General features: G+C 41.1%; 3 protein-coding genes across 3 annotated transcripts; 2 read left to right on the top strand and 1 right to left on the bottom strand.

Moving 5' to 3' along the window:
* Positions 1-4,166: 4,166 nt before the first annotated feature.
* On the bottom strand, positions 4,167-14,811 carry LOC114312584 (uncharacterized). Its single transcript, XM_082925121.1, has 7 exons — positions 12,574-14,811; positions 11,982-12,406; positions 5,930-6,583; positions 5,665-5,832; positions 4,906-5,442; positions 4,693-4,791; positions 4,167-4,596 (listed from the first exon to the last, which is right to left on the bottom strand). The coding sequence occupies exons 5-7, from the start codon at positions 5,134-5,136 to the stop codon at positions 4,453-4,455; spliced, it is 474 nt and encodes a 157-aa protein (XP_082781247.1). The 5' UTR covers positions 5,137-5,442; positions 5,665-5,832; positions 5,930-6,583; positions 11,982-12,406; positions 12,574-14,811; the 3' UTR covers positions 4,167-4,452.
* A 26,249-nt stretch (positions 14,812-41,060) lies between these two features.
* LOC145824702 (uncharacterized) lies at positions 41,061-51,543 on the top strand. The gene is made up of 10 exons (XM_082925115.1): positions 41,061-41,240; positions 47,483-47,882; positions 47,980-48,009; positions 48,098-48,348; positions 48,429-48,635; positions 48,715-48,804; positions 48,900-48,986; positions 49,087-49,440; positions 49,529-49,612; positions 51,348-51,543. The coding sequence occupies exons 2-10, from the start codon at positions 47,489-47,491 to the stop codon at positions 51,360-51,362; spliced, it is 1,512 nt and encodes a 503-aa protein (XP_082781241.1). The 5' UTR covers positions 41,061-41,240; positions 47,483-47,488; the 3' UTR covers positions 51,363-51,543.
* Positions 43,816-47,425, top strand: LOC145823358 (uncharacterized). Its single transcript, XM_082922912.1, has 3 exons — positions 43,816-46,400; positions 46,490-46,589; positions 46,670-47,425. The coding sequence occupies exons 1-3, from the start codon at positions 43,846-43,848 to the stop codon at positions 47,318-47,320; spliced, it is 3,306 nt and encodes a 1,101-aa protein (XP_082779038.1). The 5' UTR covers positions 43,816-43,845; the 3' UTR covers positions 47,321-47,425.
* Positions 51,544-72,089: the final 20,546 nt, after the last annotated feature.

The following is a 72,089-nucleotide window of genomic DNA, read 5'->3' as shown; positions in this document are numbered from 1 at the left end:
TTTCAGAAAAATTGCTGGCCTCCCACCCTCCTACAAGCTTTCTAACAATGAAAATAAGGTCTCCACCAAAAATGAACTAAAACGGATGCAAAACGGAGGCTCGGGGATCGAAACGCGCGGCCCGTGGCCCCGAAAATGGGCTAATAAGCACCGGAGGTGGCATTCGACCACGAAGTTGGTCTCTCGGTCCACAGTGTCTCCCAAAAGGGAGTAAATAAGATGTGTGCCAAAAACCGGAGCAAACGGAGGTGGTTAGGCGGTCCCAAACCAAGGCACACGGCCGTCGGCTCCGAAAAACCGGAAATCGGGCTCCAAATGGGAAAAATAGCCTACGACCACGAAACGTAGCCTACGGCCACTGAGAGATGATCTACGAGACCTATCCCTCCCTTCGGGAAGAGAAAATAGAGAAAACAGAGCCTAGTTCGCAAACCGAGGCAAGGCACGAAAGAGTCCGGAAGTCTGGAGGCAAGGCTCGCAGCCGAGACTCTGAAACTTCTGAACGAGCACGATATGCAATATCACCGAGCGCTCAACTGGTGACGTCTGAGTCTTAAGGTCGGTCAAAAAATGGGGTGTCTACATGGTGTTCCTAGATTCCTTAATTAAGGTCCACCAATGATCTGCCTCACCTTCTAACTGGTTAACAGCCAGGGCGATCTTGTCTGTATGCTTGACTATTCCCATTGTCTCTAGCATCTTCTCAATTTGTCGAATCCAGTTTTCAGCGATCTTAGGATTGGGCTCGCCAGTGAAGATCGGTAGCCTCTGTTTGCGAAATTCGGAGAATAGATATTCCTCTCATTCTGATATGTGCTCTTCAACCTTCCTAATTCTTCCAAAATTTGATTTCCGATATTCCCGGATAAGTTTGTGGGTGTAGGAATGTGATTATTGACCCTAGGTGTCCCGTTCCTGTTAATGTTGATGTCATCGTTGTGATTGGTGTTGTCGTTATTACCAATGTAATTGTTTGCTCTTGTATGGTTCACCATCTACCAACGTATAGTTAGGTGCAGGTTAGGGTTTTGATATCGCGATTAGTCAAGGGAATTACTAAGGTAAAATGCTTCTAATTCAGGTAACTCCTAATATGTTTCCTAACGTAGTTTTAATCAACTTCTGATTTCGTCACCATTCTCAATCATTCTTGGACAAACTATGTGTTTTGTTTTATTGATCAAGGTTATAGAGGTAGTGACTAAGCTAGATATTTAACTTGAAACTACGTTGGCCATCCACATTTCAAACTGAATATCCGAGATTCATCACTGAGTAAATAAAATGAGACTATTTAGTGGGTGTTTGGGAAGTGAGTTTTTATGTAGGTTTTTTTAGTTGCAGGATATTATTGGAGAAATTTTTTTTTGTGTTTGGGAAGATAGTTGGGTTATTTTATGGTTGGATGTGATGTTTGTGAGAGAAAAAGTGAAATGATTATGGGGTTGGATGTGATATTTTGTTTGGATGTGTTTTTTTTGGTTTTGCAAAAAAATTGTCTTTTTGTGAAAAAAAATAAAAAAAAACCCAAGTTCAAGACTTCCTAAACACCACCTTACAAAAAGCCTTGTGCTAAATAATCAGGGCTCGAAGGAGATCAATTTTAGAAATGGAAGTATATAAAGTTAGAGTATGAAAAAATAGAAATAAAGAAAAATTGAGCTCGCAGGGTTAAAAACCCTAAAGGGCGACCTTGGCAAAAGTTAGAGCGCAAAAAGAGAGTGTTAATACTCGAGCGAACCTTAACCGAACTACGTAAGGCTTAATTTCCACCTTCAGGATGCGTAGGCAACTTCATCCTGAAGTTCGGCCATAAACACCTTTAACTCAGCTGTTCTGTCCATGTGTCTGATCAGGTCATCGTTGTCTGTTCTTTACCTGAGGGTTTGGTTGTTATCTTTACTTTGAGAGAATGGCTGGTTACAGTGCAGTGCAGTACTATTCAGTCAAGGGGCAGTTTGTGATTTTTTGATTTGGGGTTGCACACCTTGAGGATTAATCTCGTGCGTGTCAAGTGGTGTTCCTTTTTGAAAATGGTTTTGGAAAGTTTTGACAAAAGTTGATTTTGTTCGAATTTTACCTTTTACAATTTACACCATTTTTGGACCAAAAGGAAATTTTTCAATACTCACAACTTTAATTTCGTTGATTTCAACATAAAACTCTCTAACTTTCTGATACAAATCAAAGTTGCTTTTATTACATCAAAAACTTGAAAAGAAATGTCAAAGCAATAAACTAGGGGCATAGGTGAGTCAGGCACTCCTACATCCCCCGCTTGTGCTTGTGGAAGCTTCTGATGCCAAAGTGGGCCCGGTTTGTGCCTTATCCTCGAGTCGAGCCAAGCCTAGCATTCGCTAGAAAGGGCGCAACTGAAACTTGGGGCAGGGGCCAAAAGATCTCTCGTTCTCCAAGCAGTGAGGTACCTAGCCAAATATGAACCTTGGATGGGGAATGAAACCGGGTACTCTACCCCCTTCTCTAGGCAGATCTGATCATGCCTAAACTGACATCTGAATCTGAAAGGGAAGTAAAACACGCAGTGTGTAAGGCCGATCAGCTGAATGCCAGGTTGCCGAGCCATGCTGTAATTCAGATTCAGAAACCTTGGATGGGGAATGAAATCGGGTACTCTACCCGCTTCTCTGGGCAGATCTGATCATGCCTAAACTAACTTCTGAATCTGAAAGGGAAGTAAAACACGCAGTGTGTAAGGCCGATCAGCTGAATGCCAGGTTGCCGAGCCATGCTGCAATTCATCTCGGTCAGATTAAGCCAGGGGCAACACCAAGCTATGTCAGCAGTAGATTTGTTGCACATCCAGTGGCACCACCATCCCTCATTCGGGAAATCCACTAGTCGATGGCGGAAGAAATAGCCTCAGGCTGAGTACTCAGGGCAAGAGTCCACTATCTTCAGCTTATTGATAAGCCACACCTGAGAAGAGATGAAAGAAAAGAGAGATTAAAGAATAGAGAGATGTATGTTGAGAGGAAAGTGAGAAAAGGTTTTTGAGAGAAAAACAGAGCATGAGTGTCGAGAGATGTGAGAAACACATATGAGAAAAGGGTGGGAAACATTATCTGAAGAAGTAGTGGACTCCCCGGGAATCTGGTAGTCTCTTGCCGATGAAAGGCGTCTAAGCCCATTAAAGTCTTAGCTAGCACCAAGCCAATGCAACTCTTGCCTTCTTTCAAACCTTGGGCCACTTTGACCAGCTGAATGCTGGACCTGCCGAAACTTGGAGTAAAAAGGAAATGAGCAAGCATACATAAGCAAGGGCATATTGCCGAAAACCCCACCAGAAAAGGTCGCCTCTGTCACCGACGTCGAAAAAGCGATGAATCAGGCTGGGAATATCTAGCTCTCCATTGTGAACCAAAGATCGAGCCTCGCATAGAGTGAGCCCACACATCCGTCCCAAAGCTTGGACGTGGCCAAAGCGGGGCTTAGGTATGATTTTCTCATCGCACCGGGATTCCATTAGTGCCTAAAATTCTTCAATTGTCGGGTATATTTCTTGTCCCCCGAAGCTAAATACATGTGTGACTGGGTTCCAACATCAAACCACGGCATGGAAGAATGGAAAGCAAATAGAAGTGTTGCTTAAAGGGAAAAGGGCGTTTCGACCGAAACCGTGGAAATTCACTTTTTCCGAGCCATCCAAAGTGGCTATCCAGTCTTGAAGCCTGTTGATAAGTAACATCTGCATCTTGAGAGCAAAATATTAAGGACTTGTGAGTTTGCCAGAAAAACAACATGGGAACACTATTTATAAAGTTTGAGAAAGGGTTGTGCATGACAGTTGGACAGCACTGACCGACATTACACTGATAGCCAGTCGTGCATCAGTGATGGCCGGCCGGGTCTTGGTGCTGGCCCAGCTCAGTACAGTTGCAGCAGAGGCTGGTCTTTGTTCGGGTGGACCACGACTGTACTTTTGAGTCTTGTTTTGTTTGTACCAAGTGTTTTTTAGCTTTTTCGAGTTGTTTTCATTTCATTTTTCTATTATCGAGTTGTATTTTACATTTTGACCGGTTGTAAGTCATTATCTGATTCATGAATCAATTCAACAACAAAGCCTTCACAGTTCCAAAAGTTACTGTGCAAGGGTTATGCCATTCATCACATGCAAATGTTGTTCATTATATTGTGCAAAGAGATCATTCAACAAAACTTGTCTTTTATAACTGGTGGGACCAACCCCGATCATTATTTTACAAAACAAAAGAAAAGAAAAGTCTTCAAAAATAAAGGTCTATCCGAAGCTAGTTTTTTTTAACTACATAACAAAATGAAAGCAAAAGCAAAACAAAAGCAAAATCATCATCATTATCAGTAGCCCATCCTAGCTCTCTTTTTTCTCGGCTGTGGAGTAGGTGCATCGCTGTCATCACTAGGGCTGCTCGACTGCAAGTCAATCTCCTCTCCCTTGTCCTCGAGGGTCGTGGACTAGTCAAAACACTCCTCGAAAGGCGAACGCTGCCTCGCTCGGCCCTTCCCCCGGTCAGCCCCTCCGCAGCCTCTCACTAAGCCCTGTCTCCTTCTCCCTCCAGTTGGAAGAGGTCCTACTGGTGCAACTGGTACAGACTCAAGCTAAAAAGAAGACAGATATTAGTAGGAGTAAACGAAGTGTATAGTATGGCAATAAGTACAGTATGGCAACAACAATAAACCGCAGATAGAATGTACCTCAATCCCATGGGTGACTAAGGCAGTCTGCCTCCTCTGTACCATCACGAGCAGTTGGTCGATTGTTCGAAAGAGCTCGTCACCAAATGCCCGGGGTATCTGCAAAAGAATAGAATATGAGAAAAGGAAAACAGAGATACTAGTAGAACAATGAATAGAAATGGCAGAAAACAAGCTAAAGTGCAATATGGACCAGCATAAAGAAATGTGTACCTGCTCGACGCTAGGGGCAAACACTAGCATGCGGTCTCTCTCCTCGATGTGCTCAAGTGGGATCTGCTCGATCACTCCATCTGGACGCGTATATACGATCTCAGTGGGGATCACAGGAAATCCAGGAATGGGAGCAACAGTAGGGGCACCTTTAGCAAGCGCATCGCCAGCCCCAGCAGCAGCAGCAACCTCTAGCACAGCTTGAGCCACACCTGAGGTAAGAGGTGCCATCACCTAGGTGTGCAAGAAGGTAGTGAAGTCGCCAGGCTCATGATGACGGTCGCTGTCCTCATCTATCATCAACAGGTCGACCTCAAGGCCGTCCTGTAGATCATCTACTACCCTCATGTTGGGAGGAGAAGGATGTGGAATGTCGGGGTCAACAACGCCCCACGTCTGGCAGATGAACATTTCTTCCAGGTAGTAAGCTTTACCAAAGGGGCCCTCGAACAGGATCCTTATCGTGGAGGCATGCCAGGTAGCGGCGTAGGTTGTCCTCGACACCTGGGGATTGCCCGCCCAAGGGTGCCAGTCAACCTGTGAAATCAATGCAGTATTAGATGTCAGTGTAGTATGAGAAAATAAGTGTAGAGTTAGATCAGTGCAGTGTCAGATGAAAATGGCAATGCGGTGTCAAAAGTAGTACAGTATGAGAATGTCAATATTGTACAGATGCAACGGCATGAGAGTGACCGTATAGTGTGGGAAACAGTGTAATATGCTTATGGTAGGTAACTGCTAAAGGCAGGTATTTGTTACCTGATCCGTCGTGATCATGTCAAAGAAGCGGCAGAAGTACAACAAGGTTCGGTCTACAATGTGGCATCACTCGAACCGTGAGTTGTAGTACCGGGAGCGGGGTACTGACAACTCGATCGGCCTCACTGGGACTAGAGCCAGAGAGGTGAAATATATCTAGACCCAAAGCTGCAAACAGACGGCATGAGAAAATAGATTAGATGAACAAGAAATGCAACAGTGAACAAAATGTAAAGCATATCAAAAAGGTTAGTGTAAGGTATACCTCTCAAACCCTCCAGTAGCCACCAAGTGAATCGGCCTTGCGGCGGGAAACGGAGCTCATGTAGCAGTATAAGGTGGCCAGGCCGGCACCACCCCAATCATACTCCACCACCCGAGGAAGGTGTACCAGTGCCCCTAGAATGTATAATCCCACGGTATTTTCCCTGTTCACAAACAGGGTAATACCGAGAAGATATATAAGGAAGCCGTGGTTGTACTGGGCAACCTCATTTGTAGTAGCTGGCTGAGTGACAGAAAAATACTCCAAGAACCAGCTGTAGCGCACCATCCCGTGACTGGTGGTGTCTGGGATCACCCCGAGAAGTTGGAGTTGTGCGGCTCTCCACTGGGTCATATCCGGATCAAAGGAGACTGGGCCGCCAACCTCAACCTGCAAACTGATCAGCATTAAGAAGTCGTATGGGGTCAGTGTCATCTCCCCAGTCGAGGATAAGGGGAATGAGTCAGTGCTATCCCACCATGTCTCTACCAGGGCCCCATAGAGCCATGACTCGGCTCTCATCTATAAAAGCCCGGAGCAGAAGGGCCCAAACCCAGCAACATCAACTAAAGTGCGGATCTCTGTGGGAAGCCGCTCGTACCAACGCCGAGGGCTAGATATGGAGCCATAGTCGCCTATCCTCCTGCCTATTACCTATCAATTGGAAGTTTTATCAGTATACGTATAGTAGAGACGAGTGGTTTGTTCATCAGTTTCAATATTTCAACATGTATGCAAAGTAAAATAAGTAGAAAAGTTGTGTATCGTGGAGGCGTCGGTAGATATATGCACATCTAGCCCTGGGATGAAGCCCTCAAATCTCAAGATGCCGCCTGGGGGTGGCACATGTGTGTGCGGTTGGTATGTAGCCACATCAAAGGACTTCTCGGCAAGGGGAAGCAATGCAGCGCCCTCCTCCACCTCAATGTCTGCACCAAGGGCGGCACCAATACTTGCGGCAAGGTCGGGAATAGGTACTTCGTCACTAGCCATAGAGAGGAGTTGAGAAGTGAAGAAAAAGTGAGTGGTTGGGTGTTTTTGGAGTGAAAATCACAAAACCAAAATCCTAAGAGAGAGAGAGTAAAGAGGGGATGGAAAATCAAGGGGGAAACAATATAAGTGTGGGCAAATGTGAGAGAAAACAAGAGAAAGTTCAAAAGTTCACCAAACCAAAATCCAATCGGTTCAAAAGGTTAAGGATCAAGAGGGTTTCAAGAGAAAATTTTGCAAAAGTTGTTGGGTAACTCAAGAGGAATGGAAATATAGAGAGAAAGGAAGGTTAGAGAGAGATGATGAGGTGTTTTCGGATGGGGAAGTGTGAGGAAATGAGGGTTGGGTCGTGTTTAAACAGCCACGGGTGTCGATTTTACCGATCTGCCCCTGCCTCGCTATCAAAGGTCGGCTGGCTGTGTCAAAGCCCGGCCGTGCATCGGCGAGGCTCGGTCTGCCTTTGGTGAATTCAGTTCTGTTTTTTTTTTTTTTTTTTTGTGTTGTTTGTTACTATTATTTTATTTTATTATTATTTTATTTCTGGTATTGTTTGGGTTTTAATTTGAGTATATAATAATAATAAGAGTGAAGAAAAAGGAGAAAATAACAATGAAGTGATGAAAAAGAAAAGAAGACCGTGAAAGAGAAAAATCAAGAGCAAAAAAGAAAAAAAAAAAAAAAAAGAAAGCAGTGAGCAAAGAAAGAAAAAAAATAAAAAAAGAGAGAACAAAAGAAGAAAAAGTTGAGGAAAAGTTGAAAACAAACAAAAGAGGGAACATATTTATTTGATTTTTGATATGATTTGTTTAAGTTGGTCTGTTTTAATTATTTTGCTTGAATCGTAGTTCGTTCTGTTATGTTGTAACCAAACGATATTGTATGTACGGTTCATTCAGAGGAGTTCCAGATAAGTTATTTGTGTCTCAGTAGGAGAACCTGCATAACTTTGTAGCTAAGATCATGAGTGCATCTATCGCACACATTCACTTGTTTACTTTGTTCATCTATCGCACACATTCACCTGTTTACTTCATGCATCTATCGCACACCTCTCTTTTATATCAGGACATATGAAACACGACCCCGAGTAGTTTTTGTTTCTCAAGATGCGTGAAACGCGCCCTGGGCGGGCTTTATCTCAGGACATGTCAAACACGACCCCGAGCTTTTTTGTTTCTCAGGACGCGTGAAATGCGACCCTAGACGGGTTTTATTTCGAGACGTGTGAAACACGATCCCGAGCATTTTTGTTTCTCAAGATATGTGAAACGCTGCCCTGGGCGGGTTTTATCTCGGGGCATGTGAAACACGACCCCAAGCAGTTTTCGTATTATGATTGAAAGGGCCTAAATCAACAATTAAGTTAATCAATTGAAAGGGTGATTATTGAGTACTCTGCAAATACGACCATGTGGTGGTTCTCTGCAATACGGCCATGTGGTGGTTCATGGTATTATGATTGGTGAAGAAAGTGGAGTATTATAATTTTGTATTGGGCAATTGAGAAACATGAGAGAACATGATGAATAATGATTAGTGAAAGAGTATAGACATGTAATACTCCAAAAGTACCTAATAATTTTCCCAATTAAAGACCAATTGTGATTGAAGAGACTGGTTCAATTTTCTATACATACATATATGTATGTATGAACTCGTATTACTATGAACTTGCAAAATTTAGGCTTATCTGTAATTAGATTATCGTGTTTAAGATTTGTGTCGTCCAGCAATTCACAAAGGTTACACGATAGGTGACCATTCGCATTTCTAAACTCATTCATACCATATTGTGATGTCAAGCTCTAAAACCCAATATTAAGAACTTCTTCTTCTTCTTCTTCTTCTTCTTCTTCTTCTTTTTTTTTTTTTTTGTGTGTGTGTGTGGACTGATTCACAATAGGATGGTCATTTCATGATTTGTGCTATCTAACAAATCATAATGGTCACACCCTAAGTGGCGATTTTCTTTTTTGGACTCATTCATGCCATTGTAGCCATAGTAGGTGAAAATCTAAGTTCTGTGATTCATGATCTATGATAATGTTCAATTCACCAAATTCCCAAACAATAGACAACCTAACGCTATGTTTGGATTGAGTGATTTGGAAAGAAAATAAAAGAAATTGAGAGATATGTATTTCTCTTACTTGTTTGATAACTTAAGTGGAGAGAAATTGGGAGAAATAGAGAGAAACGAAGAGAACCGGATTTCTCTTATAACCCTCATTTTCAATCTTCCAAAAAGTGGAGCGATTGGGAGAGAAAAAAAACTAATATTTTCATAATACTAATTTTGTCCCTATAAAAATAAAAGAAATGAAATGATTGAAAATATAAAAAAGTTGTTTTGGTAATATAACATAAAATAATTTATTTTCTTTTCTTTTATGAAATCTAACCAAACAAAGAGAAATCATAATCATTTTTTTTATTTATTTATTTCTTACTTATTCAAACAAGAATGAGAGAAATTACAATATTTTCTTTTCTTTTATTTTCTCTCCTAAGTTCCCAAACATAATGTAAATCAAGTCAAGAGGGATCAGAACATCAAACAAAGAGGCCCAACAAAGGTAATGGAGAGGTATAACAATGGTTGTGAACAACAATCTAGATATGGACCGGCAAGGCATAAACAAACGTCTAAGACTAAGAGATTGGTGATGGCAGCAACAGTTTCGTGTGAAAAAGGGTAAAAGCGACACTAGTGGATGCGATTTAAGCAGCGCCAGTGGAGAAAGTTATGGAACGAGAAACTAATTATGGTTTTTAAGCTTATATGATTGTTTTTGACCATTTGTATGACAATTTTTTTCCTTATTTTTCTAAAATTATAAATCCTTGGATCCTTACCTGGCAAAGCAAACTTTCGATGGTCAAGAAGCTAGCCAAAAAAATTTAGAATTTATCCCTAATTTTCTTTAATTTTTATGTTTTGAATTCCCCCCCCTCCAAAAAAAAAAAAAAAAAAAAAAATCCTAAAAATGAGAAATTTTTGTATGTCAATAAGGGTACCACGTGACACTACCTTTCATTAATCACAAATGCATATGCTTGCTATTGTTCCCCAAACACTCAACATAAATGTAATAGACCCTACGGTCAAAGCCAATCACAATAATAAAAAATATCACATGACATGTACCCTATACGCATATAAAAATTTCTCCCTAAAAACACCTATTTTTGTTTAAGGTTCCATGTTTGATTAGATTGGATAAGATTAGGAGTATGATAGGTTTCAGCAATGAGACTATTAGTGTAATGGTATTTAATTAAGATAAATTGTCTTTATTTGTATATTAGCGTGGTTTCTTAGTTAGGTTGGGATTAAATCATAAAATTAAGTAAAAATTATTATTTTGTAAAAAGTAATTTTGCTTTTGTAAAATACTAGCAATTGACCCGGGTGATGAACGGGTCAAAATTTATTTATTTTTTTCAGAAAAATATTTTAGGATGTATGTGTTATAGAATAATAATATTAATTTTAATTTAAAATTAAAGTGTCTTTCTAATTATTTATTTTGATAATCTTACACACTATCGTTCTATAAAAATGTTACTTGAATATTTATATATAATAATTTTAATTAAAATTATTATGTATTTTGATAATTTTAATCCTATCGTGCCATAAAAGTGTAATTATCATATAATTATAACATATATATATATATATATATTAAATTATAAGATAGTAAAATAAGCACTCATTTTAATAGTAAAAAAAATAATTAAATTGAAAGAACAAAAAAAATAAAATTTAATATAAAAATAATAATAATTAAATATAAAAATATAAAATCTCATAAATATAAAAATAATAAAAAATAAAAACATGCACACTAAAAAAGAAAATGCATTAGACCTCCAGTGGGGGTGACTCCCACCACCTCCACTGTTTTCTCATTGGTAGAAATATTATTTATTTATTTTTTTGTTTCTAAGTCATGCTTACACAGCCCCCACGTGGAGGTGGGTGTGCTGGGGTCCCCAGCAATGCCGCATTAAAAAATAGAATCCTCCTAAACACTCATTTTAATATTAAAATAAATAATAATAATAATAATAATAATTAAATATAAAAATAAAAAAAGATCATAAATAAATAAAAATAATTAAACCAATAATTAAATATAAATTTTATTTAAAAAATTAAATATAAATATGTTGTAGTTCGATTAAGAATAAAATATATAAATTAATTATATAAAGTATTGATTTTTTTTTTAATATTCTTCTTTAATTATTCATACGTATTGCATATTGATATATAAAATTTATATTAAACATAAATGTTTCATAATAAAAAAATTCATGTTAAATGGAAAACTCAATATAAATTAATATTAAGATATTAATAAGGTAGTGAAAAAAACAAAAACAAAAAATATCTTTAATATTTAATAGAAGAAAAATAATCTGTAAAGTATTAATTCTACAAGTAGTTCAAAATAGGTATAATATTACTGTGGCACTTTTAAAAAAAAAAAAAACAAAAGATATATGCAAACACAAGAAAGAGAAAAAAAAAATGAGAGCAAACATTACTTTTAATAATATATTATATGAGGCAAATTAGATTAGCAATCTGACCTCCTACTAGGCAAATTACACCAAGTAAATAATATGTCACATGATTACTCCATAATATTCCAAGACGAATGAATTTCTTATAGAAATAAGCAAAGTAAACCAAAACTTGAATGGAGAGGATAATTAGCCCAGTGATCCATATAGTTATCCTTTTAAACAGTGAAAGTCAGAAGTTTAAGGTTCTAGTCGACGGTACTTCTGCGGCCTTTTCGTTGTTAAACTTTTTAACCTACTAACATCCTATTATATTACAAAGAAAAAATACACAAAGGCCTTTTCGTTGTTAAACTTCTTAACCTACTAACATCCTATTATATTACAAAGAAAAAATACACAAACTTGAATGGAGGGAGGGAGAGAGAGAGATCATAAGCAAGAGACTTTGTTTAGTAGTTCATATCAAAGAGGAGTTGTGTCAAATATGTACAGAAAAATAGCAGCGGGCAGTTTTTCGAATTACCTCTAACCAAAGTCGATTACTCTTTTGCTTGGGAAGCAGGTGATAGTGGCTATGATCTTGGGGCTAAAGTTCAGCAGTGATAAGGAGCTCTCAAAAAGTAATACAATACTAGTGGTGGTGGCAGTGAGCTGCCTCCATGTTGCAGCCTTCGGATGGTCATGGGGCTCGCTAGGCTGGATGGTAACAAGTGAGATATTTTCATTAGAAACCAGATCAGCTGGACAGAGCATCACAGTAGCATTAAACCTGGCCAGTCTTTCCTTTTCCCCCCTCGGTGATTTCCAGTTTGGGATTTTCCTCAATTCTTGGACAGCTGGATTACAGTGACGACAATCTGTGTCTACATCTTCCTACCTGAAACTGAGGGAGTCCCTGTTGACGAGAGATGAAATTCTTGTGGAGAAAGCATTTGTTGAGAATTGTACCTAGCGATCCAGATGTCAATTAGAGCAATGGTTACACACAGCAATTCAATGGAATCGGGTAAAACATTTATACTAAAGCTGCTAGCTAACGAGAAGATGTACTTTAAAAATTAGGGGTATAAAAGCAGAGTAGATTAGTTACACATCTATGACTCTTAATATTGTACCTGCCATAAATAAATAGATATAATGCTTTTTGTGAAACACAATATGTGCTACTGTGACAGGGGAGAAGCTGATTAGAATAGTTTACACTCCATCTGTTTCAGAAAAACTGAAAAATCATCAATAAGAAGTTTATTGATATTACCGTGTATAATTTTCATGGTTAACATGAAAAGGTACCAAGAATATTGAAGATGAAAAAGGTATCTTACTTTAGCAAAAGAATACACACAACAGAGAATACAATCATGGTCAACCAATTTCCTGTAGCAGGGCTTCCATATATATCTTGTAATCAATTATTTCAACCAGATCCATATAAAAATTAGTTGCAGCTCTATCTAACTATTGTCAGACCAAGTTTCCACAATACCAAAAACGAGGTCATATAAGTGCCAAGCAAAGATTTCACATTCGTTTATAACAATGATGAAAAAAAAGAAAAAAACTTCAGAATGAGGATTTCCATTCCATCTATCATATGTCATCAGACGTAAACTAGTTCTGTATTTGCAGAATATAACTATTCACTTGACTCCAAAGATGAAACTAACCAATCTTTAGCTTTTTTTTTTTTTTTTTTTTTTTTGATCAACAACAAAATCTTTAGCTAATCACAACAACAAATTAATAGAAACTTCTTTGCCCACCATTCAGACTTGCACATTTCAAACTACATACTCTAACCAGTATGAGCACAAAATTAGAAGATGTTTTATCTCCCAAACAAATATTGACAATAATCCAAACTAAAGAAAACTGAAAGCATAATAACACAAACAACTAGGATGGCAAAACTTGCAAAGAAAGTTCACAAAAGAAGCAACAAAAATGCCAACACTGGCAAACTCAATAAAATTCCTAAAGGCAATTTGGCAATTAAGTAGAACATCTTGCATCACTTATAAAGAAAGTCCAGTACTTGCCATTACCTCAATTAGAATTACTCAAAACTAGAGCAACTGGTTTAGAGATTTCTGTGTCATAAACGACATAGTCACCTAATGAGCCAGACATAAATGTCATGAAAATCACTTGCATATAAACACACATTAAATGCTTATACACCCTGACCTGAAAAGATCAATCCTTAAATATGAGTAGGAAAGGAAGGAAGAAATTTTTTTCTTAAAAAAAGTACAAGATGTCTTGTGAAATAAAAACAGTAAAAGGAGTAGTCCTCAAAAGTATTATTTGTCATCTCTCCAAAACCTAATACCACAGAAAATAAAACAGACAATTGGAGACAACAATTGTAACTTAATGATATTCACAGGGATGGTAATAGCTATAGTGCATTCCAACATCAGCAACTCTTCGGTGGTGGGAACTCTTGCTAAGAATGACTAAGATGATTTGTTTACAGGCATGCACTAGTATTCCTGCCATTTCCCAATTCCTCTTAACTATGTGTCTTAATCATTGTCAGTACTTCCCTCTAGTTTAATGAATTTTGCAATTTCCATCACAGAAACAGAAAACCAAAGACTAGATACAAAAAAAAAAAAAAAAAAAGAAAAAAAAAAGAAGGGTCAAAAGTCAGATCAACTTCCATATATAATTGTATCCACAAGCCCAACAGCAATGAATTCCCCTATGTTCACCTGAAATACCAGTAAAGTATAATGGCAATACATCATCACTGAATGATGAGCCTCAATATGCTGTTTTGGGGCAAATGTATAAACTACTGTTCCATATTTGAAAGCAACAGTACATCAGTTTTTAATTTATTCATATGGTCCCCTTTACAAAATGCATATTAACAGACTGTCATCTGCTTTGAAAAATAAGATGTCCCTGAGACCATGAGCACAATCCTCCTATCCTGGCACATATTAAACATATATTGTCTGGCACAACATGAGGAGAAATAACATTATTGCCATATATATATTATGCAGGTCACCATGGTCGAACTTTACTAAAAAAACTATTTTGAAAGCACCACATGACACTCAGGAATATAACAACAGGAATTTTGGAGAAAAAAACAGTTGTGCTTTATCCAAATAGTTAATTACATGGGCAGAAATATCACCTTGAAATCCAGATGGAGTACTTCACATTCCAGCATTTTATGGACAGGGTTACCATTACCACTTACAATATATTTTCTTCCCTACCAACTAAACGTTTTGCAAAATGAAAGAACAACTAAAATCAATCAATGTAATGAATACAAATTGTAGAATTATATTAAGTTGAACATAAAAAAAAAATAAATAAATAAAAAAAAGGGAAAAAGGGAAAACCAATAATCAGGACAGTTAAAAGAGAGCCGTCACACTATACCCATGGCACAATGACACTTTCTCTAAGAGTTCAAACAAATGATTATCCTCCTAACTAATCAAAAGTTTGTACTGAACAAAAACAACCCAAGATTTTATGCTTCAAATGCAAATATAACATCTTTTTTTTTTTTTTTTTTTCGTACAAATTGTATTGCGTCAGTAACCACCACTGAGGAACATTGACACATAATCCAGCTCTCACACATTCTCAATTCACATCATCTATACTATTATTAAAAGGGAACAGATCACTTGGTGTCCAAACTTTGGTGACTTCTCCTTGTGAACATGCCAAACTAAACACAAACAATTTTCATAACGACCACATTATTCCCACAATCCAACACTCACTCACTCCCTATCACTACTGATATACAGGACGATTCACAGCCAACAAATCCGCCGGGACAGAAGGCCAACTAGGAATCTACAATATAATTACCAATGACTAGTAGAGCATCTGCACATTCACAAGAACCCTAAGACATTTTCAAGCAAATCTAAACTGTACAGACCAATCCTTATGAGATTAAAATGTGCCAAAATAAAGGAACAGAGACACAGAACATGTAAATAATATGGCTATAAAATCAGCCTTAATGCAATTCTTTCTCAGAGGCATTTCTAACAGTCATTAGAGCCAGACAATTAGTTTAGGTGAGTGACATAAAAATACCACGACCTCCCAATTTCCAGATGCTCATTAGGACCCGACAAGGTTAGTATAGGTTCCATGGAGCAAGCACTGACATCTATCACAACATAATAATACAATATCCTAATCATCAGAGAAAACCACAATTTCAACCAATCCATCAAAATACAACATGAAGCAAGTTCTGAATCGAGTTATACCAAGAAAGGACACCAACCCCCCCCCCCCCCCCCCCCACCAAAAAAAAAAAAAAAACTCATCATCCGCTGCAATCGCTGCTTTCCAAAAGTGCAAATGAGTTCACTGTTAAATTATTTTTTTGCAACAAGCAGGCCATTAAGCGAACCAAATTTCCTTCCAATCTAATTGAAGTACATGTGAATCATTATCATAAGCACAAATCACAAAATTTAACAATTCTTTTTCTGGTAAATGTCTCAAGCTGAAATTTTTATTCAAATATAAAATTCATAGCTAGCTACATCGATTTATACGAAATCACCTAAACTAAACATGAAGGCAACATCGTAGTACAAGGAAATATGAAATACCAAATGCTACAAACAAAGACTGACACTGAAAGGAATACCCAATAACCACACACACACACCCCGTTTCTGATCGATCACACGTTGATCGTATCAAGACTATCAGACTACACGAATATACATTGAAAATATAAGACTATCAGAAACCTAATCTTCTTCTTCGATAGTTAAATCTACTAGATTTCCAAGCAACAGTTGATATTTATTCTTTGTCGCTCAACAGAAAAAGGAAAGATATACCGACCATTAAGCTTCACTTCCATGGCATCATTTGCTTCGTACTCAACCTTCCTCTTGAAAAGATAAAGGAAGAGACCTTGAGTAATAAAGCAAACCATCATCAACTCAACTCCCTCCTTCAGATCCAACATTTCCATAACAATTTGCATCCAAAATTAGGGCAAATCAAGGCCCAGCAATCGACGTAGATCACTCGTCGCAGCATCGTTTTTCTCCTTCTTCGAAAAGAAAGCCGGAAATGGAACCGAACTCGGCGGCGGCGAGGCCAAAAAAACCGCCGATCCGGCGTAGATTCCGTCAACAACCTTCAAATCGGAAACTTTAATCTGCTTCTGAACGGTTTCGGGATCAGGACCCAACCGATCGGTGGAGCAGAGGACCAAATCCTCGTCGCCGAACACGAGACCGTTCTTCTTCGCCGCCGCGGGGGTCAATTCCTCGCCGCGCTTGAGGATCTTGACCTGGCCCATGACGAGATTCTTGGAGGGAAAATTCGCAACCACCGCCTGATCTCGGAGTCGGGTTCGATCCGGAGACCCCACGGGGCTTCGCTTACGGCGGCGAGGGCGGATCGAATTGGGGCGGGGTTTGAAGGGAGGGGCGGAGAGGCGTTCGGAGTGGAAGCTATTGGGGCGGAGGAGGCAATCTTGAGATCGGAGAACGGCGGTTGTCGCCATTTCGAGAGAGACAGAGAGAGGATTTATTTGGAAAGGGAAGATTGGTGTTTGGGTAATGTGAAATGTAAGAGGAGCGGGATAGGTATATAAACAATAATGATTCAATTCATTAATTTAGAAGCACTAAGAGCATCTCCAACGGTGTACCAAATTTTTCACCAACTCTGAGTGAAAAATGAGTCATTTCCTTAATTTGATATTTCGCGCTCCAACAGTTCAACATCAAATCCGTTTCATCAAATTTGCACTGGGCAACCGGTTGGTTGACCGGCCGGCCGACCGGCCGGTCAACCGGTAATGGCAAAAAAAATTTTTTTTTTTTTTTTTTTTTACCGGTTTGAACCTTTTTTTTTGAACTTTTTCAACTTTTGGTGGTCAACCGGGTGGTCAACCGGCCGGTCGACCGGGTGGTCGACCACCTAGGCAAAAATTTTTTTTTTTTTTTTTTTTTTGAGTCGTTTGAACCTTTTTGTGAACGGTCTGAACTTTCTCCGGGGCGACCGGTTGGTTAACCGGTTGGTCAACCGGATGGTCGACCCGTTCGTCTCATCCCAACGGTTAGGAACAGTGATTTGGTTAAACGCTTCGCCTGCACTCAGTTTGGTACCATTTTTGCTGAATTCTGGATTTGATATCGATCTGATGAAACCGTTGGAGCTTAAAAAAGTGGCTTTTTCACCAAATTTTAAATTTGATGCCAAGTTTGGTTCACCGTTGGAGATGGTCTAATATACCACTAATAAGAGTATCTTTAATGGTGACTTAAATTTTTCATCAAATTTAAATAAAAAAAATGATTCATTTCACCTAATTTGATACCACTCACTCCAACGATCTACTTTTCACCAAATTTATCCTGGGACAACCGGGTGGTCGACCGGCCGGTTGACCGATTAGGTAAAAAATTTTTTTTTTTTTTTCGCGAATTGTCTGAACTTTTTTTGAACTTTCTGAACTTTTTTCGGGACGACCGGGGTGGTCGACCGGCCGGTTGACCGGTTAGGCAAAATTTTTTTTTTTTTTTTTAAACGGTTTGAACTGAACTGTTTGAATCTTTACTGGTTGACCGGGTAGTCAACCGGCCGGGCAACCGGCTGGTTGACCGGTGTACCTCTTTCAAACGGTCAGTAACAGTGATTTGGTAAAATCTGTGTCTCGTTCTCAGTTTGATGCTTTTTTTGCTGAAATCTCATTTTGATATCAATCTGGTGCAACGGTTAGAGCTCAAAAAAGTGACTTTTTCATCAAATTTTGAATTTGATACCAAGTTTGATGAACCGTTGGAGATGGTCTCAGGTTAAAATTTAAAAAAAAAAGAAAAAAACAAACAATATATCCCATTATATAGGACCTACGAAAAATGAACGGAACCCCTTTTCTTTCATCCTCTTGACCCTCTCGCTCTTTGATTGGTTAAATTTTTTTTTTTTTTTTTTTTTCCACCAATCATCACCCGCCAAGTGTGTGGGATGGTGATTGGAGGGAGTCTAAATCATTGCTCTAGGACTCACACCACTTTAGAGCTATTAGTGCTCCTCTTTTTAATGGTCTCACTCATTTTTGGTATATAAAGGACTATTTTGGGAAGATAGTTATAATCAACTTTTTGATAAAAAGTTACTTATAAGCAGTTTATAAAGAGCTTTTTGTGATAGATGAAATGAGTTATAATTTGAGAAGTGAATTATAATCCACTTCCCAAAATTAGCCAAAATAGAGAGGTGTTTGTGTTTGTAGGTCGATTTTGATTGTGAACCACCGCGGTATGGTCTGTGTTGACATTGTCACCGCCTTGATATTAATTTTAGGGTAAATTGTACAGACACCCCGTCTAATTACATCTCATGTTTTTGATATTTTGGAAATTATATTTTTTCTTATGTGATTAATAGTTTTATTTCATAACTTTTATTTATATAAAAAGTAACAATACTTAATAGAAAAATAGAGAAAATTACATTAAAAAAAAATAAAGCAAAAAAAATGGGGAAAAAAAAAAGTAAAGCAAAGTAAAAAAAAAAAAGAGAGAGTGCATGAGGTCAATAGTCTCATTTTGTCTAAAGGAAAATGAGTTGGACCCCCTCAAGGAGGCACCCCCTTTGACCCCCTCTCTTTCTGATTGGCCAGTTTTTTCTTTTTCTTTTTCTTTTTTTCCTTCTCCTCCAATCACCACCCGCCACGTGTATGTGGGGGGTGGTGGGGGTGGTGATTGGAGGGGGTCTCAATCACTTCCCTTCAATTTATTGGGCATTCCTTGGACCACCTTCGACCTCATTTCCCGAGGAGTTGCTAAGCCTGTTTGGGAAGTAATATACTTTTCTTCTTCTTTTTTTTAACTTTTTTATTGTTTGAGATAAAAAATTTAATATATTTGGAAAGAATTTTTTAATTTTTTACAAAAAAAAAAAAAGCCATATAAAAATATAGAGGGAATGGGAAAGAATATTCGACTTTTTTTTTGTTGTATGAATTGAATTTTTTCTGAGTTTCTAACTTTTATAGTAATTTTTTGACCAATATAACCACTTACCAAATGACCTATTTTCCACTCCGCCACACATAACCCCTCCTGTCATCACTGCAACCCTAGCGACCGCCACCTCTAACCCTCGCGACTGCTATCCAACTTTCACATCTGAAATCAAGAGAGAGAGAGAAGGTGAGAGAAGAAGAAGAGAAGTGAGGGAGGTCACCAGAGGTGGCGTTGGAGAGTTATTGTAGAGGGGACATGGTACCAGAGGTGGGGGCAGAGTGGGAGGCAACGCAAGTAGGTTTTTAGAGGTGAATGTGGCAGAAAATGGTGGAAAGGGTGTGAAATGTGGTTGTTAGATGTGAATTATGGCAACCGGTGATGGTGGGGGTAGAAAGAAGTAGCAGTCGACGATGGTAAGTTGAGAGTGAAGGATAGAGAGAGGGAAGGGTGTGTAAGTAATTTGATTGAAGGATATAATGATAATTAAAAAATTAAGATAATTGTGTAAATTGAGAGAATATGTGGTGTGTAAATAGAAGCTTCTCCAACAATCCCATGAGAATAGTGAAATTAGAGGTAAGAATACTATTTTGCCTTCCACTATACAAAAATAATTAAGTCACATATGATACAATGGGGGTTTTCACGTAATTTCTTATATTTGATCTTAATCAATTAATATCACTATACTAATGTACAAATAAATATAATTTATCTTAAAATTCCAACCAAATGCCACAATACTAGCAATTCCTTTCACTCATAATCTCACTCAATCTATTTTGACAAACAAACATGGCCTAACACATGGAATGGTATAAGGAATGTTTGTTGGGATTTGAGATAATCTATTGACCTTCTAGCAAAGTTTGCTTGGGGTACCACTGTAAAATGAATCAAATTTGAGCTTGGCTCATGCTTAGCTCATTTAAAATTAGTTCATTACGTAAATAAGTTAAGTTTGAACAATTTATTATTTTTGTAAGTTTGGTTATAACTCAACTCAATAAGTTTACTTTACATTATAAAGCTGTATAAAATATTAAGATTGCAAATGAATCTATTGTTCATGAATTGCTCGAGTTCAATTTTTTAAAAATTCGCTTATGCTCAACTCATTTGTTAAACTCTTTTAATAATTTAGCTAAACTCAAATATACGAAAACTTAGCTCAAATAAATTAGTGTAGACCCGCTTGGTTGTAGGGCTTACTTCCTAGCCCCAGTGAAAGTTGGGAATCAAACCCCCTCTGTTACGGTGGGATGGAGAATGTCGTACTTTAATTCAACAATGTTAGGATATTTTAACTCAAAGATATATTTGAAATTTTAAACAATCATTTTATATTGGGAGAATTATACTAACAGTTCCTATAATTTATAACTTATCTTATTTTAGTTCTTAACTTTTTAATTGTGATATATTTAATCCTAAATTTTGAATCTTGTTCCAAATAAAAACAATCAAAGATTTTTTTTTTTTTTTTGCAAACGGTCCATTTCAAAGGCAACGTTACCATGCAACTTATTTTATGTCGGTTAACTTATATGTTGTTTAAAATGTAGTAATTTTTTTATTAATAAATAATAATAGAACTTTCTTAGTTATAAAATTCTATCTGGTTTGGTTTGGTTTGTTAGAATCTATTTTCAGAATTTTTTTTAAGAAACCAAAAATTAAATTGGTAAAAAAAAATTATATAATTTTATCTTTTGAGAGGGTAAAAATAATTTTTTAAATATTTTTTATATTTATTTTTGTTTTAGTTTCTATTTTTTCAAAAGTCAAACATGGCAACAAATTTAATGTCATTATTAAACCGATTCATTAAATCAAAAAATTTAAAAGTAAAAATATTTCATATATTAAACATATCGATTATACATTAAAAACATAATTGTAGCGATCCCGATTTTGACCCGGTCAATTTACGAGGGTCGAGCTGCTTGGACAGTTCGCCGAAAGTAAAAATGCAAAATGCATTCAAAATTGCTTACAGGAAAGTATATTTCACGCTCGAGGGGACCATGTTATTTAGTCCGTAAGGGGAGATTTCATATCACTTTTTCAGTTCTCTCTCTCTCTCTAAAACTCTCCAAAATTTTCAGATCTAAAGCTTCTTTCTCTAGAAGTCATCTTCTCTCTTTGATTCTTCCAAATCCATTGGGAGTTAGACTGAAATTCTTCATCAAAGTTGTGTAACTTCTCGAGGGTTTCGTTGTGTGCGGTGGAGATCGAGTTTCGACACCGTAAATTTTGGGGTTTCATCTCATTTTTTCTTCAAAACTTGAGGTAGGGATTTTCTTAGAATTATATATATATTTTTGCAAAATCTATATGATTTTCGAAATCATTTTTTGATAGCTTTGAAAATCAATTGTTGATTCAAGAAGTTGAGTGATTTTGAAAGTAAGTTTGTCTTTTGTTCTTTTAAAATGATCTTATGGGTTTTGATCTTCGTTGATTGAAGAAAAGATAGTCTTGGAAAGTTTTCTTTCAAAAGATTTTAGTTATATAGTTTTGGTGAGAAAACCTAGGATTTAGGAATTTTTTTTAGAGACTGAAAATTCATGAATGATATTGCTATATTTATTTTGTGTGTCAAAATAAATGGATGTTTGGAAAATTTCTTATTTATATTTATATAAATGATGAATTTCAGGGAATATGAGAATTGTTGTTCATTTTGAAAATTATTGTTCAAAACGTTGAAATAGTCTTGAAATGACTAATTGTTGAGAATACTTGAGAAGATAGAATTTTGTTTTTCCTTGAATGATGAATTGGAATAACAGTATTTATATTCATCTTGTGTTATTGACATATCAATTCATTTGATTACATTAAACTTTGAAAGTTGATTTGAAAACTTACATTGAGAAAAGAATGTTGAGAAACAATTTTTCATGGAATGATTTTGAGGTAAATATGTTGGTAAGTCTTGATAGGTGATGTAGATGATATTGAATAAGTTGGCCTGAGAGTCCAGGGTGAAAGACCGAAAACCCGCGCCGATAGGTGTCGAGTCTTCTGGTTAATATCGGTAAAAATGACAAATTGATAATACTTGTATAGTCTACTTGCAAACACCGACCTAGGAATTACCAGAGTCGTATTTACCGTCCTTGAAATAAATTGTTAAGTTTTGAACAATTGAAATTACATGACATCATTGAGCATGATGGTTTTCAAAAGATGAAAATGTGATTTATCTTTAAAAAGGACATATCATGATATGTGCATTCCATCTCTTGAGACTTGTATAAAATGTATATATTTTGTTAAGGATTTTCTACTGGGTTTTATACTCTCCCAACAAGTTTTTTGTGCAGGAAAAGATGTGGTGATACAGCTTAACTAAAGGCCGGAACTGTGTGTTGAGAGTACAAGACTCTCATTTTGTTGTGACTATATGTGTAAGCCAAGGGCTGTATGTGTGTAGGTTTGAATAACCGTTTTGTGTAACTAGTCTCAAGCCTTGGAAACTTGTAAACCCTTTGGAGGTATTTGTTTGTTTATTTACTTGTTGTTGGATTAATGTATTATTGCATGAAGAACTATTGTATCATGTGTAAGTTTGAATATTTATATTCGATTTTTCTTGAAAGAGTCATGATTGTTTTATTATCATTTGGTCTAGAAAATTGGGGCGTTACAATAATAAGTATCGATTACATGATAACCATTCAAAAATATCTGTTAACAATTGTGGGGATGTATTTTCTGAATACCAACACGTGGCAAGGTGACGCCAACGTGTCAGCCGAAGTGCCACGTGTCCTGGTTGTGACGCCGAGGTTATCTCGGCGAGGCCGAGGTTATCTCCGAAGATATCGGAATCCGAGATAAGCGGATAATGGATAAGGGGCAAGAGTCCTAGAGTAAAGAGAAGACTTTGCTAAGATAAGGATAAAGCTCTTAGGGAGTTTATCCTTATCTCTTGAGAAATTCAAAGTAAGTACAGAATTGGAGTCCATAGAAGTCAAACTTCTAGTAGGACTAGGATTGAGTAAACTATAAAAGAGAGGCACCCCCGTGGGTCTAGGGTACGCAGTTTTATGCTTTGAGTAGTGAATTTAACACTTGATTATCCTTGAGAGATATACTGACTTGATCGTCAAAGTACCCCCGGGTGGAAGAGCCACCGCCAGAGCATTTTCTTTCTGTTACAGGTTTGCTGAAACCATCTATTCTGCCGGTGCTCTCCATCTGATTACTAGGCGGGCAGTGTGGTTAGAAAATCATCCACACAATTTGGCGCCGTCTGTGGGAACTTAGAAGAATAGATGGCCAGTAACGGACAGAGGGAAAACATTGGGGGGCGACACTCCTGCTGGGAGTGGCAGACCAATTGACCTTGACGTTGAAGGAGACAACCATAATGCAGAAACTTATGACCAAGGCCACGTTGAAAAAGACGTCGGCCAGGAGGGCGATACTTCGAAGAGAACAGACCAAGGCAAGTATTGTAACGAAGACAACCTTCACGTATAGAGGGAGAGGTGCCTACGGAGGGATGAAGAAGTAAAAGAATTGGCGAACAAGTTGGCAGACCTACAGTCGGTCGTCAACTTCATGATGCAAAACAATATCATGCAGCCACCATACCCGCTGCAAGACACGCCGATGCCAGCAACCAATGCCCAGAAGAGAGGAGGAAGAACAATTCCCGAAGTCTCTCAGTACGCCAGGAGCGGAAGACACTCTCACTGACCTTCCAGGGAAGTCGGACGAGAGGAGCCGAGACGAGAAGAGTCCCGAAGAACGTATCACACGAAGGACCCAGAGCCCAAAGAACATCGGCATATTCAAGGGCAGGCGCTCTACTTTGACACAACACATGGAGAGAGATCAAAACGAGCCCACTACGAGGCTGAAAGTAGTGTGCCAAAAAGATTGAAGTCCAAAGATAGCCGAGCTCCAGGGAGGAGTAAAGAAGACTTAAGAGATTACCTCAAGAGAAAACAACAGAATGCTGAAGCCGAGGTAACTTCCCCAGTTAAGCCGAAGACACCGTTCTCGGTGGAACTGGACAAATTTTAAGCACCAAAGAGATTCAGTATGCCAAGGTTCCAAATATATGATGGTAAGTCAAGTCTCAACTTCCACGTCGGGCTATACCTAAATTCAATGGCATTATATAGTGGGAACGAGCCGTTGCTCTGCAAAGTGTTCCCCTCGTCCTTTGGGAAAATTGCATCAGATTGGTTCCATAAACTACCGAAGGGAAGCGTAAAGACTTGGGAAGGCCTGGCCGAGATGTTTGTGGCCAGGTTTGTAACGAACAAACTGCAGCCATTGAGGGTGGACGCATTGATGGCTCTGAAGATCAGCAAAGACGAAGGCCTTAGGGCCTATGCGAAAAGGTACTATGAGGTGTTCAATCGAATACCAGAATGTAATCAAGAAGTAGCGGTCGTGTCATTCAAGAACGGCCTGAAAGACAATTGTCCACTACGGAAGTCTTTGGCAAAAACTCTGCCAAAAAGCATGGAAAAGCTCATGGCGAGAATTGAGAAATACGCCAGAGCCGAGGAGGACACGTCGGGAAATAAGGAGGTAAAGCAGGAAAAAGGGAACGGTGAGCCGAAGCGAAGCCGAGGTGACAACGAATTTAACAAATCGGAGATAGAATTGAGGGTAAACAGGCAGTGACGACTGTGTTCCGAATCCCAGTACACAAAGTCCTGGAGCAAATCCAAAATCAACCTTATTTCAGAGCACCAGCAAAGGCCCCAGGGGATTACATGGGAAGGAACGTTGGTAGGCGTTGTGCTTACCACAATGAAGAAGGGCACCCAATTCAGGCTGTAGAGCCCTAAAAGCATACTTAGAGGACTTAGTAAGGCAAGGGCATCTGAGGGACCTCGTCGACGAAGCCAGGGCAAGAGAAGAGCAGGCAAGATTGCCTCAAGCACCAGCGGCCCCGCCTCTCCCAGCACAACAACCACAAGGAGGGGGACCTAGGGTGGTTAATGTAATTCACTCAAAAATGAATGAAAGCGACATTCGAGGAGAAACCCAAAGAGTAAAACACCTGCAGCACGTGAACCAGGTCGGACATAAGCGACCTCGGCCTGAAGAGTGCCGAGGACCGATGATAGCCTTCACTGAAGCTGACCTAGAGATGGTCCAGCATCCGCATAATGATGCCTTGGTAGTATCCCTCCAGGTTGGGGAGTGCCAAGTGAAACGCATCCTAATAGATCAAGGCAGCTCTTGTGACATCATGTACGTTAGATGTTACAAGGAGCTAGGCCTTCACCCAGACGACATGGAGCAATCGAATGGCCCGATGGTCGGCTTCAATGGAACGCCGACGTGGCCACTGGGCGCAACAAGCTTGGAAGTACAAGCTGGCACTAAGAAGATCAGGACAGAATTCATGGTGATTGACACACCTTCACCATATAACATCATCTTGGGAAGACCATGGTTGCATGCAATAGGGGCAGTTCCCACAACATTGCATCAACTACTACGGTTCCCAACAGAGCATGGGATTGAAGAAGTTAGAGGAGATCAACTGCAGACAAAAAGTTGCTCCATGGCAGCAATGAAGTCTACTTGCAGTGTTCGAGAGCCAAAAGAGGCAGAAATTGAAGATGTGGACGTGGAAGTACTAGAAGACGTCGGCAAAGAACCAGCCAAGAAGAGCGAAGAGGCGCTAAAGAAAATCCTCGTCCAGAATGGAGACGAAGAACCCTTCTTTCTTCTCGGCTCGGGCTTGGCCGAAGAAGAGGAAAAAGAGTTGGAGACTTTTTTAAGAGCCAACATCGAGGTGTTCGCCTGGACACCTTACGAAATGCCTGGCATTGACCCCGAGGTCACTTGCCATAGACTGAATGTCAACAGGTCGGCAAAACCTGTGATTCAACGAGCCAGAAGACCGACGTTGATGCACGTCGAAGTAGTAGAAGAAGAAGTGGACAGACTTCTGGAGGCCAGGGCCATCCGAGAAGTTCATTACCCGACATGGCTATCCAACACAGTAGTGGTAAAGAAGAAGAACGGTAAATGGCGGGTCTGCGTAGATTTTACAAGCCTGAACAAAGCTTGTCCCAAAGACTGCTTTCCTCTACCCAAGATTGACCAGTTGGTAGACGCCATATCTGGACATGGAATGATGAGCTTCCTGGACGCTTACAGAGGATACCACCAGATAGCCATGTACCCTCCAGACGAAGAGAATACAGCGTTTATCACCCCGAAAGGACTGTATTGTTACAAGATAATGCCTTTTGGGTTGAAAAACGCAGGAGCAACTTACCAAAGGCTGGTAACCAAAATGTTCAAACACCTGATTGGCCAAACAGTGGAAGTCTACATCGATGACATGGTCGTGAAGACCAAGGAGCCTAAGAGTCATCTTGCTGACCTAAAGGAGGTATTCAAGATCCTCAAAACATATCGGCTCCGACTCAACGCATCAAAGTGCACGTTTGGAGTTGGATCTGGTAATTTTTTGGGGTACCTGGTAACAAGGAAGGGCATAGAGGCCAGCCCAGATCAGATCAAGGCTATTCTAGACCTACAGAGCCCGACATCGGCAAAACAGGTACAAATGCTTACTGGAAGGGTCGCAGCCCTAAATAGGTTCATAAGCCGAAGCTCAGACAAATGTAAACCCTTCTTCAACCTGGTGAAGAAGACCACGGACTTCCTATGGACTGAGGAATGTGAGGCCGCTTTGGCCGATCTAAAGAAATATCTGACCACGGCTCCGGTCCTCTCGACACCTGAACCTGGGGAAGAACTGTTTTTGTACTTAGCTGTGTCAGAACACGCAGTAAGTGCAGTGCTAATCTGAGAAGAACAAGGAGAACAAAAGACTGTTTATTATGTAAGTAAAACCTTGGCCTACACAGAAGGTATCTACCCCTAGAGAAATTAATGCTGGCCTTAGTAATGGCCTCAAAAAAATTGAACCATTACTTTCAGGCGCACAAGATTGTGGTGCTCACAGAGCACCCACTGAAGTCCCTGTTGCAACAAGGAGACTTAACAGGAAGAATCGCAAGATGGGCAGTTGCCTTGGGCCAGTATGACCTGGAGTTCAGGCCCAGAACAGCAATAAAGGGCCAAGTTTTGGCCGACTTCGTAGCAGAATTCACGCCTGAAACCAGCGAACATCGGGCTCCGTTGAGCCAGGATGAGCATTGTCCCAGCAAGCAAGGAGAATCCCAGCCTAAAGCAGAAGAGCAAAGGAAGGAAAAACTCAGACCCTGCAGCATCTACATCGGCGACTCATTCAGACTGTTTGTCGATGGAAGTTCAAACCGACAAGGAGCAGAGGCAGGAGTACTGCTGATATCTCCAGATGGAGAAATAATAGAACAGTCCATCCGTTTGGGGTTCAAGGCCTCAAACAATGAAGCGGAATACGAAGCATTAATTGCAGGGCTAAAACTGGCCGCAGCAGCGGAAGCAGATGAGGTAATAGTTTTTTGTGATTCACAGCTTATTGTTAACCAGTCAACAAGAGAATTTGCAGCCAGAGACGAAAGGATGTCGGCATATGCAAAAGAGGTCATCAGATTGGCAGCCCTATTTCAGAACTGCCGACTACTCCAAGTTAGCCGAGATGACAACACCCACGCCGACGCGTTGGCTAACCTGGCAAGTTCAATATAGACTGGAAAAACAAGGACAATTATGATCGACTATATGTCGGGCCCGAGCATAGAACCAGAGAGCACAGAGCAGGAAGCAATGTGTGTGGACATGAGGCCAAGCTGGATGGATGCAATTGTTGCATTCCTGAAAGAAGGAAAGCTACCAGAAGATCGTAAGGAGGCACACAAAGTCAGATTGAAATCAACAAGATTTAGTCTGACAGCAGATGGACACCTCTACAGAAGGTCCTTCACTGGACCCCTCTTAAGGTGCGTACACCATTTGCAGGTTGAAGATTTCCTATATGAAATTCATGAAGGAATTTGTGGAAGCCATGCTGGGGGCAGATCATTAGCCCACAGGGCCATTACCCAGGGGTATTGGTGACCCTACATGCAAAAGGATGCTGAAGCCTACGTAAAGAAGCGTGAACAATGCCAAAGGTTTGCACCTTTGATACATCAGCCAGCTGCTGACCTAAACCCAGTATCCAGCCCTTGGCCGTTTGCCCAATAGGGCATGGATCTTGTTGGGTAACTTCCCCAGGCAACTGGGCAGAGAAAATACTTGCTGGTAGCAACAGATTACTTTACGAAGTGGATAGAGGCAGAACCTCTTGCCAAAATCCGAGATGTGGACGTCAAGAACTTTATATGGAGAAACATCATCACCAGATTTGGGATTCCAAGAGCAATAGTTGCCGACAACGGAACACAGTTTGACAGCAAACTCATCAAGAACTTTTGTGCGAAATTCAAGATAAAGAATTACTTTTCAACACCAAGTTTTCCCCAAAGCAATGGACAAGCAGAAGCATCCAACAAAGTAATTTTGGATGGGATAAAGAAGAGGCTGCAGGCAGCAAAAGAAAAGTGGGTAGACGAGTTGCCCAATGTACTCTGGGCATATCGGACTACGCCGAGAAGATCAACAGGGAAAACCCCCTTTGCCATGGCTTATGGCACAGAAGCAGTCATCCCTCTGGAGATCAGCATCCCAGGGATCAGAACCGACGGAGTAGAGAATGGCACAAATGACATATTTCTAGCCCGAGATCTGGATCTCTTAGAAGAAAGAAGGGAGAAAGCTGCAATTCAGTTCGCAGCATACCAGCAACAGCTTGCCAGAGCTTACAACAAGAAGGTCAATCCAAGAGATTTTCAAGTCGGCGACCTAGTCCTGAGAAAAGTCGTCGGCAACAAGAAGGATCCCAGAGAAGGCAAGCTTGGCCCAAACTGGGAAGGACCCTACAGAATTACTTCGATATTAGGCAATGGAGCTTATCGGCTTGAAGATAACGAAGGCAAAGCACTGCCAAGACCTTGGAACACTTGTAATTTGAAATTCTTCTATCATTAGATGTACATTAATTTTGGCCAAGGTCATCAATAAAATCTTTTCCCTTTTCTTTAAACACATAAGATTGATAAAGTTACATATTGGTGTTTTTGGAAGAAATGAATAATGAGAACCCAAGTAGAACTCAGGTTCACATTGGGGGCAGAGAGAAGACAGAGACACTTAATTCACTTGTTGAAATTTGTAGCAATTTACAAGTTGGAAGTTAAGCCGAGATGGTTCCTTATCTTCACTTGTTGAAATTTGTAGCAATTTACAAGTTGAAGTTAAGCTAAGATGGTTCCTTATCTTCACTTGTTGAAATTTGTAGCAATTTACAAGTTGGAAGTTAAGCCGAGATGGTTCCTTATCTCCACTTGTTGAAATTTGTAGCAATTTACAAGTTGGAAGTTAAGCCGAGATGGTTCCTTATCTCCACTTGTAGAAATTCGTAGCAATTTACAAGTTGGAAGTTAAGCCGAGATGGTTCCTTATCTTCACTTGTTGAAATTCGTAGCAATTTACAAGTTGGAAGTTAAGCCGAGATGGTTCCTTATCTTCACTTGTTGAAATTCGTAATAATTTACAAGTTGGAAGATAAGCTGAGATGGTTCCTTATCTTTACTTGTTGAAATTTGTAGCAATTTACAAGTTGAAGTTAAGCCGAGATGGTTCCTTATCTTCACTTGTTGAAATTTGTAGCAATTTACAAGTTGAAGTTAAGCCGAGATGGTTTCTTATCTTCACTTGTTGAAATTCGTAGCAATTTACAAGTTGAAGTTAAGCTGAGATTATTCCTTATCTTCACTTGTTGAAATTTGTAGCAATTTACAAGTTGAAGTTAAGCCAAGATAACTGTTTCTCTTCATTAGCAGCAATTTACGAGTTGAAGCAAAGCCAAGGTTATTGCTAAACACTTGTAGCAATCTACAGGTTGGTTAAACCAAAGAAGATTCTTAACACTTGTTGAAATTTGTAGCAATTTACAAGATAACGTTAAGCCGACATATGATCATCTGTTGAAATTCATAGCAATTTACAAATAGATTATTGTTTAACGCTTGTTATGTTAATCCTTGTTGAAATTTGTAGCAATTTACAAGTGGGCTAGACCGAGATCACCATTTAAACACTTGTTGAAACTTAAAAAAAAAGTTTGCAAAGTTAACATTGAGTAGTATATGTTTCACACTTGTTAGAATTTATGAAACGTTTACAGGTCAGTATCTTGCCGAAGTAAAAGTTTTGTAGCTATTATACCCGAGGTATGTAACCCCGAGAAGATTACACAAAGGAGGCAAAGTATGAAAGGCATACAAAAAATTCTAAGTATAGAATCAAACAAGAGGCAGTCAAAGAAAAGGCAAAAAAGAATGCAGTCATTCAAAGAAAGATAGTTATGTTAAAATATCCAACACAACCAAAAGGCACATCGGCCGTATAGAAAAACTTCTACTGTCTAGGAAACAAAAAAAAGTACAAAAGACAAGAAAAGAGGGACATCAAAGTTATGATTCTTCTACTTCAGGCGCAATTTGAGACTGGACCTCGGCCGATTCTTGGAGAACTACCTCGGCTGGTTTTTGGAGAGCTACTTTGGCAGTCTTTTTTGCCTCGATTTTGGCATCAATATACGCAAGGGTTTCATTAAGACTTTTTTTAGCTAGAGAAACGTCAGATGAGGCCTGTTCAGGAGTAGTTTCCTTGGCAACTGCATCACCATCATCATCCTGAGACAGGTCCAAGACCTGCTCATTCAGAGAAGGAGACTTAGGCCTAACAGCCTCCTTGGACTTTCTTACTAAGGACTCATCCTCACCTTCCTCCTCATCTTCAGACTCAGATTCAGATTCTTCTTCAACTTGACTAGGAGGTGCAGGAGGAGGAGGGAATGGGAGAGGAATAACTTCGGCCTTGCGCAGAGGTGAATCTTTAGGAATATTGAGCTTTTTTGCCAGGGACATCCATCCAAGGGAAAAGCCCCTGTTGCATGCCTGCCTAACTTGTAATTTGTACTCCTCTGTAACATCGGCCATTCCTTAGGTATAGGCTTTTTCGTCGGCCGCTTTGATTTCAGCATCTTTAGTGGCCAAGGCCTCCTGAAGTTCCTTTTCGGCTTGGGCCTTTTTGTCCTCGGCTTCTCTCTTCTCGACCTCAGCAACCTTTTTGATGGCCTCAGCGGATTCGGCCTTTTCTTCGGCTAGGGTTTGGGCTTTGGTGGCAGCCTCAGCTTGGTCTTCCAGTTTTTTCATTTTTAATTGAAGAGTTTTGTTCTCCTTTTTAAGGGCAGAAACCTCCCTCTGCATGTCGACCAACTTTGCCCTGTTTTCAAAAGCTTGCATAGAGAAAGAGTGGGCATGTTGAATGGCCTGAAAAAGCACAGGGCAAAAATTATTACAAAATTTTACAAAGTAAAAGAGAAGACAAGTTTCCATGTAAAGACACTTACTTGGACAGAACGTTGGAGCATAAAGGCATAGTTCTCGTACTCACTCATCTTGGCATTCTGCTCAAGATCACCTGGGAGAAGTAGGGCGGTACTGAGTGCTACGCCGACATTAATGTCGTCGGCACTATCGCTGGCAAGAACGGGCTTATCTTCTAAAGTAATTTCAAGCGTCCAGGGGACTTTTGGTATTTTGGACCCCGAGGTCGTCGCAGACGATGACCTCGGCTTCTTTGATTGTGTGGACTCTGATGGCTGTGTCTCAGCAGACCTTTTTTTGGGAACGGAAGCCGTCTTCTCACTCCCTGCCAATTGTGAAATTGTCAGGGTATCCTCAGCCTCAATTTCAGTGGCTTTAGCCTTTGGCTGGGCTTTCTTGGTTCGTTTCGGCTTTAGTGGGGGCATGGTTTGCGTTGGCTGAGCATCGACGTCAATAGGGAGATCGGCAAGGAGGTCTTGAGCAACGGGCTTTGGGCGACCCATCTCAGCAGTTTTGACAAGTCTTCGCTGTAGACGCGCCCGTAGGCCTCATGCTACAGTTCGGACTCGATTTGTTGTCGCGGTTCTTAATCTTGAACTAAAGAGTCCAAATCCGGCAAATCGTTTTGAGAAAACAGATTTTTGAAAGAAGTGCCAAACATGGACTGCTTTGCCAGATACAGAGTCGCAACCTAAATATTTTAAAATGGGGGAATTTAGGAAACCCTGACTCGGTGCCGAAGGCCACATGTCCGTCATCACCGGAGTTGTCTCGGCTCGGGAGCTTGGGTACGATCGGGGAAGGTCAGCTATGAGCACCCCCTTTCGCCCGGTCCGAAGACCGGCCTCTACTAACCGTGATATCCGTTTTTGAAAACTTTATGTATTCTTAAACCAATTGTTAGCCTAGAATTACTATGTTATGCGTGCAGCAAATAAGTATAGACCAAATCGCCCAAATTGGAACAAAACATTTCATGTTTGTTTTAAAAATGGTTTGCTACTCGCAAGTAGGCTAAAATGCAGATTTTGCCACCCTCAAGTGGGCTTTTAGAAAAGATGATTTTGCCACTATCTAGTGGGCTTAAAACTCACAGTTTTAATGCATTATTCCAATTTAGGTAATTCAACCTCCATCCACAGGCATTCAGGCAGTTATGTCACATAAGCAGCTAGCCTCATGGTAATCATACTGTCATGGCAACACTCACACGCATGCGATATGCTAAAGCATAAAAGCTTACCTAGTACTCCGAGCCAAAACAGAAACTAGTCAGTAATCATATGCATGATCCTAGTTCATGTTAAAAATGGCTAATGCAACACATGCAAAGATGCAATCTAAACAGGCTCGGCTATCCTAAAGATGGCATGTGAAATGCTGCAACTAACAAGTACTCAACTTGGAATTGAAATACAAGTGCAGTTAGCATGATGTGCCGAGCCTGATGCATGTCAACAAATGCATGAATGCACGCATGCATAGCATAAGGTATGCTAAAATAAATGTGCCCTAATCTACCATCATAAGCAGGTAAATAAAAGGGAAGGAAGAAGTGGGGTTGAAAGACATACATCACACGCACGCACACTTATTACAAATATGCCCTCACTCGGAGGGACCAAAATAATAATACAAATTAATTAACTACGCAAGCTAATTAAATATTACAAATTGCTTAATTAATTAACAAATTAACTAAACTAAAGAAAAACAGTAAACCGCCTCGGGGCGAGGGCCAGATGCAACACATGCTAGGGACTGGCTCGGAATCGCACTGCCATGCATAGTTTGCCTCTGTTTTCCCTGCTCTGCTCCTCTGAAAACTGCCAAAGTCTCAGGGATGCCTCTCAGGACGCTGGGGGATATCATCGGCTGAGCAGAATTTCCACCGGCAGTAGCATTTAGTCACCGGCACAAAATAGATCCACCGGCCATCGATTGACTGCCGGTCGGCACTAAATACTGCCGGCCGGCAATAAATTCCTGCAGAACCTGCAACTCACAGCAGCAGAGGGCAAAATCTTGCATGGCAATGCAATTCAAGCAATTTATGCACCCATCACATTCCTTATCATGTTAATGACTCAAAGGAGGATGTGCCCCAATTCTCGGACCACCAATCACGCATTTCCATGCATTATGGCCCAAAGAATCAAGTGTGCAACTTCAATTTCAAAATGCATGCAAACCAAATAAACACACAAGGAGGCCTAACCTCTATCATACTCATCTCAAGAGGCAAGGTGATGCATGCAAGATGCAATACAACTTAGGCATACGATCTAAGGATGCAACATGCCGATACAAGCAAACATGCAAGGTGAGCATGCAAATAAGCAAGGGATGGTCTTAAACATGAATTAGGCAGCTCTAGTTAGGCCCAGAACAGTGGCCAAAATGCTAAGTGCATGGAGGCAAATGACATGCAAACATGCATAGATACATGGTCCAAGACTTAAGCGTAATGAAGCAACTTTTCGACGCATTTGAAAGGCACAAACATGGACAATTTGTATGCAAATTTCAGAGGCGATAGGTGATGCAAAACGAATGAGGATCCTCTCCTTGCAGCTCCCATCCTTGCGTCCTTCCTTGCAGGCTTTCGGGTCTACTTTTAGGCCCAATTTTGATAATCCGAACCGTTCATATTTTATGATTTATTCAGTATATCATACCTGTAAAAAATCAAGTTGATCGGATATCAGAAAGTATGTGTTCGGAAAACTGTTTATTAAATTCTTTAAAAAATAGTTTTTAGTTCAATTTTTCGAACACATGCTTTCTGATATCCGATCAACTTGATTTTTTACAGGTATGATATACTGAATAAATTATAAAATATGATCGGTTCGGATTATCAAAATTGGGCCTAAAAGTAGACCCGAAGGCCTGCAAGGACAGACGCAAGTACGAGGCTGCAAGGAGAGAACCTTGGCTCGATGCAAAACAGCCCCGAAACATAACGAAACGACACTCAACGCATGGAATGAATCCCGAAGTGCAAGATTAGGCACATGAAATGGCTTACAGCTATACAAAGCATGCACAATATGGACATGGAGCATGAAGAAAGAAGCAAGACAGCTCTGAGACAAGCATTTTTACAGTTTATGACATGGCCAAACAGCAAGCAAAGATAGGGCTAAAATGGCATACAAAAACGGCCCTAAACATGAGATTATGAAGAAACTCACAGCTGATGACCCCGAATAGGTTAGGGCCCTTCAACAACATTGAAGAGGGGCAAAAAATAAGCCACTTTACAGAACTGTAAAAACCCTAAAAGCAAACATAGGTATGGCTAAGCTTTTGTGCAAGAAAAAGGGCCAAAAGGTGGCCAAAGAGGCAAGTGGTAGATACAAAGCCCAAACTGAAAAATTCTATTCTACAACATTGAAGAGGGACCAAAAATAAGCATATTTATAGAACTGTAAAAAGGCCAAAAACAGAAGCATGATAGGCTGCCAAAGCATGCAAAAATGGGGACCAAAGAGAGGATATAAAGGAAAGTATAACATGGAGGTCCCAAACAGTGTTGAGCCATTCTTCAATGTTGAAGAGGGGCTCAAAATAAGCCTATTTTCAGTTTACATCAGGCTCTAAAACAGATCACACGCAAGCCAAAAATTCTGTGCAAGATTATGGCATTCAAGGAGGATATTGAAGCAAGTGCAAGCTACTGTCCTCAAACAGCAAGAGGTCCTCAATCAAACATGAAGAGGACTTCAAAATATGATGAGTTACAGTTTGGGTCGGAGCCCAAAGATGCAAGCAACTATGGCTTAGATATGATGCAAGAATAGGCTAGAAAAGGGAAGAAGAGGACTCACCTTTGTAGACCAATGAACCAGCACCTCTTGGACCAAGTTTAGGTGCTCCTAAGCTCTGGAGAACAGCCTCAAGCTGCTGGAATGGGCGTTGGATGCCTTGTGCTATGAGTTGATGAAGAAATGGCCCAAGAACAAGGGTGTTTGATGGTTGAATGGGAGAGATATAGTGAGAGATGAAGGGATATATGTATGTATATATCAGATATATCTATATATCTCTGGTTTTTTGTTCCAAAAATCCCACCTCAACAACGGAGGAGGAGAGGCCCCTTATATAGGCAATACTAAGCTTCTAAGGCAAGCTTCAAAGGGTCAAAGGGGTTTAAAGAGGAGGTCAAGGCTTATTGGAGAAGCTTGGACAGCTGGTAGGCTTCTTGAGGAAGCCAAGATAAGGGGTCAAGGCTTCCTCAAGAAGCCTTGAGCAAAGGGTGCAAAAGAGGGGTCCAAAGGTGGTCAAGGGTTCAAAATAGCAATATATATGCACGGGGGAGTGTGCTGGTGCATTCCAACTGGAACAGCTGGGATGCACCAGGCTTGGAGGGTGCAAATGGTGCAAACCGGCCAGAAAATTTGGTCGTTGGCCAAAATAAAGTGCCGGTCGGCATAATATTTTGCCGGTCGGCAAAATAGATTGCCGATAGATGATTCCAATGTCAAAAAATGGCCAGTGGGTATCCAAATTGAAGCCCCGGAAGTTAGCTTTCCAATGGCGCAAACCTTGCATTAAAATTCGTTCTGTGCAAAACGTTATGCCCTTTTTCGTGAAGCCGCGCAGATTCGATCCAACCGGGATGATGCCCGACTTCAACTGATCATATCTCCCCCGCCCGAACTTGGCTCTAGGAGATTCTTGAGTGCAAAATGAAGCCCCGAAAGTAAGCTTTCCAACGGTGGTGGCCTCATAGCTAAAATCCAAGTATGTAGATTAATAAGCCCGATTCAGCGAGGACTGCTCGACTCTCTTCTACCCGGATTCATGCCGAACTTCTCCCAAACTAGTTTTCTCCTCTCCTTTCTTCTCTTCTTCAACTCCAAACCCCTAAAAAAGTGTTTTGAAAGATTTGCCTCTCTTCTTGCCGAAGAAACTGAATCTTTGCCCTGCACATCTCTCAACACTGAGCAAACCATCAGTAGTGCCCAAGTCTTAAGGGCGGTCAAAAATGGGGTGTCTACATTCGCCGACGTTTTCGTTCTTGTATTGGGACCAAGTATGGAGCCGAGGTAGATGGTTGATTGGTTGGGTCAGATGTTGACTCTTGATCTGTTCATGATGTAGAGGCGGTTTGAGTTGTGGCAGTAGGAGGAGAAAGGCTTTTCTTCTTTCTTTTGGGGATGTCGGGCAAAATCGATTTGTATGTAGGAATAAAGTTGAGAAGAAGATGTGATTTTCTTTTGTGAACTGGCAAGTCCAGGAGTTTTTCAGGTCCTTACTGGGAACATAAGTTTGGCGAAAGTTTTTCGCTGGCTTGCGAACGTCTGCAAGAAGAAATAGACATTAGAAACAAATAAAATATTGAAGACTTGAACAGAAACAACTAAGTATTGACACTGGGCTCTTACCCTTGCCCTCTTTAACTGATCGGGGAAGAGGGTAGAGATGGGCGTCCTCGTCTGCGCCAAACTCCCAATTTCCCGAAGCAATAACATAATCATCTCCAGCCCCTTTGTTGGAGTCTGGGAGGTCGGCTACGATTTTGAATTTAGTGGACCTCAGCTTAAGATAATAAACGAAGCCTTTTTCCTTCAGATTAAGGGCGCACATGGTATAACAGTATTGGATGTCGGCAAGGGTGATCCTAACGTTCTCTTGCTTAGCTAAGGCGATAATACCAAAAATCATTCGATAAGAATTGATTGCCAGTTGCATGGGGTTCAACTTATAATAATGAAGGATCTCGCAAAAAAGAATGTTAAGTGGGAGCCGAAGTCCGCACTCAGTAAAAGCTACAATGGGAAGGGGCATGGCGGTTTCTGTAGGCATGATGGAGTCGTCATCCCCAGCCAGTCTCAGGTGGACATCGGCAGGGATGGAGAACTCCTGCCTAAAGTACTCAAGTTTGGTCGGGGTATCTACCCTGTGCCTCCACATACCCATAACGTCGGCCTAAAATCAGAGGGCTAGGTTTCAGAAAAAAGATGCTTTTAAGGGGTTATCGGGACCTCGGCGAAACCCTAGGTATATGCTGGTAAGGATTGTTTTAGTTTTTTCCTAAAAATTGATAGGTTCTATAGACAAATCCCAAACCTAAATCTATGAGATTGAAAGCAAAAATTGAAGGCAGAGATCTGGAAAACAACACAGGAAACAAGAAACCAAAACGCAGTTTCAGAATGAAGAACAGAAGTGGGGTTCTCAAAAGCATAAAGAAAACAAGAACTACAGGGCCAAGAACAGTGGCAAAAATGCAAGAAGTAGTGAACAATAAGTATGATTCACGGAATTAACAGTTTAAACAGAACAGTAATGGCAGCAAGAAGATAGAAGAACATCAGTGAACTAAATACATAAAGAATAGTGGCTTACCAGAGAAATTGAAGCCGGAATGAAGTTCGTCGAAGACAGACGACGGTTACAGAAGTAACAAAGTAACGAAGAGCCTCACCAGAGAGACGAATGAAGTTGCAGAGCCTGGAGCTTGAACAATGGTGGATTCGAGAGATAGAGCTTAGAGAGAGAAAAAATAAGAGAACTCAAATGCAAAAGTGAAGAGACGAAAGAAAGAGGGAAAGATTTTGCCAAAAAATGAAAACGGCGGCAAAAGCAATCAATACGCCTAAAAGAGCGTATACGTCAGACGGCGCATGTGAAGAAGAGTTAACTTATGGGCGCGTCACAGGGACGAGCCAGTAAGAAAGAAACGCGTGTCCAAAACGGTTGAATTGAAGTGCATGACAGCTCATGCGCATAAAAAGTTCCTTAAAAATCTTTGATTTTTTAGGAAAAGCATGTCGGCCAGAAATGAATAATCTTGGCTGTCAAATCTTTAACCGATCTACTGGAAGAAAATACCAATATAGGTTCCATCACCTCAGAATGCCGAGGTAATAGAACCTAGGGGGCAGTTGTGGGGATGTATTTTCTGAATACCAACACGTGGCAAGGTGACGCCGACGTGTCAGCCGAAGTGCCACGTGTCCTGGTTGTGATGCTGAGGTTATCTCGGCGAGGCCGAGGTTATCTCCGAAGATATCGGAATCCGAGATAAGCGGATAATGGATAAAGGGCAAGAGTCCTAGAGTAAAGAGAAAACTTTGCTAAGATAAGGATAAAACTCTTAGGGAGTTTATCTTTATCTCTTGAGAAATCCAAAGTAAGTGCAAAATTGGAGTCCATAGAAGTCAAGCTTCTAGTAGGACTAGGATTGAATAAACTATAAAAGAGAAGCACCCCTGTGGGTCTAGGGTACGCAGTTTTATACTTTGAGTAGTGAATTTAGCACTTGATTATCCTTGAGAGATATACTGACTTGATCGTCGGAGTACCCCCGGGTGGAAGAGCCACCGCCGGAGCCTTTTCTTTCTGTTACAGGTTTGCTGAAGCCATCTATTCTGCCAGTGCTCTCCAGCTGATTACTAGGCGGGCAGTGTGGTTAGAAAATCGCCCACACAACAATAAATAAAACTATCTATCACATGATAATTATCCAAAAATATCAACAAAAACAGTCATATATTACATGATTATCATCCAAATACATATTAAAAATTAATTTGGTAAAAAATAAAAATAAAAAAGTAGAAGATTTATCATTTATATATAATTTTATCTTTGGTGGTAGAAATAATTTTTAAAAATTAAAAAATAAATTTTTGACAATTTTTTTTATCAAACTAGTTTATATTTTATTAAATTGACGACTTTGCTTTCGAAACGAAGCAATGCTGTTTTCAATTGTCCTCATTTAAAATAAAATTCAAAATTCAGGGTCAAATATATTACAATTGAAAGATCATGAATTAAAATGATACAAGTCTCAAATTAGAGAACCGTTAGTAATTCACCATTTCAAATTTTTTCTTAAAAAAAAAATAAAAAAAAATAAAATAAAAAATCATGAGAAATCCACTAATGACCAACTCAATTATACATGATAGTGCTAAGAAAATTTAGGGGACTGGACTGTCTTCATCGGACTGGATAGTCCAATCCGACTTATTGGGCAATTTTTTTAGTTCTGTTTTGATAATTTAAATTATTCACATTTTAAAATTTGTTGAGTGCTTTATTCTTACAAAAATTAAGTCGATCAGATAATAAAAAATACGTGTTCGGATCAATTTTGTATAAATCGTTTATTTTCTCATTGTCTATTTTTTTTATTATACAAAATTGATCCTAACACGTGATTGTTGTTACCTGATCGATTTGATTTTTTGCAGGAATAATATAATTGACGAACCCTAAAATACAACAGTTCAAATTATTGAAATTGATCTTAATACTAGAGAAGCCAATTCCAAAATTTAATACTATGTCAAACCAAAATGAAAAAGTAGATGAACCCAACTCAAGACTTGAAGGGAAAATTCATTAATCATTGTTTGTCTTGTGCAATCAAGAATACAAGCTCTATATTGTTTTTATCAATACACTATTATGATTCATGCACTATTATGATTCATGCACGATCGTGGCCCTATAGTCATGTTTGATTCACAAGACTAATAGTGAAATATTAATAATCCTATTAAATTAATGTAGTATTCATTATCTAATTGGATTAATATTCATTGAATTAATAATCTCACCCCTGCCCCATTACTAATAATCCTATAAATTTGTTGGATTAATTATCCAGTGAATTAATAATCCTAAACTAAAATGTTAAAACAAACATAGAATAACTGAGTCCACAAATTAATAATTCCAATCCTATACTCTAATTCACCCAATGAAAGATGCCATATATTTAAAAGTTGGTAAGAAACAAAGGCACTACAAGAAAAGCAGGCAAATAACACGGAGGTTTTTGCGACGGGGTGACTGCCGTCGCAAAAAATGGTTTTTTGCGACGGGGTGTGTTTGCTGTCGCCAAAGAAGTTTTTTGAGACGGGGTGTGTTTGCCGTCGATAAAAATTGGCTTTTTGCGACGGGGATGATTCCGTCGCGAAAGATTGTAAAAAGAAAATTCCAAAAACATTGGCGACGCACGGTATACCGTCGCAAACGTGTTATTTAGCGACGGTAAGAAGTTACCGTCGCAAATGGTGGACCATTTGTGACGGCAGAAGCCCATCGCCAAAAACGAAGGACAAAACGACGTCGTTTCATTCATTAATCATGATCATTTGCGACGGCTAAAATATACCGTCGCAAATAAATCAATATTTCGCTTATCCCGCTATTTCTATCCAATTCGCGGTTGAAGTCCCTAAAATCCCCAAATTCCTCAAATCAAAATCCCTGAAACCGAAATCCCTAAAATCCCCCAACTCCCAATCGACTGATCCCCGAAATCCTCAAATCAAAATCATTGAACGACAGCCTTCGCCGGAGTGACGAGCAGCCGCGACGGTGAACGACGACTGACGAGCGGCTGTGAGCGACTGTTAACGGCCATTCTAGGTTCGTCTTCTTCCTTTCGAAAATGATTCCTCGTTGTGTTGTGTTTTTGTCCTCGGTCGAAAATCATTCTTCAACGAAATTTTGAATTTTGAATTTATAGAAGGTGATGCATCTAAGACATTGTTTGTTGCTTATTCTGTTAATTGAATTTTGTTCTTCAACTTGGTGGATGTCAAGAATGTTGTAGGACCTTAGAATAACTTATTTAAATGAATTTTGTTCTTCAACTTGTTAATTGAATTTTGTTCTTCAACCTGTCTAAAATCTATTTATATAATAGTTTGTCTGCTGTTATCATCCCTACGTTGATATGTACAAAGATGTTTCTTTTTACATTTAGATGGCATGTGCATTGAAATTTTTTTGATGATTTTCTCATGCAGAAAAAGTATTATTGGAGAATGTAGAACTAATTCCTGAAGCTTTTGATTATCTCCAGCAGCCGTTTGCCCTAAAGCAAGGTGTTGTAAACTAATCACTATATGTGCACAGTTATTGTTCTTTGTTTTTTGAACCACTAGTGTTTTTATTCCAGTAACATCTTTGCATATTTTCTTCATGTGTGCCTTTTATTTTTCACTTTGCTTCATCTAAATTCCTTATGGGTATGATTTAACTGGGATTTCATCATAATTACTCATTGTATTTTGCTTGACGTACATGAAGCTAAGTAAGGAGTTATTACGATGTCTTATTAAAAATAGAAAAAGAAGATAACTGGGTAGATAGTGCACAGCTGGACATAGTTTCTGACTTTGTTCATTATAATTTGCTTTTGTGGGTACAATAACTCATCTTTGCTATATTAGGACATCCAACACAACTGGACTCAATTTTTATTTATTTATTTATGTGTGGTTTGTTCCATAACTTTTCCTTCTTATGATGGTTTTGGGCTTAGTAAACAGTGAGTTGTATGTAGAAAATGACCACAAATATTCCATCCACCATCGACAAATTGGTGTGGTTTCTAACTTCAAATATCATCACTACTGCCTAGCAAGAAATTAAAATTAGTAGTACCCAATTCTAAGTTTTTACTATTTTCACATTTACTATTGCTCCCCAATAAAAAAAAAAGCATAAGGAAAACAGGAGAAGTAAAAGTTGCTATGTGAAGATATATAATGATATAGCTAGATCATCTATTTTTGTATTCCCTTGTAGCATTGTCCTTGTGGTGGCGAGTGCCTGATGTGGCCAAGGTGGTTTGGATTTACCCCCTCTCTGTGAAGATGCTTTTTATTGATTTCAAGGATTTTGGTTATAATTCAAAGGCCCATGTCAAGAATTTTGTTCAAGGATTTTGTTCTTCAACTTGGTGGATATAGCTAGATCATCTATTTCAAGGATTTTGTTCTTCAACTTGGTGGATGTCAAGAATGTTGTAGGACCTTAGAATAAAAGTTAATAATCAAGAAATTAAGTGAGAAAGTAATGGAAGTTTGTTGATCAAAATAACAAAATTAATGAATTATAGAAGATTAAAAAACACTAGGCATATCTAACTTTGACAGCAACTCAAATGTAATAGAATTTGAAGATTGGACACTTAAAATATGTAAATTTTCACATAAATTTTAAGTGCCTATTCTGTGATTTTAGCACCTTAAAAAATAAAAATTTAAGGATATTTTCTGGACAGATAGGCCCTGGAGAGACAGGCCCTGAAGTTCAAGCTTTCTTTCTCCTCTTATGTGGACTTGCAACAAAATTTCTCATTCTTCTCCTATTTGATGTTGTTGGTCATTTTTGGCTTTTTGTAGGATACTGATAGTCCACTGTAACATTACCTTTCCTTAAGGTAATGTACTTGCAACATTACCTTTTATTAAGGGAATGTGTGCATAATGTTTTTGACCTGTGGAAAAATAACTTATTCTGTTAATTGAATTTTGTTCTTCAACTTGGTGGATGCATCTTTAAACTGTTTCATTAAATGACTCAAATGTTTGACATTTTGGTACATCTTGGGACCGATGTGCATATCATTTGAAGTTTATATCAACTGAGTTAGTCAAAGTTTATTTCACATTCCGATAAGAAAAAAGGCACCAAATAAGGTAAATTATGAAATACTAAACTCCATTTCCCATTTAGCGTGGTATGCAAATCATGAAATACTAAACTCCATTTCCCATTTAGCGTGGTATGCAAATTATGAAATACTAAACTCCATTTCCCATCACCTTATTTGGTTTTAGAAATTGAATCAATTTTCTGTATTGAATCAATTTTTCAAAAAATTGAGTTATTTGGTTTTAGAAAATTGAGTCAATTTTCTGAATTTACGGTTATATCTGTGCGTTTGTTTGGACGGTTATTCTTGGTTGGTGCCTAAGTTAAAGCTATTAATTGTTTAGCTACCAATCCCCTCTTCCCTTAGGATAATTAATATGTGATATTATGTCTTGTAATTATATTTTTACCCTTACATCTCATTATGACTTACATTTGTTGTAATTATATTTTTTTCTAGGGCATATTTGTTTTGTATGTGAGATGTATATCTCACAGTAAGTTTGCCTGAAGCAAATTAATAGTGGGAAACACATATAAGGGAAGTACGATGATGGATAAGAGTTGGATTGATTTGCCAAATAGGATGTCGAGGGAATACATTAATGGGATTGATCAATTCCTTGTGTTTGCCTACACCAATAGGGTTGAAGGTTCGATGATTAGTTGTCCGTGTAGAAAATGTGAGAATCGATACCATCTTGTGCGAGAGGGTGTACGGAACCATCTGATTTTGAATGGTTTTTTTAAAAAGTACAAACATTGGATTAATCATGGGGAATCTTACGTATCTCTGCATGCTAATCGAGCGAATGAAACAGTGGCTAATTTAGACATTGGCGACGATGTAGTTGGAATGATACAAGGGGCTGTGGGAAATCCACATGTCGGTACAAGTGTTGACGGTAATGAAGCACAGAGCACTGATCCCCATGCATCTGAACCCCAGCTCGGTCCAAATGCAGAGACTGCAAACTATTTCAAACTTCTTCAAGATGCACAAAGTGAATTGTATCCGGGTTGTCAAAAGTTCACTGCTTTGTCATTCATTGTTCGGCTTCTACATTTGAAGGTGCTTAATCAGTGGACAGACAAGTCTGTTGACATGTTGCTTGAGTTATTGAATGAGGCGTTCCCGTTAGGTGTGAAACTCCCAGACTCATATTATAAAGCTCAAAAGGTCACAACAGATTTGGGCTTCACATATGAGACATGGGATGCATGTCCCAACAGTTGCATGTTGTTTCGAAACGAGGACGCAAATCTTGATAAATGTGTCATATGCAACAGTTCAAGATGGAAATCAAATGGTAATGGTGGTTCAAATGGTCCTCACAACGGTGGCAAACAAATAGCTGCAAAACAAATGAGGTATTTTCCTTTAAAGCCAAGGTTGCAGAGGCTGTTTATGTCATCCAAGACGGCTAAGTTAATGAGATGGCATGCAGAGGAACGAACTAATGACGGTGTCTTTAGGCATCCTGCAGACTCCCTTGCATGGAAAGATTTTGATCGTCGGAATATTGACTTTAGTAATGATTACCGAAGTGTAAGGCTTGGCTTAGCATCTGATGGTTTTAACCCATTCAGGACGATGAACATAGTTCATAGCACTTGGCCTGTTGTACTCATTCCATACAACTTGCCGCCATGGATGTGCATGAAACAACCATTTCTAATTTTATCTGTGCTTATTGACGGCCCGAAAGGACCTGGTGACAAGATTGATGTGTATATGCAACCGTTGATTGAGGAGTTGAAAGAACTATGGAATGACGGTGTCTCCACATTTGATGCATCAACAAATCAAATGTTTCAAATGCATGCAGCTTTACTGTGGACAATTAGTGATTTTCCTGCATATGCAAACTTGTCAGGATGGAGTACTAAAGGCGAATATGCATGTCCTTGTTGCAATAGAGAAACTACATCGTGTTGGTTGAAGCATAGTAGGAAACAATCATACTTGGGTCATCGCAGATTTTTACCTAATGGCCATAAATTCCGAAAGGATAAAGTATCATTTGATGGTAGTCGGGAAGTCAGATTCAAACCCAAATTGTTGTCTGGAACTGAGATGCTGCTACAATTAGAATCTGAGGGTATTTTAACCCAATACAAGAGGGATGACCTTAAGGAGAGGCATAGGAGACAAGTAGAGAAAGAGAAAGTTGGACATCGCACCCATAGCTGGAAGAAAAAGAGTATCTTCTATGAACTGCCATATTGGGAGCACAATCTAATTAGACACAACCTTGATGTGATGCATATAGAGAAGAATGTTTGTGATAATGTGTTGTGGACAATATTAGGGGTTGCAGGAAAATCGAAGGATGGTGTTAATGCTCGGCGTGATTTACAAGAAATGAATATTAGAAAACCCCTACATTTGCAATTAAGAGGGTCGAATAAAGCTTATTTACCACCGGCACAATTCACGATGACCAAGGATGAGAAAGATTTGTTCTTGAAAGTATTGAAGGAAGTTAGAGTTCCCGACGGGTATTCATCCAATATATCGCGTCGTGTACGCTTACATGATAGAAGTATTGGGGGTCTTAAGAGCCACGATAGTCATATTCTGATGCAACAACTAATTCCATTGGCCATTCGAAGATCGTTACCGAAGAATGTAATTGAACCTTTGATTGAATTGAGCAATTTCTTTAGACAATTGTGTTCCAAAGTCAATCGTGCAACAGATTTGCAATATATTCAAGATCGTATCGCCGTAACACTTTGTCATCTAGAGAAAATATTTCCTCCTGCTTTTTTTGATATAATGGAGCACTTGCCTATACATCTAGTTGACGAAGCATTATTGGGTGGAGCGATTCAATTTCGATGGATGTATCCAATTGAGAGGTATCTTCTTACTTTGAAGCAATATGTGCGTAATAGAGCTCGTCCAGAAGGTTCAATTGCTAAAGGATATCTTATGGAAGAATGCATGAATTTTTGTGCACAATATCTCAATGATGTGGAAACTAAATCTAATCGACCCACGAGAAACTACAGTGGTGATGATAATCTAGGTCGTGCTGTTGGTGAAATCACAAGCTTTTATCTTGATAACACTTCTTGGGTACAAACTCATCGGTATGTCTTATTCAATACAGCCGCGGTTCAACCATTCATAAAGTAAGTTATGTTAGTCACTCAATATTTTATTATATTCCATTGAATTTTGAACCAAATTTTGTTTTTATATAAAAATTCAATTTACACAGCAAACACCTTGAAGAACTTAAGGTCAAAATGCCTCGTGTTGACGATCATCAGCTTCGGCGTGAACATTTTGAAACTTTTCACATTTGGTTCAAGGAACATGTATGTATTTAAATCTACAGATTCTATTTACCTAAGTCGAACTATATTTTAAATTTTACAATTTTTATTATTTAAAATAGGTTCAAACTTTGCGAAGGACTAGTGATGTCACATTTTCTGAAGAGATTACTGTATTGGCAAATGGTCCTCATAACCTGGCAAGGAGGTTCAACGGGTATATAATGAATGGGTTTCGGTATCGAGTAAAGGCCATGGATGACCGTCGAGCCACACAAAATTGTGGTGTGGCTTTGAAGGCAGATACTATAAGTTATGCTAGTCGGAAAGACAAGAATCCTCGTGTGGGGTCTGTGTACTATTATGGACAATTGACAGATATTGTTGAGATTCGATATTCCAATGAGAAGAAGCATGTGTTGTTTAAGTGTGATTGGATTGACAACATTCACGGGAAGATACAAGATGTCTTCAATTTCACGTTAGTCAACTTCAATCATTTGTTGTATCGAGATGATAGAATTAGTAATGAACCTTTCATCTTGGCATCCCAAGTAGAGCAAGTTTGGTATGTTGCAGACCCGTTACAACCAGACTGGCAAGTGGCGGTGAAGATGTCTCAAAGAGGTTTATTTGATATGAGTTCGACTGATCCACAAATTGAGCCATATATGAGCCAACAATTGGAAGAAAATATAATGCTTCGTGATGAAGAAGTTGGTTGGGTGAGGGAAGCCGCAGAAGGGGAAACAGTTGATGTTCAAATAGGTTGATATTTAATCAACATCAGTAATTCAGTTAAGGCCAAGGTTGTAGTTAATCATCAGTTTCTTAATTTACTTTGTCTTTGTAATTGTATTAGTTCAATTAATGTCATATTATAGTTGATGACAAACCATTATCTATGTTTCTAATTAATGTTATATTGCTTGCAGATTATTATGGGAAGGAAGAGGAAACCTGATCATCCCCGGCGCATGATGTCCGACGTGGTACATAAGAGGACATCAGCGGCACCACCATCGGAGGAGGCATCACATCGACCACCATCAGAAGGGCCATTAGTGCCACCATTAGAGGAGGCATCACAGCGAGCACCATTAGTGCCACCTCATCGACCACCATTAGTGGCACCACAGCAGCTATCATCTACTCAGCTATCACAGCGAGCACCATCAGAGGGGCCATTAGTGCCACCGCATCGACCCCCATCAGTGGCACCACACCAGCTATCAGCTACTCAGCCTCTAGGCTTACCATCGGTGCGTCCACCATCAGTGGCACCGCAACAGCTATCATCCCGACTAGAGTCATCGGCTTATGAGCCATCCGCAGGTATATAAATTTGCTTTGATTTGTATGAAAATTATTTAAATATATATTTATTTGTTCTCATTACATATAACTTGTTTATTTTCATTGTATTTTTCAGATCCTTCGACTTCTTCACAGCCTCACTCAGGTATAAGAAATTGATTTGTATTGACATTATTTAAATTTGCATTTGTTTATTATCATTGCATATTGTTTATTCTTATTGTATCTCACAGGTCATGTTAGTTCTTCATCAACCTCGAGTAGGCGTGGTAGAGGATGTGCCAAGGGCATTAGGGAGTGGGGTACCGGTGCCAAATTGGACATACAATTTGATGAAAATTACTGTCCAATAGGAGATAACGTGTCTAAGTTAACTACTCAACTTGGCATTATTGTGCGAAATGGTAACATTGTTCCTCTTACTTTTCTTGACTGGAACACTGTGCCTGATGATATTCTTGATGCTATCTGGAAGGATGTGAAGGTAAAAGTATATTTTTGTCCAAAAATTTAAATTCCAAAATTGTGTTATTATTATTTAAACCTTGAAATTGTGTTTTATAGGACAATTTGAATATATGTCCAGAGGAGTACAAGCCAATCTGCATGAAAAACTGTAACAGCATATGGAAGGATCACAAGAATAAGATTAAGTGTAAGTATTTCAAGCCTAGAAGTGAAGATCCTAATCTGAAGGATGATGTTCCTTTGCACATTGTGCCAAGCCAGTGGGAAGAACTTGTGGAGTATTGGCGTACTTCCGATGCTGAGGTATACAAATAAGTTATATGTATGATATGTAAACATACAAATCATATTTATATACTTACATTTGTTGAACCTATTATAGAAAATTGCAACTAGGAACGCTAAAAATCGGCGAGCTCACGGCATAGCTCATACCACAGGGCGTACTACTTTCGCTCAGATACGGCATGAGGTTGATATTTTACTGTTTTATTTTTGTATATAAATAAACATTGTATATTTAGAAATTATTTGGATTCTAATTTTCATATTTCTAAAAAAATGTAGATGACCAATAAGGGGGAGTCTACTGATAAGATGAATGTTTGGCTTATGACACGTAGAGCAGATGACCCAGAGGTTATCCTGACCTTGGTAGTTTCCAAAGACCTTTGATTGTATGTAAAGTTTATTTTTTATTTTTTGTGTTAACTATCTTAATTTGGCATATACTTGTATCTCTTATTCAATACAGGATGAGTTTAATGGCCAACTCTCTATGCTACCTGAGGATTGTCGGACTTTGGAGGCTAGGAATGCCATTTTCCATGAGTTGATAGGTCATGACAATCATGGATATTGTCGCACATACGGGAGAACTGTGCCTCGGAGAGCAGTGTATAAAGATGGTGCAGGGCCATCACAGTCAGCACCCCAGCCATCGACTATTGTTCAGATCACCCAGCAAGTTCGTGCGGAGCTAAGGGATGAGTTGAGGGAGGAGCTGAGGGAGGAGATGAGAGTAGAGTTCTCTACACATTTACAGCAGCTGAGAGCTGAGATGATGGCGTTTGTGTCACAGGGGGCAAGTGTGGATCCTAACAGACAGGTTCGATATAAATTAAATTGTTTGATAGTTAAATTGTCACACAACATTATGTATAAAAGATTAACACATTATGCGTTGACTATCATAGGCTCCTGATGCATCGAGTGGCCACCGGGCATTTAGGGAATCTGCAGAAGACGAGAATCCATATACACCACCACCAGAAGATCAGGTATAAAATGTAACTTTACATTCTAAGCTAAAATGAATTCGAAGTGTTAACGTCCCAAAATCACCAAAAGGGGTCGGTTTAGCACGGAACTTGGCACACACGACCGCCTAGGCATGAGAGACTTGAGGGAGAAGACGGAACTCCAATCGGGTTTCCGGTTTGGGAGTTAGAGACGAATTTCACTCTAGGCAAACTAGTTCTTTAAGAAACTAGATTTCGAGGTGTTAACATCCCAAAATCACCAAAAGGGGTCGGATTGGCACGGAACTTGGCACACACGACCGCCTAGGCACGAGAGACTTGTGGGAGAAGACGGGACTCGAATCGGGTTCCCGGTTTGGGAGTTAGAGCCATATTTCGGTTTAGGCAAATTAGTTCCTTAAGAAACTTAAATTCGAGCTGTTGACACTCCAAAATCACCAAATGGGGTCGGATTGGCACGAAACTTGGCACACACGACCGCCTAGGCACGAGAGACTTGTGGGTGAAGACGGGACTCCAATCGGGTTCCCGGATTAGGAATTAGAGACGGATTTCACTCTAGGCAAACTAATTCCTTAAGAAACTTGAATTCGAAGTGTTAACGTTCCAAAATCACCAAACGGGGTCGGACTGGCACGGAACTTGGCACACACGACCGCCTAGGCACGAGAGACTTGTGGGAAAAGACGGGACTCCAATCGGTTTCCCGGTTTGGGAGTTACAGTCATATTTCGGTTTAGGCAAACTAGTTCCTTAAGAAACTTAAATTCGAGGTGTTGGCACCCCAAAATCACCAAATGGGATCGGATTGGCACGAAACTTGGCACACACGACCCCCTAGGCACGAGAGACTTGTGGGAGAAGACAGGACTCAAATCGGTTTCTCGGTTTGGGAGTTAGAGCCATATTTCGGTTTAGGCAAACTAGTTCTTTAAGAAACTTAAATTCGAGGTGTTGACACCCCAAAATTACCAAATGGGGTCGGATTAGCACGAAACTTGGCACACACAACCGCCTAGGCACGAGAGACTTGTGGGAGAAGACGGGACTCCAATCGGTTTCCCGGTTTGGGAGTTAGAGCCATATTTCGGTTTAGGCAAACTAGTTCTTTAAGAAACTTAAATTCGAGGTGTTGACACCCCAAAATTACCAAATGGGGTCGGATTAGCACGAAACTTGGCACAAACAACCGCCTAGGCACGAGAGACTTGTGGGAGAAGACGGGACTCCAATCGGTTTCCCGGTTTGGGAGTTAGAGCCATATTTCAGTTTAGGCAAACTAGTTCTTTAAGAAACTTAAATTCGAGGTGTTGATGCTCCAAAATCACCAAATGGGGTCGGATTAGCACGAAACTTGGCACACACGACCGCCTAGGCACGAGAGACTTGTGGGAGAAGACGGGACTCCAATCGGTTTCCCGGTTTGGGAGTTAGAGCCATATTTCGGTTTAGGCAAATTAGTTCCTTAAGAAACTTAAATTCGAGATGTTGACGCTCCAAAATCACCAAAAGGGGTCGGTTTAGCACGAAACTTAGCACACATGATCGCCTAGGCACGAGAGAGTTGTGGGAGAAGATGAGACTCGAATCGGGTTTCTGGTTTGGGAGTTAGGGTCGGATTTCTATCTAGCCAAAATTATTTACTTAACTATCTTTGTAATTATATAATAAATAATTTTTTATGTTTTTTTTTTAATTAAAATATTAATACATAATTATATTGTCACTAATTATTTTTATTTTTTATTTTCAGATATTTCCTGAGTAGCAGTTTGCTTCTTGTGGAATGCAGCTGTGTGAAGATTGCGACGGACTTTTGTTTATGAAGAAAACTTTTATTTTTGATTTACATTATTTAGATTTGTGAACAACATTATGTATGTATTTTGTAAAATTATGTGGTTGGATAATTTTGATGATGTGTTGTTATGAATGGAAGAGTACTTTAATTAAGGATGAATTTTATTTATATACAGGAATTTTTATATTATTATATAGTTATCGATTTTTTTTAGTTATTTTTATTTAATACAGGTAATTTGCATATTTTTAATAATTTTAAAATTGCATTTTTTGTTAGAAACAGGTTTTTGCGACGGTAGCATAGCCGTCGCCAATGATATTGGCCATATGAACAAAGGCCTTTAGCGACGGTACTATCACCGTCGCAAATAATATTTTAAGAGACGGCTTACTTTTCTGTCGCAAATAATAGTATTAACGACGGTAATAAACCCGTCGCAAATAACCATTTTTAGCGACGGTATTTTATACCGTCTCAATAAACCCTTTTGCGACGGTATTTTCCCGTCGCAAATAACCATATTAGCGACGGTATTTTACTGCCGTCTCAAAAACTTCAGATTTTTACACCTTTACTGCGACAGCATTTTGCCGTCGCTAAAAGGCATCTTTGCCGTCGCCAATGTTTTTGCGACGGCGGTTACCGTCGCTAAAGACCTTTAGCTACCCCGTCTTTTGCGACCCCCCTACTACCGTCGCTAAAGGCAATTTACCGTCGCAAAAAAGCATTTGAGACGGCTTCTTTGGTATTGGCGACGGTATTTTACCGTCGCAAAAAAACGAATTTTTTGTAGTGAGGGATATACATGAATAAAGCTAAAGCTTGTGGTTAGTGGACCTTGTAATTCACTGAGAGATACCCATTTTCTATCCCTTTTAGTTGTCATGTAATTCAAAAGGGATTATATTATTGTATGAAAAGTTGGCATCTTGAAAGTAACTAATTTTTTTTTAAAAAATGTTAAATGTAATTTAATTTGGGTAATTTCACTTTTCATTGCTACGCTTGGCTTCAAATTTTACTATATCTTTGACATTTTAATTGTTCCAATTAATTCTTTAAATTTTCAATTAAATTGTAATTGAATCCATTTGTGTAATGCTATTACAAAAATTAACAGAGAATAGTAAAAAAATAGTATTAATTACACTTAGTACCTTTGTAATTTTACCAAAATTTTACTTAGTCCAACCACTTTTGTTTTTAGCACGCTTATACAAAAATTCCAGTTTAGTCTCTCTGTCAATTTTTGAAATGAAGTTATAAGACTAGGCCAATTGCTCTTGAAATCTACGGGATAATTACAAGACTAAGGGGCAAAGTGAGTCTAGTACATAAGTATAAATTGAAATTTGCCCTACAGAGTTTCACTCATGGATATAAGTGAGTGAGCACGCTTTCGATTGCATTGTGTCTAACACTAAAAATAAGTTGAAAAATGAGATTATGTATAAGAGCTTGTGAACATACCCATGTTCATTTTAAAACTTATTTTTCAAACCCAAACAATTTTAAACCTATTTCTCAAAAAGTGCTACTAATAGCTTCGACTTAATTTCTTAAGATCTCTTACTTCTTTGAACTCCCACCACCAAAGTTTCTCTATACCTTCTTTTTCTGTAGACACCGAACATAATCCCAAAACTACCTCAATATTTGGACACCCACTCTTACCACAGGGGGCCACGTAGCTAGGGTTTGGTAGAAGAAGATGGAAGAGGAGGTGCAACTAGGATTTTCACTGTGAGATAGGGTGTTAAGGGCGATGTAGGTTGCAGAAAGGGATTACAAGAGGGACAACGATAATAGAGATGGTTTGTGGATGGTGGAGAGGGATTCGACAGAGAAGGTCGCCAAAGTTAGAGGATGAGTAGGAGCATACCACCGGAGATGGGGTAGGGTTTGAGGGGTTAGGGTTTGGGAGGTTAAGGGTATGGACAAGATAGAAAATAAATAAATAAAAGAGATGAGGATCCTAAGAAATTAGGTGGGACATATTAGTAACAGTCTTTCTCAAATCTTTATCGTTTTGTGAAGTCATGTTTTTAAACCACCACTTTAAGATTGAAGTTGCACGACTTCAAGGTTCAATTTATCATTTGAAAATTGGGTTTTAAAAATAAGAAATAATCTATTCGAGAAATTTAAATTTATTTTTAAAATACATGAAATTTATAAAGGAGTTACAGTGTGCTGTTTGAGCCTGTGAGTCTACTTCAAGCTCCGTTTTGATGATCCAAACTACTCATTTTGTTGGGTCCTTCGTATATATCATCCATACACAAAAAAAAAAAAATTGTCGATTTGATAATTGTAAACTATTCAATATACCACGTTTATCATTAAAAAAATAGATGGCCTTGGGATCAACCTGATTTTTGTATAAATGATATACATGAAAAGTCTAATAAAATGAACGGTTTGAATTATTGAAACAGGATCCGTGGTAAACTCCATTAACCTAAACAACACCTTGCAATAATCTAAATTGAAGAGAAGCATACTTCTTTAAAAATAACTCTTAGGGTTTATTTTACTTTCTACCCCTAACATTCGTCGTACTTAAAATCAAGCATTCGGATCCTCTAGAGTGAAGCTCTCTATAGTGTGTAATCAAAATGATGTCATTTTGATCTAAATGGCGTCGTTTTGATTAATGTGAAAAACAAAAAAGAGAGAAGACAAACAAAACTTGAGAGTAACGTTAGCACCACTAGAGCTATCTCCAACCATCTCCTCTTTCTCCTTCTTCTTCTCTCATCTTTTCCTTATTATTATTTTATTTTTCTTATTCTTCTTCTTCTTTCCTCTTCTTTCCTCTTCCACCTCATTCTCTTTTGAAACCCTAACCCTAGATCCACTACCACCACAAACCCATATCATGATCCACTGCCGCTGCCATCATCGCCTACCACTACAAACCCAAATAGTGACTGTTATTGTTCGCCGTCTGATTCCCCCATTTTTCTCCTCCTCTTCCTCCTCATTCTTTTTCTTCTTCTTCTTCTTCTTCCTCCTCCTCTCCCAAAACCCTAACCCTAGATCTAGATCTATTACCGCTGCAAACCCAAATCCCGATCGACCATCGCTGCCATTACCGTCCACCACCGCAAAACCTAGATCACACCTGCTGCTACCATCACCACCTACCACAACTCTCTGAAAACCCTAGGATTTTGGGAGAAAAAGAAGAAGAAGAAGACGAGGATGAGGAAGAAGAAGAATAGAACGAGGAGTTGGCCGTTCTGTCTAATCTATCTATCTTCTTCTTTTTTTAAATATATTAATCAAAACGACATCGTTTTGATTCACTCCACACACACTCTAAAGAGCTTCATTCTAGAGGATCCAAACGCTAAAATCGAATTTGACTTGTGTACGCGATGCCTTTAAGATTAGAAAATTCTACTTTATCTTTCACATTCTTTGGTCTTTTTAGTTTTGTTAAATAACAAACTTCATATTTTAACGGTTATTTTACAATATCCATAGATAATAAAAATCATTTTTAATATATAAGATATTGAGAGGGTGATTTATGATCTGGAGTTGGGCCGAGATATCGACCCAACAGGTTGAAAGCCCAGCAGTGCATTGGGCCGAGATGACTGACTGTATGCCCAGAGAAGGGCTGCCAGAACTTGGGCCGGGCAGAGTTCGGGCTGTGTGTGCCACCCCGGACCGGACAGAGACTGCTCGGCAAGGCAGTGCTCGGTCGAGCCAGAATGCTCGGTCCGAAGATGGCCGAAGCCAGATAGGCCGAGCGACCGGCGCCCTGGAAGGCGCGGACATCCGAGGAAGTTTTCTGACCGGCAGAGAGGCCGACCCCAGGAGGCACCTCGGGCTAGGCTTTGCCGAGATGCCGCCTAGCCTGGTCCTCCTCAGCCTTGGCCAGTGAAGTGCTAGAGTAAGGAGCACGGCATAGCACAACGGATAGGGCAGCTCGGCTGCCGAGCTCCAGCTGTGATGACAGGCAGTTGAGGTTAGGTGGTGAATGGCATGGTTTATGCTGACAGATGGGATAGCAGAGCCGTGTGTCAGGAGATGACTGGGAGTGGTTATGGGGCTTAGAAGGTATATAAGCATGCCTGCACCCCCCATACGCAAGACGAACACATCTGTAAGGATTTCTTACACTCAAACACTCTCTCCCTTCTCTCTATCCATCCTAAGGTGTGTGCTAACTTGACCGTCGGAGGGTTTTTCCGGCCACACACCGCCGGGTAGCTCACCATTACTTGCTCGCAGGTGATCGGACATCGACGGAGCTCGGAAGAAAGGAATACGGGCTTGCCGGAATATTTGCTCCCCGTACAATTGGCGCCGTCTGTGGGAACTTTTCAGACAAAACCTTGTCTTCCAGGCTCGTCTGATCGCCGTCCATGGCGAACAACGACGAGTTTCCGTTGTCTGCCATCGACGGAGCCACCCCGGAGTATACCCGAAGGAGAGAGGGACCTCCTGCCGTCCATCCAATGGCTGACTTGGGGACGCCCACTGGAGGACAGTCAGGAGACGCGCGGGATAAGCGCGGAAGGAGTCATGGTCATTCACGGAGTCCAGACGGTCACCGGCGGAGGAGAGACTCGCACGCCAGGCGACTGGAAAACAAGTTAAGGGACCAAGACGCTGTCATCAGGCAGATGGCGGCGGAGATGGAGGATCTTAAGCGGCATGTCAAAGGGAAAGGTGTAGCTGGAGTGGGAGACCACAGTGAGCGCACCCCATCCCGCCGGTCAGGCGATCAGAGTCAGCGACGTACTCAGTCCATTTCTATCACCAGGAGTTACCAGGTTGGTGATTCCGACGTGCATGCAGAAAAGTCTAGCGCGCAAGACAGCACCTACAAACCCTCACGTCCGGCGACGACGTCGAGGTACTCTTATTCTGCTCAGTCAGAGGACCTACGGGCAGTGTTAAGGGAGCGGGCTCGCCGGCGCGAAGCCCAGAGAATACCAGCTTTCCAACGGCTCTCCTACGGGGTTCACGCAAGCGAGGAGGTCGGAATGCCTCCACCCCGCCAAGCAGTGCCAATATTTGAGGATACAGACCTGGCCAGGCTGAGTGCCACCCCTTTTTCCCTGGAAATAGAAACAACACCGCTTCCGGCAGGCTTCCACCAGCCTAAGTTCACGCTCTACGACGGCAAAACCGATCCTTATATGCATGTGAGCCACTTCCGACAGGTCATGGTCGGACATAGGCGAAATGACGGACTTATGTGCCTAATCTTCCCGTCCAGTTTAGGTGAGCTGGGCTTAAAGTGGTTTGAGAGGTTGCCGGAAGGGAGCATACAACGGTGGCATCAGTTGGCCGAAGCGTTTGTTACGCGGTTCAAAACCAACACAAAAACACCAAAGGAAGTCGATCACTTGCTGAGTGTCAAGATGGAACCGTGCGACACACTGAAGGCATACAATTCAAGGTATTGGGAGACCTTCAACGAGATCCTGGATTGCCCGGTCAACCTTGCAATCACGCAATATAAGCGTGGTCTCCCGGTCGGACATAGACTGCGGGACTCGCTTACCATGCACCAGCCGACCTCCATGGGCCAGCTCATGCAGCGCATCAATGAGCACATCCGAGTAGAGGATGATGCGTCAGCTTCCACCGTGAAGGTTACTCCGGTCGGTACAGACAAGAAGACAGCAGACAAAGTGCACGCAGTTGGGCAAGAGTCCAGCCGCTCAAATGACCGAGCAGAGGAATCAGACCGAGGTTCAAATCGTAAAAACCGGGGTAGAGGACGTCGGAATGACCGGGATGATTACCCCCGGGATGACGTTGAGGACGCAAACAGAAGAATGAAGGCGAGGACTGGCATAACCACGGTCTTCAAGATTCCAATCTATCGCATACTTAGTGAAATCCGAGACAAGGAGTATGTCCGGTTTCCTGCTAAGTTGGGCGATGGACAAAGGGGCTACAATCCGCGGTATCGTTGTACGTTTCACCGGGAGAGGGGCCACCAGACTGAGGATTGTTTGCCTTTGCGACAACATTTGGAAGAATTGGTTGCGGCCGGGCATCTGGACCTTTACATTGATGGCGGCGTGAAACCGAATCAGGCTCCGGTCGATCCCAGGGGACAGGATGATCGAGATGCACCACCACAAGGAGTTATTAATGTCATCCACGGCATCGTGGAACCGGAGTGCGTTTGCGAACTCCGGGGCATGATCAAGAAGGCAGAGCATATGAGGGAAGTTTTGTCAGTACAGCCTGCCATCAAAAGGGGGAAGATAGAGGAGAAAGATGTGATTAGTTTCACCTCAAGGGATTTAGAGCGTATCCAGACGCCGCACAACGATGCTCTTGTAGTAACACTACGCGTCAAAGAATTTGATGTTAGACGGATCTTGATCGATCAGGGAAGCTCGGTCGAGATCATGTATTATGATGCGTTCAAACAGCTCAAACTCTGTGAGACAGACTTGGCTCCGGCCACTTCGCCATTGGTTGGATTTAACTCGCAGCCGGAGTGGCCATTGGGAAAGATTATCCTGCCGGTCAAAGCGGGATCCGTGGTCAAACAAGTGGAGTTTTGGGTGCTACAAGTGCCTTCAACGTACAACCTTATCCTTGGAAGAGGATGGCTTCACGCCATGCAAGCCGTGGCATCGACCTACCACCAGGTGATGAGATTCCCCTCGGCTATGGGGGCAATCGAGGAGATTTGGGGTGATCAGGTCATGTCCAAGCAATGCTTCGTGGCGGTCAACGGGAGCCGGGCTGCCAAAGGGTTCGTTCAAATGATTGAGGGACCGGAGGACCGGAGTGTCTTGGATGATGTTGGCACCAAAGCCGAGGACAAGGTTGTTGAAGAATTGGTCGAGGTGCGGATTGATGCCGAGTAGTCGGACAGATTCTTCTTGCTCGGTTCAAGTCTCTCGGCCATGGAGAGAACCGAGATGATTGAGTTTTTGATGGCGAATATCGAAGTCTTTGCATGGTCGCCCTACGACATGCCTGGCCTTGACCCAAGCTTTATCTGCCATCACCTCAATGTCTTCCCTGGAGCAAAGCCAGTCATCTAGCGAACAAGGAGATCGGCGCTGCATCACGCCGAGGTAGTAGCAGAGGAGGTAAAGAACTTGCTTGAGGCACGAGCAATACAGGAAGTGCACTACCCTCGGTGGATTTCCAACACGGTAGTGGTGCCTAAGAAGAATGGAAAGTGGCGAGTCTGTGTCGACTACAAGACAGTCAACCGAGCTTGTCCAAAAGACAGCTTCCCTTTGCCGCGCATTGACCAGCTAGTGGATTTGACGGCTGGACACAATCGGCTCAGTTTCTTGGATGCGTACCGCGGCTATCACCAGATTGCCATGCATGGGCCTGACCAAGAGATCACCTCCTTCACGACTCCAAGGGGACTCTTCTGCTATCGAGTTATGCCCTTTGGTTTGAAAAACGCCGGAGCAACCTTTCAGAGGATGGTGACCAAAATGTTTGCTCCTTTGCTCGGCCGGACAATGGAGGCTTACATCGATGATATGGTGGTAAAGAGCCGACATGAGGCAAACCATTTGTCCGATTTAGCCGAGATGTTTGCCATTCTGAAGAAGCACAAGCTGCGCTTGAACGCCTCGAAGTGTGCCTTCGGCGTGGGATCCGGGAAATTTTTGGGATTCTTAGTCACGAACCGAGGCATCGAAGCAGACCCTACTCAGATTAGAGCCGTGCAAGAGTTGAAGCAGCCCAGCTCGGCTAAGGACGTGCAGCATCTGGCCGGGATGGCCGCCGCGCTTAATCGATTTATAAGCCGGTCATCAGATCGCTGCCGTCCTTTCTTTCAAGCATTGAAGTCAAAGTTCTCATGGGATGACGAGTGTGACCGAGCTTTGGCCGAACTCAAGGATTATTTGTCTTCTCCGCCGCTGTTGGTTACACCAGAGCCAGGTGAGGAACTCTACCTTTACCTTGCCGTCTCCCAGCACGCAGTAAGTGCGGTGTTAGTCCGGGCTGCAGGAATCATGCACCTCCCAATTTTTTACGTAAGTAAGACCTTGCTGCCGGCTGAGACGAGGTACTTGCCGCTGGAAAAGCTTGCGTTGGCACTGATGATGGCTTCGAGGAAATTGGCACATTATTTTCACGCCCATACCATCGTCGTACTGACCGAGTTTCCCCTCAAGGCCTTGTTTGAACGCGCAGACTTTTCAGGCCAAATTTTAAAATGGGCGGTCGAGTTAGGACAGTTCAATGTGAAGTTCCAGCCGCGCACCGCAATCAAAGCCCAAACCTTGGCCGATTTTGTTGCCGAGTTCTCACCTGGCACTCATCCGGTATGCCCGGTCGACATTGCCGAGGCAGATGATGAGACGCACGCATTGCCAACCGAGGAACAACCAGTTGACGAAGGAAGCGCCCCGGAGTTAGTGCGCACCATCGAAGTTCCCTCAGTTTGCACGGTCATACCACCCGGCGATGCGATGACGGAGTTGTGTATCCCCAACCCATCCACTCTGTCCGGTACCGCATCACCAAGGGGGAAAGGAATGGTTCCACTCAGCTCAGCACTTGATGATTCGCCTACGGACTTGGGCATTCTAAACCAACTTGCTGAGTCCGGTGCCGAATCACCAAGAGGCACTGAATTTGAACCGGTCAACACCAAACTTGACACCGCACAGCCGAGCAGTTGTGATCCCACTGCCCTTCGCAACTCTCAGGACCTATCTGACTGCTGGAAGCTTTTTGTGGGGGACATGTGGAAGCTTTTTGTTGATGGAGCGTCCAACCGCCATGGTGTCGGCCTAGGTATTGTTCTTATATCCCCGGACGGCCTAACCATTGAGCATTCTATCACACTTGGCTTCTCGGCGTCTAACAACGAGGCTGAGTACGAGGCGCTTCTCACCGGGCTCAAGAGCGCAATTCAAATGAAGGCTGCCGAGCTCCTGGTATACAGTGATTCCCAGCTTGTGGTTAACCAAGTTTCGGGGATTTATGAAGCGAAGGACGATAGGATGGCGAAGTACCAAGCTCTGGTCAGGGACCATATCAAGCAGTTTGAGGCAATCAGAGTCCAACGGATTGGCTGGGAAGAAAACAGCCGAGCTGATGAACTCGCCGGCCTCGCTTCCATGGTAGATAGTACGTCTCCAAACCCCCTGTTAATTGACTTTCTTCCGCGGCCGAGCATTGAAAACGCCGGGCAAACGGATGTACTCTGCACCGAGTTAGGTCTCTCATGGATGGACCCCTTGATCCTGTTCCTCAGAGACCGAACTCTTCCAACAGACAAGAAAGAAGCACACAAAATCCGGGTGAAGTCAGAGCGATTTTGGCTCTCTCCATCTGGCTCGTTGTATAAGAAGTCCTTCACCGGTCCTTATCTCAAGTGCGTGCACCCGAATAGTGTGGCGGCCTTCTTGTTTGAAATTCATGAAGGCATTTGTGGCAGCCACATAGGGGGCAGGTCCTTGGCCTACCGAGCTATTTCGCAGGGATACTGGTGGCCGTGCATGCAGGCCGACGCGCAAAAATATGTCCGCAAGTGCGAAAAATGCCAGAAATTCGCCCATCAGATCCACCAGCCTGCCAGGGAACTTCTTCCCCTCACCAGTCCTTGGTCTTTCGCCATGTGGGGGCTAGATATAGTGGGACCGCTACCAACAGCACCGGGCAACCGAAAATTCTTCATCGCGGCCACAGATTACTTCACAAAGTGGGTTGAAGCTGAGCCCTTGGCAACCATCAAAGAGAAAGACGTGAAGCGATTTGTCTGGCAGAACGTGGTCACGCGGTTTGGCGTCCCCAAGATTTTGATCTCTGACAACGGCACCCAGTTTGACGGCCGCCTATTCAGAGGATTTTGTGAAGATTTGAAGATAGAATTCTACAACTCCACCCCGGCCTACCCGCAGTCCAATGGTCAAGCCGAAGCATCAAACAAGACTATACTAGATGGGTTGAAGAAACGGCTGGAAAAGGCTAAGGGCAAATGGGCTGAAGAATTACCTAGCGTCCTTTGGGCATATCGAACAACCCCGCGACGTTCGACCGGGGAAACTCCATTTGCTTTGGCTTATGGCATGGAGGCGGTCATACCTTTGGAAGTTGGAATGCCCACCCTTAGAAGCGAAAGTTTCGAGCCCGAGCTAACTGCCGAGGCTATTGCCTTGGAGCTCGACCTAGCGGAAGAGCGCCGGGAGAAAGCCCTCATCCATGTGGCCGCCTACCAACAAGAGCTCTCCAAGAAGTATAACAAGACAGTGCACCCCAGACCGTTCAAAGTTGGAGATTGGGTTTTGAGGAAGATTATGGGCAACACCCTGGTGCCAGGAGAAGGCAAACTAGGGGCAAATTGGGAAGGACCCTACAAGATCACTGGTCTGGCTAGCAAGGGGGCTTACCACTTGGAGGATCTAGAGGGGAGAGCCATACCCCGGCCATGGAATGCGGCTAACTTGAAATTGTATTATTTTTAAGCTTTTTACTTTCCTCTTTTTGTAAAGAAATTTTTTGGCTTACAAAGCAGAATGTAATTCTTTTTGTCAAATTATAGAAGTAATTTTGCTTTAGCACTTGGATTATTGTTTTAATGTTACGGACCGAGATGATATATTCCGGTTGGAAGAGTTGGTGTCTTGCCCAACTTAGGGTTCCCAACCGAGATGATGTACTCCGGTTGGAAGAGTTGGTGTCTTGCCCAACTTAGGATTCCCAACCGAGATGATGTATTCCGGTTGGAAGAGTTGGTGTCTTGCCCAACTTAGGATTCCCAACCGAGATGATGTATTCCGGTTGGAAGAGTTGGTGTCTTGCCCAACTTTGGATTCCCAACCGAGATGATGTACTCCGGTTGGAAGAGTTGGTGTCTTGCCCAACTTAGGATTCCCAACCGAGATGATGTACTCCGGTTGGAAGAGTTGGTGTCTTGCCCAACTTAGGATTCCCAACCGAGATGATGTACTCCGGTTGGAAGAGTTGGTGTTTTGCCCAACTTAGGATTCCCAACCGAGATGATGTACTCCAGTTGGAAGAGTTGGTGTCTTGTCCAACTTTGGATTCCCAACCGAGATGATGTACTCCGGTTGGAAGAGTTGGTGTCTTGTCCAACATAGGATTCCCAACCGAGATGAGGTACTCCGGTTGGAAGAGTTGATTTGTTTGACTTGGTTCCAACCGAGATGATTATTCCGGTTCATGAGTTCGTTGTTTCGTTCTGCCTAAGTACTTATGGATTCCAGTTGATTGTTACCGAGATATTTTGCTGAAAAGGGAATACCGTGCAAACACTTGGCAAAAATTTGAAATTTTCATTGATAAGAAATTCATTACAAAAGGTGGGGACCAAGCCCGGTTACATCAGCAGTGTTGAAAGCAAAAATACAAAAGAGAAGAAAATTAAACTAGAGGGGATAGATGTGTGAATTCGTCCTCGCCGGCCTCAAGGTCAACGGTTGGACCGGTATCTTGGGCACCGGGCTCCTCATTGCCGGGCTGCTCTTACACCTCGGCCTCTTCTTCCTCAGAATCTGTCTCCCCGTCCCCATCTTCAAGTCCCTCCTCGGCCTCAGCCTGTAAAGCGCTGAAAACATCGTTGGCATATGGCACGAGGTAGACCGGTAGTGAAGCTTTGGGAGGATTGGCAAAAACGTCGGTGTCAGAGCCCTGGCCGAGCTGTTCGCAAGCGGATTTCCAGCCAGCCTTGAAGTATATGTCTTGTGTTGCAAAGACTTTCTTCTTGTAATTCTTCTCGGCCTCGTTGAAACCCGCGTTGTTGGCAGCCCGGCAAGCTTTCTTCTCCGACTTCTTCAAGGTATCCACCTCGGTCTGGAGCTCGCTTTGTTTTTTCTCAGCTGCATTCAGTTGACCGAGCAGCCTGTTATTATCAGTGTTGGCCATCTCGAGAGAAGCTTTAGCCCGGCCGAGCTCGGCTTGAAGGCTTTCAACCTGGCTGGCAGTGTCGTTGGCTTTCTGCCTAAGCCGGTGGATGCGCTCCAAAACCAAGTGTTGTTTTTGAATGGCCTGCACAAAGAAGCAAAGTTGATCAGAAAGGAGACCGAGCAGAAAGGAAACCGAACAAACACTTATGAAATTTTTCAAAGCAACATCCACTTACCCTGGCCATGGACTTCACCGACGATTTGACCAACCGGGTGTCTGGGACGTGGTCGCTGCCGACCACGTCGCTCGGTAGCAACAGGGCCTTGGTCAGATCAAAGGCGAGCAAATGCTCTTTGTCAGCTTTGATAGAAGCCGTTGCCGGGATGTCCTGACCCCGGTGCTTCAAATATGGGCGCCAGGCCGGCACTGGGGCGGGGGCGTCAGTTGGGTGCTCGGTGGTAAGCTCGGTGACTAGCTCGGCGGACGGGTCTGCCCGAGCTCTTTTTTCGGCCCGACGTGCTGGGGCTTCTCGGCTGGATTGCCCGGTGGATTGAGTGGCAAGGGCGACCACGGCGCCACTGGATTGACCGGCGGCAGGCGACCGAGTTACCACGCTCGGCACCTCGGCGGATGTGGCGGCGAGCAGGTTTTTGATTCGACTTCTTTTGGCCATCTCTTGCTCGTCTGTCAGCCGGATTAGCGGGACGTCGGGTAAGGTTGGATCTGGAGGTGGAGAAGGAGCTCTGAGGAAGTCGGTTACTCTACTCCGGCGCGGGGCAGAATACCTATACGTCGGGGTATAGCCGAGTAAATCGTTGCAATCCCGGTGACGGTACCTAAGCACGGCCCGAATTGCTTCGACGTTGGGGAATTGGTAGTTGGCTTGCAAGGCTTGGATAGCTGCAAAAGAAACAGGGAAACCGGTTAGTTAAACTAAAGAATTAAGTTCACCGAGCAAGTTTGAGTGGCTTACATGAAGAACCGAAGTCCTTGCTTATGAACCAGCCCGGCACCTCGGCCGTTTCGTAATTGCCGGACACCCAGAAAAAATCATCGTCGTGCATATCTTTATCCGGGTGCCGGTTACGATTTTTTCCTTGCCCGGTCTTATTTTCAAGTAGTAAGCTAGGCCGTCACCGGTGTGGCCCATTGTGTATTGCCTCAATATCTCGGCTAGGCCTAAGTTGGTGCCTAGCCGTTGGTTCAATTCGTGAACGCCGTTGATTATTCTATAAGTGTTGGTGGACACCTGTGTGGATGCCAGCCCGGTGCGGCAGAGGAACTCGGTTATGAGAGGGTTGAGCGGGAAACGAAGACCCCCTTCAACGATGGATAGCACGGTGAAGGGGCACTCCTCCCTATCCCAAGGTGTGGTCTCCTCTTCTGCGAGCTGCAGGTGGACATCGGCCGGGACGCCGTACTCCTCCTTGAACGTAGCCAGCGCAGCCGGAGTATCCACTAGGAAGCGGAATTTCCCCATTTTTGGCCGGCTTAGTGTATCCCGGCTGAGGGGTTTGGCTCTGGGTATTGGATGTTGCTCGGTCCTGAGAGCCTCAGGAATGACAGTGGTCCCCTTGGACTCTGCAGGAAAAGGATGGCAAGTGTTAAGTGTTAGCGCGGTCGCGCGAAAGGTGCTGGATTTTAGCTCGGTCATTAAGGGTGCCAAACCACCTCGGTTGTCTATTCTATCTAAGGAGCCCGGTCGCCCAAGCGGACCAAATGTTAGCCCGGTTGAACGGCCAAGTCCTTTTGTTATCTCGGTTTTCGCTGGGGTTGAAACAAACATGTTGTTTGCCCGGTTTGGTTGGTTTTTTGGATCAAAAGAAGGCCCAGAGCCCGGTTCACCCCAGTTCTTCAGCGTTCTTCAGGAAGACGAAGAACACCAAGAACAGTGGGGGGGTTTGGGACGGATTCTATGGCCTTTGCCCTAAAAGCTACGTTTTTGTACCCTAATGTGTGTAATATGAAATAAAATAGCAACTAGGGGGATCGAAGATCTTACCTGTGAAGAGCTCGAGCTGTCCTTCCAAGCACGAAGAATGGCAGTCGAGATTGAGGAGAGGGCTTGAGCTTTGGATCGTCAGATAGTAGAAAGGCAGTAGGAAGAAATGGCGTAGGAAGGTCGTGTGTATATAAGAGTGAAAGGCCGCCAAAATTCAAAACTCTGGCACGGGCGGCGGGTTGGCTGCCCGATGACCAATGGCAGCCCGCCACGTGTCCCTATTTATGGCGGCGTCAGGACTGAAACGACGGGTTGAAGAGGCGAAGAGCCGGCCGAGCTACTTTTGGAGAAAAGATGTCAGCCGGGGAATATAACCAGGCAAGTTTGCACACAATTATGTCAACTAGCCCAGACGAGGTTCGACATCTTGAAGACCGGAGAAATGTTATCTCGGTCGAAGTGAGTAATCCCAGTCACGCTTTCGCGGACGGAATTAAGGGGCAATTGAGAGGGTGATTTATGATCTGGAGTTGGGCCGAGATATCGACCCAACAGGTTGAAAGCCCAGCAGTGCATTGGGCCGAGATGACTGACTGTATGCCCAGAGAAGGGCTGCCAGAACTTGGGCCGGGCAGAGTTCGGGCTGTGTGTGCCACCCCGAACCGGACAGAGACTGCTCGGCAAGGCAGTGCTCGGTCGAGCCAGGATGCTCGGTCCGAAGATGGCCGAAGCCAGATAGGCCGAGCGACTGGCGCCCTGGAAGGCGCGGACATCCGAGGAAGTTTTCTGACCGGCAGAGAGGCTGACCCCAGGAGGCACCTCGGGCTAGGCTTTGCCGAGATGCCGCCTAGCCCGGTCCTCCTCAGCCTTGGCCAGTGAAGTGCTAGAGTAAGGAGCACGGCATAGCACAACGGATAGGGCAGCTCGGCTGCCGAGCTCCAGCTGTGATGACAGGCAGTTGAGGTTAGGTGGTGAATGGCATGGTTTATGCTGACAGATGGGATAGCAGAGCCGTGTGTCAGGAGATGACTGGGAGTGGTTATGGGGCTCAGAAGGTATATAAGCATGCCTGCGCCCCCCATACGCAAGACGAACACATCTGTAAGGATTTCTTACACTCAAACACTCTCTCCCTTCTCTCTATCCATCCTAAGGTGTGTGCTAACTTGACCGTCGGAGGGTTTTTCCGGCCACACACCGCCGGGTAGCTCACCATTACTTGCTCGCAGGTGATCGGACATCGACGGAGCTCGGAAGAAAGGAATACGGGTTTGCCGGAATATTTGCTCCCCGTACAGATATCATTACATGTACAAGGTTAAGTTTCAACACTTTTTCATAAGTTAAAACCCAAAAAAACAAAAAACAAAATATTATAATGAATTTGTTTTAAAAAAATATTATCACATTTTTAACTTTTTTTTTTTAGTGAATTTTGTTCTTCTTTTTTTTTTAGTTCATCTAGTCAAGATGAACCTAAAAAACTTTATTAAAAAATTAAAAATTCACTAAAGACAAAAAAAATGTCATTAAGAACACCATCAAATTGTGACGCCTCAAAAATTAAGAATATCAAGAAATATATTAACAACTAAATACAAGATTTTCATAAGGTTACATGTCCAAAAATAAATAATAATACATCGGTGTTAAATATATTACAAACAACATTGCCCTAATTTTATAAATTATAAGTACAAATAAAATAAATAAATGATTTGACTTCTATAGTGAAGTTGAAAATCTAACATTAGTCCACGCTTGACGTACTTTCCAAGCTTTTCCACAATATCTTTTTCGCCAGTGAATTCCTCCAAAATTTGGCATTAATGCCAAGGCAATGAAAATAGCCATGAGCGCTTGACGCCCAGTAACACATACACCTCCCAACTTTCTACACCCTCGAATAATACGAACATGAATAGATATAGCAATACAATTGTATAAATAATAACGGGTAAGGATAAAACATTAAGGTGCATGATAATGCTATATAGTGAAAGAATTAATCAAGTAGAAGCATTTTTATCAAATAGATGACAATAATAATAAGCACATCGTGAAAGCATTCAAAAGTATTATCACAATTGTTATTAGTTACAGTTCTCATATTATTCAGTCAGAAGTCAATTCTAGGCGATTTCTTATGGAATGTCGTAACTACCCAACACTCCAAGCTTGGTTTTAGGCAAATTGGTACCCTTTTCTGCTCACTATTCCAAATGCTCTACTCCTAGAGTAATGTACCCAGGTCGTGTTATCTTGGAATACAGGATAGTCACATCCTACCATCATTTCATTACTCAACCAACTAGTTCAACAATCCTTTCAAATCATTACAAGTGAACGCAAACCCAATACCACCTGATTATGTTTCCCCTTCTTAAGTTCATTATGTTTTTAGTTAGAACAACAAATAATCACTGCAATACTAACCAAAGCTAATCATGAAGCAACTAAGACATGATAAAATAATTTCATAAAATAAGCATACATGATATCACAAAACTAAAACACACAAGAAATGTGACATAGAGGTGATAATCCACAATTATGAACACTTTCACATATACTTTCAGATACGTTTTGTCAATACTTTGAGAATATTTAGACTATTAAAACACCTTATTTAAGATTTCATCAAAATTCATACATGCTATACATACATCAAATAATTCATTATTTAAACAAATTTTAATTTCATAAAGATTTGTCATTTTAGTAATTTCTAAATCCGTAGGAACAGCTTACCGAACAAATAATATATCAATACATTACAAAATTATACAATCTACCCAACATGTAATATCACATATACCATCATTTATAAATAGAGTAAAAGAACAAGACAAGATAGAACAAAAAGAGAAGAAATGAAGAGTTTAAAGGAGTTCTTGCGATGGTTAGGTTGTTAATGGTTTATTTTCCTATTTTGGTTTATGATTCTAACCATAGGATACGACTGTCCTAGCTCCATGATCATCCTTCTAAAATTTCACATTGATCGGACATAATCTCACCATTGATCTTCCGTTGATGCTTCCAAATTTGTCAATTGTTGATCACTATCTTGGAGTTGGAATTTATAGAATCTAACTCAAAAAATGGATTGTACACATTGAAAAACCTTAGTGTGGTCACCTCCGAAGTCGTCGGACCCCCAATTAACTTGGATGCACCATAACACCAAAGGTCGAGAAACATTGGATAAAATTCAACTTCATCTTTTCCGACCAGCATCATCACGCACCAATAAACCCAGAATTTAGTTTCAAATCTACATGTTCAAGCCCTTGTATCTTTCTTGTCCTAACTCCGTTTCACTTCATTTTTTATTCGTTAGATTTAGCTCATGGACTAGTTTTTGTAACACCCTTCATACGTCTCATTCTGCCTCTTTTTACGTGCCATCAGAGTTCTAAAATTGATCAAAAATAAGATTTTTCATTCCATTTTTGATATTTCTTCGGCCCATCTTTCGAACTCCATAACTCTCTTGATTCTTAATTGTTTTACTCCGTTCTTCTACCAATATCTTCATCTTTCTTCGTACTTCATTCTACGCTATATGGCTTTCTCACTCCTTCATAAAAAAGGGTGGTTTATGCATGCCAAAAGTAGCCCGAAAACCAACTTCAAAAATTCAAAACACTTACTTTTTTTGTGTCTTCTTTTTCCAGTTTTCTTTTTTCTTTTTTCTCTTCACATATAACACGTTGTAAATGGAGGTTCTTAGTTGTAACCGATTCAGGTGATAGTGGTGTTGGCAGTCTGGTAGTAGTGATGGTGAAGCTCGCAGCTAATAGAGGTCGGTGGTGATGGCGCGATTTAGTGGTGCTACAAATGGAACCTAGTTGTGATAAAGAGTGATGGAGGTGAGTTTGGTGATAAAGGGTGACAGCGATGATGGAGCTTATATGTGGTGGGTTGGTGGTTAGGTGGTGATGATGAAATTGATGAAAGTGATGAACATGTATGTATATATAGATATACACATATAGATAGTGTAGGTATTGAAATGTGACATCACAATTAATTGAATTTCATTGCCGAGATTTAAGGAACAAAGCTGAAAAGCACGCAACAAGATAAAAAGGTCCAAAGCCCAACACCTGCACACTAGAAGACAGTAAACACCAGTGGCTCGTCCACCTAGGGCACTTCGATGATCAAGTTAGTCAACTTATCTCTCAAAGATAACAAGTTAATCACAAATCTCACAAAGTGAAACGTACCTTAAACCCACTGGGGTCCATTTTTATTTTTATTTTTATAATGAGCAGTGTTCATTTTTTCCTAGAAGTCCCATACCTACCTAAACATGCAATCTAACATCACTAGGACTCTTGTCTCCTATCCGAATATCTCGGACTCCAGTATGATCGCATCATACTTTGGCAATCTATGATCACCCACGTGGCACCTCGGCTAATTACTTAGGCCACGTTGACAACCCAAAAATATGTCTTCACAGATAGATATATAGAGAAAGAGGAAGGGAGAGAAAGAGAGTGAGCACAGAACAGAGAGAAAGAGAGAGCCGAGAGGTTCAGAGAAAGAGCAAGGCAGTAGGGAGAGATGGAGTGGATGAGAAATCTTTCATATGCATGTATAGATATATAAGGAGAGGGTTAGAGAGTAAAGATCTGAGGGAGAGAGTACAGGGGGATGACGAGGGGCTCCAAGTAAAGGGGCGTAGGTTGCAAGTTGAGTTTGGATTAGTATAGAAAATGCTATGTTTTAGTGTAATTCGATCTAGGAAAAATATAAAGAAAAATATAATAAAAATGCCAGAAGGCTCAAAAAATAATATCAAGTAATAATATAAAGTTAAAAATATTTTTTGAATAAATTTTCAGTATAAAAATATACAGACTATTAAATTCAAAATAATACGAATAATTATACCCAAAAAATAGAAAATATATTATTTTTATTATATAAAAATATGGGGTTTCACAGAAATACTCATCAAGTGATATCTTTGTCCACCAATTACCCAATAAATGTGAATCAATAAATTCTACCGGTTACATTACGTAATTAATTTAAATATCAAATAAATGATATCAAATGATATTTTGATATTACTAAAAAATTATGGGGGAAATTCCATGACAATGGAATTTTTAAATTTTATGATTTTATTTTTTAATGTTTATAAAATTTGCCACTAAGCTAAAAATATTCTTTTAAACCTACTCTAAAATCAAATCAAATTACCCCATAATTATTCGGCATAAACCTGGGTTAGATAGTATTTTATAACACATAATTTAAAAAAAAAAAAAACAATCATGTTGATAATGCCATGCGTAGGAGTGTAAAAATGACCTGCGGCCCGTGGGCGGTCCAAAACCCGCCCGCGGCCCGGGATGGGCTGTTTAGGCCCATTCGGGCTCAGGCTCGAGACCAGCCCGAGCTTCTGGACCAGGACCAGGGCCTGGGCCATCGTTTTGAAGCCCAGCCCGTGGCCTTGCTGATCGACCCACTTAAGAACCACCCAGGGCCCACCTCGAAGTTCGGATCGCCCGAGGCCCACTGTATTTTTTAGTAGAAAATAATAAAATTTTGATAGAAAAAATTTATAAAAAATAAAAAATGGTTAGGCCAGGCCCAGGCCCAGGCCCATCAGGTTGGCACGAGGCCCGACCCACTGGCTCGTACAAGGCCCGAATACCTATGGGCTTGGGCCTGGGACTAATTTTTTTTAGCTCATGGGTCGGCCCAGCCCGAATTTTGGTGGGAGCTCGCGAGGCTCGACATGGGCCGGGCTAGATTTACATTCCTAGCCATGCGTGACACGTAACCACATCAAATAATCCTTTTTTTTTTTATTGGAATCAAATAATTCATTTCTTTTTTAAGATGGTTCAAATAATCCATGTTATTGACACCATGAAGTGATAGGACCTAAAAATGCAATTCACTAACAAGTTATTGATGGCGCCAAATAACTTTTCAATAAAAACACAAGAAAAACAACAAATATTTGGAAAAATTATTTGGTGATAAAATCATTTGTTAAATTTATACTTGATTAATTATAAAAAATCAAATTAATAAAAATCAATATAATATTAGACACTCTATCTAAAAGTCAAAATTTTAATTTTGTTTGTTCAGAAGTCCTGACACTGAAACACTTTGCCCAACATGACAAGCTCAAGTGAAATGATCAAAATACCCTTCTTTATATATATATATATATATATATATATATATATATATATCAGTCCCAAGCCCTCTCACTCATTTAGATATCTCTCTTTCTCTCATCCACCGATAGTCTCAAACCCTCTCTCACTCAGATCTCTGCCTCCCTCCTCCATGTCATTCACCGCCATCTCCATCATCGCCGCCAACTGCCGGCAACAATCCACCACTGCATAGATTGCTGCGTTGTCCATTCCTCCAGCGCGCCGATTGGACGATGGTAGTGGAGGGAATGAGATCCATGCGATGGCGTTCTCTCTCTCTTTCATCTCCGAACTAGCTCTCTCTCTTCTCTATTTTCTTCGTCTTTTCCGATCTGAACCTTCACTACCGACGCTACCTCAATTGTTGCTCCTCCGCTATCTTTTTCAGATCTGTTTCATGTCTTCAAATCTCAGTCATCATCATCGATCAAGAGATCCAAACTAGTGTCCAACCCACTGAAGCACCACCACTATTACCATAACCGCAGAGCAATGGCAATGGCGTTGGTGGAGTAGTGGCAGTGGTATTGTTTCAAATCTAAATTCATTATCCTCAGGTCAGTGATACTGTGACATATATATATACTAGTGTGCCTAAAGGCACAGTATAAATAATGTTAGGATCAAAACCAAATGACATTAACTAATAGGGAAAAAAAAACAAAATCTAAATCAACAACCAACATAAACACTCAATGGTGCGCTTTT

The sequence above is a fragment of the Camellia sinensis genome, chromosome 4 (genome assembly GCF_055761805.1).
Source record: "Camellia sinensis isolate YWXY chromosome 4, ASM5576180v1, whole genome shotgun sequence".
NCBI lineage: Eukaryota > Viridiplantae > Streptophyta > Magnoliopsida > Ericales > Theaceae > Camellia > Camellia sinensis.
This window is presented reverse-complemented; position numbering and strand designations above follow the sequence as displayed.

What these genes read in the sequence shown, in the direction of transcription:
- LOC114312584 (XM_082925121.1), bottom strand. Translation starts at nt 5,136, where the DNA reads ATGGCACCTCTTACCTCAGGTGTGGCTCAAGCTGTGCTAGAGGTTGCT. An exon ending in TTGCCCCTAGCGTCGAGCAG is followed by an intron (nt 4,792 to 4,905) that starts GTACACATTTCT and finishes ATTCTTTTGCAG; the next exon opens with ATACCCCGGGCATTTGGTGA. An exon ending in TAGTCACCCATGGGATTGAG is followed by an intron (nt 4,597 to 4,692) that starts GTACATTCTATC and finishes TCTTCTTTTTAG; the next exon opens with CTTGAGTCTGTACCAGTTGC.
- LOC145824702 (XM_082925115.1), top strand. Translation starts at nt 47,489, where the DNA reads ATGGGAAGGAAGAGGAAACCTGATCATCCCCGGCGCATGATGTCCGAC. An exon ending in GGCGTACTTCCGATGCTGAG is followed by an intron (nt 48,636 to 48,714) that starts GTATACAAATAA and finishes AACCTATTATAG; the next exon opens with AAAATTGCAACTAGGAACGC. An exon ending in CAGAGGTTATCCTGACCTTG is followed by an intron (nt 48,987 to 49,086) that starts GTAGTTTCCAAA and finishes TATTCAATACAG; the next exon opens with GATGAGTTTAATGGCCAACT.
- LOC145823358 (XM_082922912.1), top strand. Translation starts at nt 43,846, where the DNA reads ATGTCGAGGGAATACATTAATGGGATTGATCAATTCCTTGTGTTTGCC. An exon ending in GCGGTTCAACCATTCATAAA is followed by an intron (nt 46,401 to 46,489) that starts GTAAGTTATGTT and finishes CAATTTACACAG; the next exon opens with CAAACACCTTGAAGAACTTA. An exon ending in ACATTTGGTTCAAGGAACAT is followed by an intron (nt 46,590 to 46,669) that starts GTATGTATTTAA and finishes TATTTAAAATAG; the next exon opens with GTTCAAACTTTGCGAAGGAC.